Genomic DNA, 70,022 nt, shown 5'->3' with positions numbered 1-70,022 from the left:
AAGAATCGAACCTAAGACCTTACACTTATAAGTGAAGAGGAATATCACTAAACCGTAATACTAAGTGGCAAGACATGAAAAAGTTTAAATACAAAGATTGCTAGCACTTCAAAATGTAAACCATGCACGAACCCTAGAAAAAGGTTGGGAAAGGCATAGTCGAAGTCGTCCCACCCGTATATTGAACGGGTTGATCGAATAACTGTGTGACCATATATTCTCTGCTCAAATAAAGAATGCCTATACAAGCCTTTGATTGAGGATCCAACTCAATTATGGACAAAGACTATATAAGCCCTTATCTTTACCTCCATGTCCTATAGCCTATAGGGATAAGAAGGAAAAAAATGGGGCAAAAATAAAGCAGAATCAAAGTTGTAATAATAGTAAAAGTTGCATTATATATTGTGCCATGCATGCTCAATCTTTATAAACTTCAGACTTTCAGTCTCACACTCAGAAACACACACAGTTAGTAAACTAATCTCTCTAAATTACTAAGATCATGGCTCAAACTGTGCGTGGTTTCATCGTCATGCCAAAGACCAACATCGTCCAAATTTCCAGTTGCGAGTCCTACCGACATCGACCTGTGAATACGTAAGTGATAATGAAATTTAATTTCTTTTGTAAGCACATAATTTGTTTGTTTAATTAGCAATATATCTTTGCAAGAAATAGAAATCATCATTTATTTGTGAATTATGTTACCAATTATTTATATGATTGTATTGGATTATATATGTGCAGGCCGCAGATCACGCATTACGACCGCATGTACGCCCGCAGGAATATTAGTCACTCCATAAAGTATGGTGGTTTCATTATAATTTGCATGTATAAGATTGGTAATTACAATTTTGTATTCGACGGAAGTGATTTCCGCTCATCCGTTTTCTTTATTTAAACATTCATGGTTATTTCTAGTCTTTTGATGAAACAAATCAAAGGATTGCTAAGAGGTGGAAATAATCAAGAGTGCACAAAAATGAAACCTTGTGCGGCAGTCAATTCCCTCGTGAGAATATTGTTTTCTTTGTTTGGTGTACGTTTATATAATTATGAAGTACTATTCTTTAAAAAATCTATTATAATATTATGGAGAAATTAACGTTTTAGTATTTATTTGTTATTGATCTTAAGATGTGGAGGTAAAAGCAGGCCACCGATCAGCAAAGGGGGCGGTGGGAAAATTAATGGGACGACGAAGTTGAGGGAACGGAATGTTTCTGATCAAATCAGCAGCTCAAAGACTGATCAGAACGATGGCAAGCAAACTAACGGAGATGCCAAAACTACAACAAAGACTGGGTCTACTGGTTGAGTACTATACATATAAGTTACTCTTTTTTAATTAAGTGACCAGCTGTGTGGAGTCTGTGATGGATTTAAGTCTTCCGTCCCTCATAGCTTAGATGTTTGTTTTTGTGTTTGTGTTTGTGTTTGTGTGGTGTGTTTGTGTTTGAAAGTGTAATTTGGTTAGTGTGTTTTAGCTTGCAGACGTGTTTTATAAATAATGATCAAGCATGTTAAGTGTTTTATGCAGTGGTGGAACCAGAAGTATTTCATTCGTATACACAAATGTGATTTATATTTTCAGTTTAATATTATAGCAAAATATTATATATTGAGTGCTGATACGCAAACTAATAAGGGGGCGTACGCCACAAGCTACAGGACCTAGTTTACCCTTAGCAAGCCCAACCGTATTCACACCCATGGATACGAAGGAAGATGCTAGAGCAATAGAAGAAGCTTTACACAACTCAGTCAAGATTCAAGATAGACTAAAATTTGTTTATCCGAAACATCTCGGACGTGACCAGGAGAGAAAAATCTAGCTTGACTGAGTTTAATGGAAACAACCTATTAGCTAGTTAGTTTCAAAGTCGTAGACATTCTTGGTGTAATTAAACCTCAGTCAATGCAAAACAAAATTAAAAGGGGATAAGTATGTCCAAATCCTAACCTTTGAGAAATTATTTAGTAAAAAAATTTAGCGACTGGAATTTTATTGTATTGCAGTTCGGAATAGCTATCAATTATCATCTCTAGCTAAAGAAAATACCAAAGCTGGAACGTACAGCTTAATTGTGATATATATTTTTTTCCAGTGTGAACATGTGGCTTGACTGAATCATGCATTCATACAACCTGTGGGAGACTAGTTTTTTTTTTATTACTAGTGGGCTGAAGAAGGTTAGCGTGAAGGTGACCTAAGATAAAAGTCCAAGGAAGGACGAGAGGTTTGCCCAAGGTAGTTGTGAATCGATAACGGTATAAGCGAGTGTGCATAAAAAGGGGGTGTTGTGGCTTACTTGGGAACTGCGTAGCAAGCAACCCCCACTCACCTACCCTTCTAAAAATCCCCGTTTAGGGTTGTCTAGGTCCTACCTATGCTCTAGCAAGTTGATTACCGATATGATTAATTCTCATGCATTTAAAAATTAAGAAAGTGCGTCTAAACTTATCTAGGCACCTACTTGAGTTGCTTAGGTCACGTTTCTTACTTAAACAAAAAATAGATAACTTTTATTTTTTCAATCAATTTAAAAGACTTGTTGGATGCTTGGATGTTCCCCATGTTTTCAATATGTTCTAATACTTTATAATTTATATATCATTATGTATTCCAATACAATTATATATATATATATATATATATATATATATATAAAGTGTAAAGACATTTTTTTATATGTTATAAAATAAGTTTAGTTAAAATTAAAAAAAATGCCAAAGCTCCCGACTAAACTTCTGGGCGTTAGACATCTACCCGCCGTCCAACTAGCGGTTAATGCGTTTTATAACCTTGCTCATGCACAAAGTGCGTGCGCAATGCATTGAGGGGCTAAAATCTGAGGTTGGCGGAGCTTGGTTCCTAAGCTTCACGATGATAAAAGCTAGGGGTTGGCTTTAATGAAAGGTATGCAAGCAATACCACTTGAAGCACAAGAGATATCCTGCAAAACAATGATTTGAGCTTAGATGTGTCATATGCAGGTGGCCCTCCCCCACATTTGATTGGTGGCCGTTACTTGGAATTCCTAGGCGTGTGGAACCTGTTCGTGTTGAAGAACAATGTTTGAGTTAAAATTTCAACTTTGGAAAGGTTCGGGAGTATCTAGAACAAACAACGGATGTGAAATGGAAGTCCAATTTTTGTTACATAACTTTAAATACGTTTTTGGACTAATACACGACCTCAGATGACCAAAATCTATCGTACGTCATGGCAAAGCTATGACGTGTGGTGTTGTTTCTTTTCTGAAAAAGGTATCATAGGTCCAATTCGAAACTCGGACAACAAAGTTACAAATTTCGGTTACGTCCTTTTTCTGGATTATGACGTTAATTGGTTAAATGTTTAACTAAATTATTTTTAAACTTACAGATTATTTCAAACAGTTGTGTCTGTATGAATTTGAATCAAATAGTGATACTTCTTGTGAAAAGGCATCAGACTGCCTATATATTTCTAACTTGCACATGCATTTCATACGTCAATTTGCAATATTCATTTATACAAACTTCCTGAAAGAAACGGAAACAGACAAAAGTTCGCCAGAATTAAAGTTTCATTGTTGAATCCTAATGGAGTAGACGTCAGCAAAACTACAAGCACCGAGGCGAAATTCTGTTTCAAGAACATTGCAAATACGCAAGCCTCTATTTGCAAACTCCATTAGTTCATTGTGTTTCATATTTTTATTCTCTATGATTATTTACGTATCTATTTCGTAGTATTATTTTGTTGTATTAGATTTTATTTTCCATTAAATTAATTGATACTGATTGTTGTTCCGCCAACAGAATCTTGTTAGAAATCTTTGGCGATATTTCTTCTTGTAAGAAATCGTGCTCCAAAACAATCAAAGAGACGAAGTTAAGACGATCAAATGATCTTCAACAAGAAGTCACTGTTGTGGGATTTTAAAAACTTGGGAAGGACTAATCAAAGTCGCGCACACATGTGAATTCATATAAGTTCCACAGGCACAGAGAGAGAGAGAGAGAGAGAGAGAGAGAAGTCAGGTCTTCCTATAGTCTATGACTCTGGCCAATTCAAGTCTGAAGACTGAATCCTTGTTAATCAGCTGCCAACTCCATTTGTTTTAAATAAAAACTTGGTCGTCAATGGGAAAACAACTTGAGGACCACAGTATATATACATGCCAACTTAATTAGGTTCACTTTGATCACTGATGATTTATTTTTCTTAAGGATGTTCAATATATCAAAAACGATAGTTTTATTTTTTTTTAATTTTTTTTTATCAATTATTTTTGTATATGGTAGTGCTACATTTTTATTCTTTTTTATAACGGTTGTCTTGTTAGTCGACTTTGCTGGTTGCTAGTAGCCTATAAATCTAACATTTGGGCTCAAGTCAAGAGATGAAATAACTTGGAGCAAACTTTGAATTAGCAATAGAAGTAAGAACCATCTGTAGTTGCTAACATATGGCTGTTGTTAGAGGCTTCATGTCAAAGGCCATGCTCCAAATACCCATGTTGAAGGCCATGCAATGGAAATTTCTTACTGTGTAAGTTGATTCCTCTTTCTATATATATCAATTTCCCCTATCTTTTCTTTTGGTTGATTTTTTTTCTTCCCAATTTCTTGTTATTTATAGAGTTAGAATCGCCATATTTTAATCCACATAAGTTAATTTTAGGTATTTACAATAAATATGACTTGAGATAGGTTGGAACATTTTAAACCCTCATTCTTGGGTCCTTCCCCACTCGTTACTTCATTTTACAATATAATTAATGAAAATGATTAAAACTATTTATTCTCTTTATTATCATCATCTAAAGATGATCGACTTTCAAAAAATTAATTTGATTTAAAGACCATTTATCCATCTATATATGTCGAACGAATCGACAATTATAGTAACAAGTAGCAACCTCATGATAAACCATCAATTTCTTTGATTGATAGCGATGACTAAATGGTCTCCAAATTGAAGGAATGTTTCCACCATAGAAAAGGTAATATGACATTGTTTGTATTATAACGTTTCTATGGTGAAACAATGCCACAATAGTGGAGAAAGATTATGTGAGACTAGGCGAGATTGTTCGTATTATAACATTTCTATGCTATCCTGTTTTTTTGATAAATTTTAAGTAGAAAAATATTAGACGAGATTAACTCTTGGCAGGTCGCGTGCGAGGAACCTACCCTTTCTCGAGGGGAAGATGACTATTACACCTAGAAATCTTCTGCCCGTCCCTCCTCCCCATTAATAAGTTTTATTAACAGAAAAAAAAGAAATAGGAAAACATATGACTAAGCCAAAACCCCCAAAGAGAAACATCAACGAAAACGATAATAACTTGCAAAAAATGAATGATTTGATTGTATCATAAAATTAAAGAACCTTAAGTTGACAATCATAGAAAATATTAAGGTGCATTGTTACTTTCGTTTTTACTTCAATTAATCTTCAATTTTTTCCGTTTGTTTAGAAGATGTGCTTCTGGAGACACAAGGCCAGGTCTTAGTACAGGCAGTGGTGGACAAATCAATGAATCACCTGAAAAATATGCCGTGACGGATGAGGAGCAGAATGGATTCAGCAGCTCAAATGATAAAATTTTACCAACTCTTTTGTAAATTTGGTAAATTTGTACGCATGATTTGATTCGATTGGTACTTCATGTTTGACGAGGAGGATGATTTATATATATTTTTAAGTTGAAGTCTCCCCTTCTAGCGTCCAACCGTGGAACAATTTTGAACTTCATTTGGTTTTATTAACAAATAATAACTCAAATGTGTAATGAGACAAAGTGTTTGGTCAGCAAACTTATTAGCATATTTATTGAAATCCAACAATATGCATTAATATATATACAGTATTGTGTTTGTTATATTGGCAATAACAATTATACATCTCCTGCTAATTGTATATGCTCACCCGTATTTACGGTACAAGTCAGCAATACAGTTAGAAATATAGTTAGCAATACAGTTAACAAGTTGTTAGTATTTGGTTATAGTTGTTAGGTTTTCTAGTATAAAAATAGAGTTGTGTAGTCTTTCTGTTTAGTTAATACAAGTCTCATATTTCTCTCTCTAAACTCTCTCGCTAAATTCTTTCTAGTTACTCTTTCTCAGTTACTTTTTCTTCTCCATTTTCTCTTCAATTCTCAAATAATTCAATGTAGTTAACAACCCGTTCAGTGTGGATCTATGGCTTGACTCAATGAACCATGCAAGAGAACAAAGAGACTATTAAGTGACATGTGTCACCATCCGGTGTAATAGTTTGTTAGTAGTTAAGTGAATGGCTTGGTGACCTAGTCTCTAAGTCATTAATCTGCTCGCATAAATAGCTATCGAGGTATATCATTTGTAAGTGTGATCGAGAATTACATAGTTAAAATACAGAGAATCTTTCTCTTTCTTTCTGAGAATTCATTTCTTCTTGTTGTTCCGTTGAAAGAGACGAGATCAGGACCAGATTAAAGGATCTCTTTAGCAATCAAGTGCTAAAACAGTTGATCATCATGAATTGACATTGATGATTTGGCACACACTCAAAACAAAAAAACCGAACCTTGGCAATGCAAGTGCGCACGTGGAAAAAACCCTAGCTAGCTAACATTAATATATAGTTGGACACTACTCCTTATGTTTTAGTTACAATTGAAGTGAAAATCCGAAACATATATAGTTTAACCGTAATCCTACCTCTCCATTTGAACTAATCTTATAAGGACTTCACTTCTTGTATCTATTGCCTTTTTAATAAACTATAATTTGAAAACAGTTAGGTTTTTTATAATATCGTTGAATATGTGAGTAGGTGTCTAGTGGATGCAAATTTCCGTCTTCTTCTTCTTGGACGAAAATGCGCCTGCAAAACAATTAACACCTTAGGTCAAGGCCAAGAGCCTCACGCGCCCATGATGAATGGGAGGGGGTACTTTGGCCGAAGAACCTTTGATGCCAAAGTTAGAATTTGAGGGAAAAGTGTTTAGAGAAATTTGGAGAATTTTGCAAAAGAGTTGGAATTAGGTTTTTGGAGAAATGAGGTGGTATTTATAGGGGTGTGGCCGACCCCCTTTTGAGAGATGGGAAATGGCCACATATGGTGGTTTTTGGGTGTAATTGCAAGATATTATGACAAAATAATATATTGCAATGATAGGAAATTAATCAATTAATTTAGTTAATTAATTCTATTTTGAATGAATAATTGAAGGTTACCTTGTGGGAAGGATTTGATAAGGATGGATGAAATAGGTTTTGAATAAATACCTATTTTGATCACTTTTGACCTTGATTGTGCCATGATTGTCTGCTGCTTGGGCGTAGAAATTCTAGTATGCCTTGAGGGTAATATTGTCCTTTTACACCCAAAAGTACATGTGTCGCCTCCATAATTTTCTTGATTATTTAGCAGGTGTAGAGATCTCTAGCTTTGATTTAGATTCTTACTTCGACTCAAAATTAGATTCTTTTAGGAAAAGGAAATAAATCGCCTCCAAAGCCTATTTAAGCCTACCTTAAGTAGGGGTTTAAATCAACTTCGGAGGGTAATTATTTGTCCCTACAAGAAAGAGAGAAAACTAGAGGATATTTGTTCTCCCTCCCCTAGCACTCTTCTTTGCTTGCCCTTGCCAATGTTAAAAAAACTTAATATTCTCTGCGCCGCACCAATGTTAGAAAAACTTAATTCTCCTTGTCTTTCTCACATACTCTCCTTTGTTCCAACAAAATATGCTATGAGGACCAGCATTCTATCTGAAAGATGGAAGAGGATATGGGCTTCTGTCCCCAATCTTGATTTCGTATTAGAAGAAATGTCTAGTACCTGGAAAGACAAGTATCTGCTTCACCATAATCTTTTCTTGGATTTTGTCTACCGTGTACTTCTCGTTGTCAAAGATTCAAAATTTGTATCTTCATTGTTACTGTCATGCTGAGGACATCTCTTGTATTGCTCAGTGCATTCGCATTGCCACTACCAATAATGTTGTTGAGCTCAATCTTCGTGTTAAAGCGCTTTATACTGATGATGATAATTTCCCCAAGTTGGAGTTGCCTCAATGTATTTTCATGAGCAAAACGTTGGTAGGTTTGGAGGTGAAGTCAAATTGTATTACCTGTTCCTCCGACATCAGGCTGTTTTCCAAGTCTCAAGTTCCTTGATGTCAAAGTTGTATGTCTTCATGCTGGCTCAATGGAAAAGCTTTTTACATGCTGCCCTGTACTAGAAGATTTATCCATTGATGGAATTGTTTCAGGTGATATGGCTTTCACTTTTAAGATTGTTGCGCCCACACTTAAGAAGTTAAGAATGAACTTGATTTGCGATGATGACTTTGTTGGTGATGGTCCTAACTACAATATTTTTGTTAACGCCCCAAAGCTTGAAAACATTGACATCAAGCATGACTATTTGCCAAACTATTCGTTTGAAAATGTACAATCGCTGGTCAAAGGCAGTCTTGATATCTGTCGTCATTTTGGGGAAGATGAGGATTACATTTTTAACCGAGCACCTGCACTTCTGGAGCCATTTTCCAACGTTAAACATCTGTCTTTTTCAGTTCATTCTCTTAAGGTAAGAATCTGCCTTAACTCGTTTGTTTTACTGTTTGTTCTCTTCATTTGTAAAGTGTGTGCATGTTTCCCCCATTAAATTCTAACTGCACGAGGGAAAGAATTAAAGCATTTCTTCCATTTTGCCAATTTATAATATGAAATAGGTATAACGCATCATGAGTTTATGTTTGATCGATATTTTATCGTTCATGGAGGGTTGTCTGCCTGCATTTGATAAACTGCGTGAATTAAAGCTGGTTCTTCGTGATTGCTATTACTGGAAAGGCGGTTAGATGCACAGGCCTGAGAAGCGAGAACAAACCCCGCCCAAACCAAAGCTTCTTGAAAGAGTGTGAGTTAGCAGCGGAAAAGCAGTCGTTTTGGATGCAATTGAGCTTCACAATTTCTTGATTTCAGAAGATTTGAGGTACTTTACTTCTTCATAAACCCTTCTTTTTACTTCCTTATCATCTGTTTGGTTACCGAGAAAAAAGAAAGCTCAGAAATGATTAATAGAAATGATTAACGTAAAAGGTCGGAGCGCAGTCGTTCTGAATGCAGTTGATCTTCTCAATTTCTTAATTTCAGAACATTTGAGGTACTCTTCTTCTTCACAACCCTTCTCTCCTCTTCCTTATTATCATCTGTTTGGTCACCGAGAAAATGGAGAAGTGATTTCCTGGGTTCTGGTGAGTTGATTATTTTCTTGTTGGGTCTGTTTGTTTTCAAGTAGAAAGTAGAATTTCATGGATTATATCATATCTAGAAAGTAGAGTTTCATTTTTCCTTTGAAATTTACAGGCACATATAAATCAATGGGTTCCACATCAAAACTTCAAGGCATGATTACAGATAGGATTAGTGAACTGCCACATGAATTTCTAAGTCGAATACTCTCATTCCTTCCAAGAAAATATGCTTTTAGGACCACTATTTTGTCTAAAAGATGGAAGAAATATTGGGCTTCTGTCCCCGAACTAGATTTTGTGTTCGAAGAACTGTCTGCTGTTTGGGCTATAAATACGATTAAAACACCAACTCCTGGTACGTGGAAAGATAAATATCTGTCTGACCATGTTGATCTTTTGAGGTTTGTCCATGGTGTGCTTTCTCTTCGTGACTCGTCAGATATTCGGAGGTTGCGTCTTCATTGTTATTGTCGTGCTCAGGATGTCTCACTTGTTGCTAGTTGGATTCTCACTGCTATTAGGCATAATGTTGTTGAACTTGATCTTCGTATTAAAGCAATTTATAAGGTTAATGAAGATGGCCCGACCTTGGAGTTGCCTAAATGCGTTTTCTTGTGCACAACACTCGTGGATTTCAAGGTGATGTCAAATTGTATATCATATGCTCCTCCTACATCTGGCTGTTTCCCAAGTCTCAAGTCCCTTGATGTCAAAGTTGAATATCCTCGAGACGACTCAATGGAAAAGCTTTTTTCATGCTGCCCTATACTTCAAGTTTTATGTATAAGTGGAATTGTTTCGGATGTTGTTTCACAAACTATAGCTTTGAAGTTTAAGGTCTCTGCGCCTGAACTGAAGATGTTAAAAATGATCTTATTTCGTGATTACGGGAAAGGTGATGGTCCAAGTTACAGTATTTCTATTAATGCCCCAAAGCTTGAAAGCATTGACATCAAGCATGACTCTTTGCCAATGTATTCGTTTGAGAATGTACATTCCCTGGTCAAAGGCAGTGTTGACCTCTGTGTTCATTATGGTTCATACCATAATTACGTGTCCGAACATGCACCTGCGCTTCTGGAGCCATTTTATAATGTTAAACATCTCTCCATTGCAGTTCATTCTCTTAAGGTACGTGTGTATACCCTAACTTGTATGGTTCATAGTGTATTCCCTCCACTCGCAAACTACATGCACATTTCCTTGTATGAAATTCTAAATTGCATACGGGAATGAATTTAAGCATTTCTTCCATTTTGCCAATTTATGAGATGAAATAACATGTAATGCTTCATGAGTTTCTGTTTGATTGATATTTTATTCTTCACAAAGGAGGGTTGTCTGCCTGCATTTGATAAACTGAGGGAATTGAAGCTGGTTATTCGTGATTGCTATTACTGGGATTTGCTAACAGAGTTTCTCAACAAATCACCCAATCTGGAATCTCTAGTCATAGAACATGAAGATGTAAGATGTATTTCCACTCATGCTAATTCATACCGACGTGCAGTTTTCTTTACTATTCTCACTTACTTCATTCTTTTCAGGACCAGGATTGCATCGATGACTACGAGGAATCGTACTTCGAATGTGTCTTATACTCGGAGGATCAATGGAGTAGACCAGAATCTGTCCCAATTTGTCTCACATCACACCTCGAGAGTATCATGATCAGGGGATTCAAGGGATACCCTCACGAGGCGAAAGTGGCAAGGTACCTGTTAGACAATGGTAGAGTTTTGAAAAAGATGACAGTGGAGAATGAGTTTCACAAACAATTGAAGCAGCGAAGGGGTTCTAAGGATTGCGAACTTGAATTTGTGTAAAACGTAATCTGTAGTTTTTAGGACATTTTGACGTTGTAATTCCAAACTCAAATGTCGGGTTTTCGATGGATTCTGTTCTCAAAATTTTGAATTTGAAATGACTTTGGAATGCATTTCCTCCTTTGGCCACTCGAAACAACTATTGTGTGATAATTCGGAAGAGGAAAGAATGTCAAAGTTTGTTTCCTCTTTTCCTTCGTTCTGGGGGTTTCAAATTGAAAATTTTAGATTTTCAAAATTAAGAACCAAAACGGTGAGTGCAAACATATACGAAAAATTTCACATTTCCCTCTTTAGAATTATCATAGTCGACCATTTGTTCCTCAAATTTACTCTTTCCACACAATATAAGTGATTTATGACTTATTGTACACTTAGACCATCTTCAATGGTGACCTAAAACCTAAAAATATTTAGCCCAGAAAATTTAGGTTTTAGCCCAGAAACAGCTTTTCTACTCCAACCCTTCTGGCTTAAAATTTTAGCCCCACATTATCAAAGAATGAATTAAGGTTATTTTTTTTAAAATTAACTTTTTTTAAAAAAAATTTTATGTAGTCTATCCTAAATTAATTTTATAAACATTTTAACCTAAAAATATTTAAATTCCGATAAATTTTGAAAAATCACTTAATCAATACATGAAAATCAAGATAAACCACATAAACTTAATACCACTAGGCATGTCAACCATGGCTCTCTCCAAGCTTCCCTTCCACAAAGTGCACGCTTTGTTGATAATCTTCCACCGATCATAAACACCACCAACTTCCTTTCGACCGGCGTTGGAGTTTTCATGGAACTTATTAATGATTTTACCCCACAAAACCTTTCTATTTTGATTGGTGCCGACGGCACCATCTTCGCTAACCGAAATCCATGCCAAACATAAAGCAATATCTTCGTCAAATATCCAATTACGACCTCTAACATGCTCTTTTGCCATCTTGAAAATTTCGGAAATGAGAAGAAATGGTAGAAAGAAAAATTGGAAGAATTGTAGGGGAAAAGTGAGTTTTGTGTGGATGTTTGAACAAATATATAGGTATTTATAGAGTTTTTGGTTGAATTTTAAGTTAAATAATTTTTTAAAATTAATTTAACTGTTGGATTTAAATTTGGACCGTTAGATTTTTTTTTTATCGTTAGATTTGATTATATTCGATCTAAGCTGTTGGATTCAATAAATATATAAATAATAAAAAAAATTTGAACGTGGACTGTTGGATTAACCAACGGTGCAATTAAATTGGCCGTTGGATGAAGAAAAGTAGCCGTTGGGCTATAGTGATGTTGACACGCAAGGGGGACAGCCCCACGTGGATGGGCCTCGACTGGAAAGGTCCTTGGCGCGTGTAGCACGTTGGGCGAGTGGGTTTTGGGGTGTGGGCTTCACAGCCCAGATTTCACTCTCATCCACGGGTCCCACTTGAATTTGTGGGCTAAATTGTGGCTGGTATTTGCCTTCCTTTTGGGGTTTAGGTTTTGGGTTGGAGTGGATTTTGGGGGGGGGGGGGGTGAAAGGGAAAATTTAGGTTTTAGGTCACCATTGGAGATGGTCTTAGGAGAGATTTCGGAGTCCCCATAATGCGGTCCACCACATGTCACTATACAAGTAATGTGATACTTGTGTTAAATAATTAACTACATATAAAGTAAAATTTTCCTTCATTTATATAATGACACATGATGTACCACCTATATTTTGATCGTAATGAAAAATTTCTCGTTACTTAGGGATTTGGAGTTAGAGAAGTCGATGAGTGGGGATAAAAACAGAAATAGGTGAAATTAGAGCATGAGAGACTGAGGTTTAATTCCAAAAATTGATATATTTTTTGGATAAAACTAGATAAATCACACTTTGGATAAACGTAGGCCTCAGAAATGTTGTACTTTTACAATTGACGATGATTCTCATTGTGTATTCTTTATAAAAGTTTTTTTTTTTCCTTCTAAATATAAAAATATAGAGTACAATGAGATATTTGGATTGTCAATAATTTTTTTGTCAAACGATAGATTTGTTAGATTATGTGTTAGATTAGGATGCTGACGCGTTTCGAACTTATGCCGTGGTACAAGGCAACACTCATCTTCACCACTGTGGTAGTGGGCCACTTGCTTTTGAGTGTATATAACACTCTAAAAGCTATATTTTTTGGGAAGTATTATTGGCACTCCAAAAATCTCATTATACACTCCTCATAAGGGTTATTTTTTTCCTAAATATAGAAAGTTTGGAGTGTAGAATGAGGAATTTGGAGTGCCAATAACAATTTCTTTTTTTTTTCTTTTTTTTTTTTCAATTTTATTATATAATAATGGGTTATATTCAAGTGAAACTTTAAAGTTTAGGGTTTCGATTTTTTTTTTTAATGTTTAGTTATTTCAGATTGAACTTCTTTTGCTTATTTAGTTAATGTTATGTTTATAACTCTTTTTACTTATAATGAATGATATTTATAAACTTGCAATCTGTGAGTGCTAAACTTTGTTTTACTTTTAAGTGATTATTTTCTAGCATCAATACATTATTCTATTTTTTTTTTAAAATATCTTAAGGAGAGGCCGATTTATAAATTTCGCACAGGGCCCTGAAATCTCAGAGACGGCCTACAGTTTGGTGATATTCCTGTTCATTTGTAAGTGAGAGGTCTTAGGTTCGATTCTCGTCAAAGGTGAAGTTGAACCATATTATTGCTAGCTCACTGTCAAGCTTAGCTCACTCCCCCATCCCCTTAGTGTAGATAATATCGTTTGTTCGAGAAAAAAAATGAAAATTGAGTGTAAACATAAATTCTTATATAAATACCATTTTGGCATGTACTGTGGTGCAGGTTGATCCCTTAGGCCGGTTCTGAAAACTTGGGATTATAGGCGAGCTTTTTAAGTGGGACTCTAAAATTATTTCTGACCCCCGATCTTTTATACATTGATATGTATAAAAAAATTTCACTAAATACATGAAAAATTCTATTTATATATAAATATCATTAAAATTTTGGGTGATGCTATCGACACTTCCCTCTTTACTTCCCATATACACCTCTCTTAATTTTCGGCCGTTGGATCAAATGAATTATAGAAGATCAAAGAAAAAAATTAACAAAATGTGTATGGTAGGTAAAAATGGGTGTCTGGATAGCATCACCAAAAAATTAATATCAAAACAAGAAAACAACACTTAAATATTACAGGTCTCGTGTTTTTAAGCGTAAATGTATTAATAAAGTTTACATGGTCTAATTTTTCAACCAATTATTTTTTAATTAATAAAATAGCTAACCCATTTAGTTTTTCTTGTTTAGTTTTTCTTGTCACATGTAATTGATTGAAGATAAGATTTTATCAACTTAAATTTTGAAAACCCTCTTTCGTAACTGGTATGGTTAGCAAAATTCTATAAGCAACAAAAAAGTGAGCTATTTTCTCAAGTAAAAAAAGTACAAAAACTAAAAACCAAAAAGTAAACTATTTTCTCAAGTTTTTAAAATACGGATTTCTATTTTTAGTTTTGGTTCTCAATTTTCTTATTTTGAACTGAAAAATAAAAAATAAAAGCTGAGAATAATGTGGTGCAAATGAAGCTCCCACTTTAGCCCATATAAGATCTCAGGCTCACCGTATCATCAGTTGAATGATAATCAAATTATTCGTCGAGAAGAATAAAGTGATACAATTTTCAATGTTATGGTGCAAAATGAAAAAAATTAAAATAAAACTTTCACGCAGTAGTAAAGGGTATGAAATGTAGTTTGCAGTTTTAAACTTATCGTTTCCTAGTTGCTTTGAGATTTATGTCTACTTACCCCTTATTTATGATTATTAGTTTTTTTCCTTGTTATTGTAGGGTTTCTTTACGATGTCAATACCACGGAAAATATAAAGAAAATAAAATGTTTTAAATTCTATAAAAGAAAATTTAAAGTTGAAAAATATTACATTCAATCGATATGGCGACAGAAAATGCAACAAATAATCTTTTGGTGACAAAATTGGGTGTATAATATGTCATTTTTGAAGAGGATCGTGGAGATAACTTCAAATTATGGATAAGGGTACCACTAAAATATCATGAGAAAGTATAAAGAAAGCTCGTCAACAAGAAGGCAAATCAGACTTCAGCACATGGAGGAAGATGAAACGGCTATTGGTGGAACAATTGTTTCCTTATGAATACGATTTTTATTTATCTAAGGGATATCCAAATTCAAACAAGCAAAGATTGAGGAAGACGAGATCTTGCAGGTTGATATCTCACAACAATACATCCATGAAAATCAAGGTAGTCTTCAATATGAAAATATTATGATTGACATGGTTGGAGGTGATAAAATTAATACGGATTTAAATTGCAAGATTGGGAAAACAAGTAAATATGAAGTACAAGAAGATGTTGGATTGTCAAGTTGCATGTTCTAATCTTTTGTATGATATTAGTTCATTGGTGATTTCAACTAAATATCAGGAATAGGGTCCTCGGATTGAAGGATTTATTTACTCATCAAGATTATATCAAGCCTAGTTCTTTTCAAGATCAACTCAAGGGTGAGGTGCTTTCAAGTGGAGGAGAGTGGTGTAGGACAAGGTATGAGTCAATTCCGATGGAAAAATATGAAGAAAATAAAATGTTTTAAATTTTGGAAGAGAATAATTAAAGTTGAAAAATATTGCATTCAAATTGATATGGTGACAGAAAAGGCAGCAACCAATATTCTGGTGTCAAAATTGGGCGCATAATATGTCGATTTTGAAGAGAATTGCGAGCCAAACAAGACTCATGATATACTAAGAGCCCGTTAGCTTTATAGCCAAAATCGATCGTTTTGGTTTTCAAAATGGTATTTTAATTTATGTAATAAAAATTGGACCTTTTAGTTTTGAGTCCGATTAATGTCATTTATATTCATTTTAATTTCCTGAGTCTTTTGAGTTGTCCAAAGAGATTGTAAATGGTTTATTAAAGCCATGTTTGTTATCCATTGTAATCATCTATCAATCTTTTAATCAATTAATCAAATTATCCTTTGGGATTTCCACCAAACTGGTGGACTTCAGAGTTTTATCCTTCAAGGATTTACACTTGTAACCCTTACTAGTTTCGTGATGCGTCACTTTATTCGTTGGAGGAAGTTGGACATCATAATCAACTAATTTGATGATCAAAGTGATAAAACGAAACGACAACTACGCATTAAAATGGAGGAGTTGATGAATTTAAGTTCCACGACACTTACAGAACTAGTTACAAAGATTAAAACGACAACTATGCATTAAAATGGAGGAGCCGAGTTGAATCGTCTAAAACGCAGACTTTAACTTTTAAATTGCAAGTCCATTGTTGATCTTGAGCTGGATCAATTTTGCAAATGCGTTGATGTGGGTTTTCTAATCGATGTGATTAGCTGTTATGTATCAATGCACGTTCTTAGTACACTATCTATATCTAGTTGATAATTTTAAGGGAGATAATAGTAACACACAATTTCTATCCTTCATCATGTAGCTCCGATACCATTTAAGGCAACAACGTATTTTTGATTTTTGGATGGAACGGTTCGCTAAAGTAAACCCGACGAAGAACAGATGATCCTAAAGAACGCATCCGTAGATGTTTAGACTTGGGTTGGGCCCTCGTTCGCTTTTCACTAGGCAAGGGGTTATGAGATTAATTAGTAATTAGCATCCGATTCCATAGTTTTTCTACTAATCCAAATTCTTACGGAATAGTAAGGAAGACAAATAGTTTTATTTCAAAATTCCAAATGCCAAATTTGACAAAAATAAATTGGCAAAGCCCAATAAGAAAACCCCTATGAAAAGGCAAGAGAGGCCCAAACCAGAGCTAGCATGGAAACATAAGGTCGCAGAAAAGGGGTTCAGATTTTTTCAGGGGAAGGTTCATACTTTTAAACTTTAAATTTGGAAGGTTGATTTTCTTGGATTTTGCCACCGTTTCTCAGCAACCAAACACCATCTTTCACTATTCGTTGCCACTAGCGTTTCACTGGGTCCATCCCTGAACGTTTCAGGTATGCTTTTACTTCGTGAACTTGTTGATTCCTTACCATTTGTTTGGTTACCGAGAAAACTGAGAAAGATTGATAGTATAGCAAATTCAAGTCTTGCATGCCCCTTGATTTGTTTATCTGCTATAAAAATGCAACTAGTTATCGCTTCAATATTGTTTCCGGAAATTGCTACATTCAATTCATGATCTATGTCCAAGGCAGATTGTCTAGGGTTTATGTTTCCGCCGAAATAATTTTCTTTAGAAATTTGTTGCATTCATCTCTCTTAATGTATCAATTGATCAGATTTAGAAATTAGAATTTCACTTTTCTTTGAAATTTTCAGGCCCATACTCTCCATGGGTAGAGATAAGATTAGTGAATTGCCGGATGAAGTTCTTTGTCATATACTCTCCTTCGTTCCAGCAAAATATGTTGTGAGGACCAGTGTTCTGTCTACTAGATGGAAGAGCATATGGGCTTCTGTCCCCATTCTTGACTTCGAATTCGAAAACATACCTATTGTATGGAGAGATGAAAATCAGCCTGACCCCGATGGTTTCAGATGGGAAGCCGAAGATCTGTCTGACCATGTTGGATTTTTGGCGTTTGTTGATCGTGTTCTCTACTTTCGTGGTTTATCAGATATTAAAAAATTACGTCTGCATTGTTACTGTCGTGTTGAGGATGCCTCTCGTATTGATGGCTGGATTCGCTCTGCCTTTAGCCATAATGTTGTTGAACTTGATCTCTGTGTTCAAGCACATTATGATGAGTATATTGAGGAACCGCCTTTGGAGTTGCCTCGATGCGTGTTCACTTGCAAAACGCTAGTGGTTTTGAAGCTGATGTCAAATTTTATTACCTATGCTCCTCCTACATCAGGCTGTTGTTTCCCAAGTCTGAAGTCCCTTGATGTCAGAGTTGATTTTCCTGAAAATGACTCAATGGAAAAGCTTTTTTCATGCTGCCCTGTACTTGAAGATTTATCTATAAAGGCAACTGTTCCAGATCATAATCGTCAGAATTTTAAGGTCTCAGCGCCTGAACTCAAGAGATTAAGAATGACTTTCTTCAGTTTTATCAATGGTGCTGAAGATTTTGAGTACGATATATCTGTGAATGCTCCAAAGCTTGAATACTTTAACATTAAGCAGGACTATTTGTCACATTATACATTTGAGAATCTAAAATCCCTGGCCAAAGGCAGTGTCGATCTCTATTGCCATATTGGGAAAACCCAGGTTGGCTTCTCTGAACGAGCAACTGCTCTTCTGGAGGCATTTTCCAACGTTAAATATCTGTTCATTTCAGCTCATTATGTGGAGGTTAGTCTACACCATAACTCGTTTCTTTTACACTATGTTTGGTAAAGAGGAAAAATAGGAAGGAGGGCAGGGGATCTTTAAAGGAAGAAGTATCTTGTTTTCCTTCATTTGTAAAACATATAGTATTTTGGTTTTGTGTTAAGAAAAGAAATAATAAAATTCTCGTCTTGTTCCTATTCTTTATTTTATTTATTTTATTTTTTCTGAATCAGATCTTTAGGTACCGTTTGGTACGTGGGACGGGACGGAACAGAGTGGGACAAGGCGTTCCGTCCCACGTTTGGTGCGCCTAAAACGGGTGGAACGAGCTGTTCCACGGGACGAGTTTTGGGTGAATTTTCGTTCCACCTCACCCCCCTGGAACGACTCGTTCCACATCCGTGGAACACAAAATTATAACATCTCCGTCTCCTTCTTCTTCCTCCTTGTTTCCATCCGAGGACATCTTTGATCTCGCTCCGTTCCGTTCCGTCCTGTCCCGTCCCGTCCCGTCCCATTCTGTTCCGTCCCGTCCCGTCTGCATACCAAACGATACCTTATGTACGAAACAAATGAGGAAAAGTTTATGCACGTATTTCCTTGTCCTATCCTTAACTAAATGAAGCAAATGCATGCCGTCTTTTCCCATTCCTATTTCCATATACATCATTCTTTCGTTATACCACAAGTAGTGTTTGTAACTGAAACCTTATTACATTTTGACAATATATAATTTGAAACAATATACGCATTAGTAAATGTTTCATTTATGCATGGTTTATGGAATGTTTGATCAATATTTTATCTTTCACTAGAGGGTTACTGTCTGCCTGCATTTTGATGATTTGAGAAAAATAAATGAGCGATTAAGTTATGCATTGTTTGATCAACATTTTTGTATTTTGTGAAGGATGGTTGTCTGCCTGCTTTCAATCATTTGACCGAATTGAAGTTGGTTCTTTATGATTGCTATCACTGGGATTTGCTAACAGAGTTGCTCAAGAAATCACCTAATTTGCAATCTCTTGTCGTCGAACATAAAGAAGTAAGAAGTATTTCCACTCATACTAAGTCATAACAACATGCTGCTCTTTACCATTCTCATCATTCGTACTTTTCAGGACAAGGAATGCATTGAGGAGCGTGGAGATGTCTTAAATTCGGCAGATAGATGGCGTACACCAGAGTCTGTGCCCATTTGTCTGATATCGCACCTGAAGACCATCACTATAAGGGGATTAAAGATATATCCGCACGAGCAGAAAGTGCTAAAATATTTGATGAAGAACGGTAAAGTTTTGGACAAGATGACTATCTATGCTAAGAATGGGGCTTACAAAGATTTCATACCTAGAAGGGCTTCTAGGACTTGACCAGTTGAAGGTTACCTTGTACATCGTTACAATTTTGGATTGCTGATTTAGATGGATTCTGCTATCAAAGCTGGAAATGAGACAAGCACCTTTGTTAATCTGAAGATGTAAAGATTTGCAGATGTTTGTTTTGTATTGTATACATTTCTTATCAACAAGTTTCGGACAGCCGCTATACCATTCGTATTTTGTTTATAGTTTTAAAATTATCAGCAGGATACAGATGTGCTCAGATGATGAAGAATTGGATGAATCCTCAGAGTATAAAAAAAAATGGAATACCCCAGGGTTTGTGCCTATTTATTTGTTCTCACAACTCAAAACGTTCTCCATGAGATGGAAGCAGCAAAGTGCTTGTTAGAGAACAGTCAAGTTTTGTTTATGATGATTAGCTGCAAGGGGGGTTCTATTTTGTAAGTCTACTTTTGGGGTTTAGGAGTCAAATTTATCTAATTAAGATGCAATTTTTAACGTTTACAAAGATATTATTCTGGGACTTTAATTCTGGGTTTTAGAAGGATTCTGCAATGGAAGTTGACGATTCAAGCAACTTCTTGTTTATATTAGGATGATTGTCTTTGCCGTTTCTTTCCTTTATCTTTAATTCTGGGTCCAATCATACAAGTGCGTGTAGTGTACTTCAACTTCTACACATCTATGTGCGGTCACTTTGCACCCCTTTAATTTGGTATTAGTAACAGTTTGGTCATTGTCTTATGAAATTGACAAAACAAACCTTCAAGCCACATGTGTTACACTATTATTCTCTTGGTCCATCGACCTATTAAGTTAATTGCTACTCATTTGGTTCATTTTGTACTCATATATGAATGTTATTGGTGTCACGTGGATTCACGGTTTATCAACGAAAATCTTAAACGTTGAAATATATAAATTGTAAAAATTGGCTCATATTCCACATACAACGTTTTTTAGGCAAGAAATACAAACGTTTATGTAAGCAAAAATGCCATGAGGACATCTCCAGATCTCTACACCCGGAGCAGCCAGATTGGGAAATCCAGGCCATTCGAGAGAGAGAGAGAGAGAGGGTGGCTTTGTTTGTGAGGTGAACTAGTGGGATAGACTAATGGAGGCCACATGATTTAAATTGAATGATCTGAATTTGAAGGTCTGTCTACTTCAAAACCAGAGATATGAGACGATCTCATTCCAGCAAAAACAACCCCACTGATTGACTTCATTGTTGTTAGGTTTGTCTACGGGCTAACACTATAACATTTTGTAACTATTGATTCTTGTTCCTCAAGAAACTTTTGCCCGCCACGTCCTAACTCAAAAAATAGTAGTTAAGTGGACTAAAGGGCTAACACTAAAACATTTTGTAACTTAATGGATATTTTTGTTCAATTTAAAAAAGTGATGCAATGTGTAATTAACCAGAATTTATATTTAACCGTTGTATTGACAAAAAATAAACGGTAAAATGTGAAACACGACAAATTTGCAAATAAGTTACAATTTGCATATTTGGAACGATATGTTAATGAGTCGAGTTAGACTAAATAGTAATTTCACACTGACACAAAAGATGACCCTACAGTTGTAAAACATGACAAGGTCACGCAGCAATTGCTTACAAGTCTCTCGACACATAAGCTCAAAAAGGACCAAAACTTCTTTTTGTCAGACTCAAATTTTATAAATCTTCCCTAGGGCGCATGGAGTGTTCAAACCTCAGATCGAAGTTCCTACTTGCAGCAAAGACAGCAAATGCTTGCTCAACTTTTCAGGTACACTTTTCTTCACATCCCTTTTACTTCCTTTACCATTTGTTTGGTTACTGAGAAAATTGAGAAATGTAGAATGACAAAAGGAAAAAAAGAATTTAGAAATGATTAATAAAAACTCAAGAAATGATTAATAAAAGATTCAAACTTTTCCCTTTTAGTTTGTTTATCTGTGAAAAAAATGCAATCTTTCCATTCAGTTGCTTACTCTAAATAGATCTAAGTAGAATAACTTTCACCCAAAGTTTTTTCATTGTTTTCTTTCTTCTTTGGGCTGTTTGTTTCCTGAGAAAATAACTCTACAGAAAGTAGAATTTCATGATGTTTGTTTCCTGAGGACAACTTATCTCTAGAAAATAGAATTGCATAATACCTGTGAAGATAATGAGAAGAATTTTGCATACATTAAGAGTTTGTTTCATTTACTTTCATTTTTCCATCACAATTTACAGAGACAAAAATGGGTTCTCAGTTAATATCTCTCATGCTAAACAAGAAGCCAATGCCGCAATCGATAGTTAAAGATAGGATCAGTGAATTGCCGGATCCAGTCCTTTGTCGCATGCTTTCTCTAATTCCAACAAAATATGCTGTGAGGACCAGCGTTCTGTCTAAAAGATGGAAGAACGTGTGGGTTTTTGTTCCCAATATAGACTTAGACGACGAGAATGAGCATTTTTATAGGAGAAACAGAGACACAAATGACTATGTGCGTTTCTCTATGTTTGTAGATCGTGTACTTTTCTTACATGAAACGGACATTCATAAGTTCCGACTTCATTGTTCAAATGTTGAGGATTTCGCTCCTATTGAAGGCTGGATTCGCTCTGCCATTGGTCGTAATGCTGTTGAATTTGATCTTCTTGTTGAATCTTTCACCAATCAAAATTTTAAGTTGCCTCAAAGTATTTTCATGTACAAAAAACTGGTGGTTTTGAAGGTGAATTCAAATTGTCTTAGCTATGTTCCACCTAAGTCAGGATGTTTCCGAAGTCTCAAGTTCCTCCATGTTACCTTCTGTTTTCTTGATAATGAGTCAGCTGGAAATCTTTTTTCTTGCTGCCCTGCAGTTGAAGATTTGACGATACATGGAGATGTTGGACCTCGTGTTTTGAATTTTAAAATCTCTGCAACCGAGTTGAAGAAGTTAAGAATAAGATTAAGAGATGTGGCACTTATCGGTGTTGTCAACAATTTCTCTGTTAGTGCTCCGAAGCTTGAAACACTTGATGTGACCGAGGATGTTCTGTCAAACTACAATTTGGAGAGTTCAAAGTCCCTTGTCAAAGCCAGTGTTAATCTCTATCACCATGTTGCATGTTTACACCGAGAATTCTCTAACCTTTCAGCTAAGTTGCTGGCAGGAATTTCCAAGGTTAAATGTCTGTGCCTTTCAGCTCATTCATTGAAGGTAAGCAAGTGCTCTATTATCCATTATTTCACTCTATGCACCGGTCTTATTAGTCTTTAGTTCTTTGTACCAGACATAGTTCGTAAGATATAGCTGAAAGCATGTTTTTTCGGTTTGGAAATTAAGGATTTGAAATGGTGTGTTATGCATGAGCAATGCTAATTTTATGCACAAGTTTACGTTTAATACTTATGTCTTTCACAAAGGTTTGTTGTCTGCCTGCTTTTGATAATTTGAGCGAGCTGAAGTTAGTTCTTCATAATTGCTACAATGGGGAATTTCTAACGGAGCTGCTCAAAAGATCTCCTAAACTGGAACATCTTGTCGTAGAATATGAAGGAGTAAGATATGTATTTTTGCATTTATCCGAGGTAATACCGACATGAAGTTCTTTACTGTTCTCATTTCATTCATTCTTTTTAAATAACTTTCAGGAGGAATGCACTACATACTCTGACAATGAAGAAGAAGAATACTCAGACATATTCTTAGGGCCTGAATGGAATACACCGAAGACGGTGCCTATCTGTGTGTCAACACACCTCAAGACTATCACTGTGATGGGATTCAAAGGATACTATGATGAGATGGCAGTGACAAAGTATTTGTTAGAGAATGGCAAAGTTCTCAATAAGGTGATCATTTATACCGGGAATTTGTTTCGTTTAGATAAATTAGACAAGGAATTCATGATGTTTCAAATGGGTTCGAGGACTTGTCAAGTCGAATTTTTCTGAGATGCAAATTTAGCCGTCAAAACATTTGTATTGTTGAAAGTCAGTTCTGGCTGCAAGAAGGCTGTCTCAAAGTTGTAAACTGTAAACATTCATGCACAAAACCCCTTTGATTTAATGAAGTTTAACTGATGATTGATGGACCAATTTGGTGTGTGAAGTTAACATATCGAATGTGAATTCTTACGATTTTGGTAGGTAATAAAAAATCTGGAAACTCTGGACATGGTGAACCAGTTGACACTCGTTCGAAGCGGATACCTACGTATGTATGGTTAATCCAACATATAAAGCATTGTCATCAGCATGCTAATCTCTAACATTCTAGCAGCGTTGCAAGTGGTAGATTGTGTGGGGTTCATTACTTGACCACCGAAACTTTGATGTCTATAATTGCGCACTAAATTAACAAATAATTTAAGGGGTGTATTTAATCGAAATTTTAATATATTTATAAATCAATGGATATCAATGTATTAAAATGAGTGTAGTATGTAATGTTCATGACACAACCAATGAACTCAAAGGATCTATTCATTTTTAATATGTCTCGATAAGCTTCAATCTAAACACGTGTTGTTTCTGTGCAATAGCTAGCGTGTTGCGTACGACTCTTTCAAAAATTATAAAAAATAACCGTTACACTTTCTATTTTCATTATAACGCAGTCAAATATACCGTTAAATATATCTTAAATCTAGCGTCTTACAGTAGATTTGTTTTCATAGTACTAAAATATTCTTAGTTTGCACTCTAAACTCTCTAAATAAAAATAAAAATACAATAGTGAGGAGTGCACAATGAGATTTTTAAAGTACTAATAAATGTAATCTATCTTAATTATAATCATTCATTTGCTCGGGGTTCGTGTGTTCATAATAATTCGTCCCAAAACGCGTATAGGGAACCCCGTTGTTTGTGTGTCCATTTGCTTGGAGTGCAGAATGTGTATTGTTCAAAGTGCTAGCAAGTGAATGAACGCAGAATGACTATTCTATAGTAGAGTGTTACTAGCAAACTCCACACATGATGATATGCATGAGCTTAGAAGGTTCAGACTCTTATCAAATCATTCGCTGCCACTATTGTTGTGCTGCTTCATATGTTGTTGGTTTCTTTACCATCTGTTTGGTTACTGAGAAATTGGAAACGATGAATAGGAAATTCAAACCTAGCCCTTTGCATTATCTGCTATAAGTGTAATCTTTCATTTCAGTTGCTAATTCTCGATAATGTTAGGTTGAAAAGATTTTCTCTAAAGAGTAGAATATCATATCAGTAATCAGTTCATATATAAATTATAAACGTTTCAAGTTTCCAAGTAACCGAGCGGATTGTAAATTAGAAGTCTTTACTTTTAATTCGTGGTTTTTCATTTGACCTAATTCCAAGCCTTGTTGTGCGCCTGCTTTTGATAATTTGAGAAAATTGAATTCGGTTCTTCAAAATTAATACATCTGGGAACTGCTAACAGAGTCTCTCAAAAGATCACAGAATATGGAATCTCTCGTCTTAAAACACAAAGATGTAAGATGTATTTTCTCTTATGTTATGTGGTACCAATATCACCTCTATAATATTGTGTATTCCCATTCAATTTGTTCTTTTAAAATTACCGACAGAAAGAAGAAAATATTTGCTGAGAGCCAGAATACGGAAAGGATGAAGAGGTCTCGGAGCATAACATTGGAACACCCCAAAATTTGTGCCTACTTGCTTGTTGTCATACCTCAAGGCTGCTTCATAAAGCCATTCTGGGGACAAAAGAGGCTATAATAATTTATCGAACTTCCAATTCGGAGCAACGAAGCCCAACAGGATTTACTCGCAGTAGAGGTCCTTAGCAGGATGTCTTTCAGAAACTCATCCTAACTGTCATTGTACTATAAAAGCTAGATGGGATTTATTTTCTACCAATCCATCCCGGCCCCTCCCCTAAATTACTATAGCATCTGTAGGTTTTTTTCTTTCAGTTTCTAAAAGATATGGACCAAGATGTACTATATAGTACTAGATCACAGAGACGCGAAGCATATTTAGACTTGATTATATTTTGGTGTTCGATTGACAAAAAAATAAATGAAAAAAATTTGAAACATGACACAACATGACAAATTTTGCCAATGAGCTTCCATTTGCATATTTGGACGGATACATTGATGGGTTTGGTCCAACCAAAGCGTTACATTTTACACTCACACAAAGATAACATGACATTAACACATTGTAAAACATGACAAAGTCAAAAGCGGTATATTTTACAGTTAGCGGTATTTTTTACACTGACACAAAGATGACACGATATTTAACTCGTACAACATGACAAAGCCACAACACATATACCCTAAACCCTTGAAAATTATTGCCAGAGATACGAAGTATACTTAGCCTTAATTATATTCTGGTGTTCGATTGACAAAAAAAAAATTGAAAAAAAAAATATGGAAACAATACAACACGACAAATTTGCCAATGAGCTTCCATTTGCATATTTGGAAGGATACATTAATGGGTTTGGATGGACTATAACATTGTTTTACACTGATACAAAGATAACACGACATTAACACGTTGTAAAACACGACAAAGTCTGAAGCATTATATTTTACACGGTCACAAAAATGACACTACATTAACACGTTGTACAACATTACAAAGTCACGTAGCAATAGCTTAAAAGTCACAACACATACACCTTAAAAATGATTGTCAGAGTCAAATTTTATCAACCTTGCCATGTTGGACATCAAGGGAATACGTTTTGCATAAGAACATCAAGATATTTTGAGTTGCAATAAGTTGACATGTTGGACATCAAGGGAATACGTTTCCTTTATGGCTAGGGTGGTGATAGCAGGATGATGGTTTCTTTTAATATCATTTCTTAAGCAAGCGGAAACGGAGTGGTGCATCAAATGAATTTATTTTCACACTAAAAGCTTTGTTGTCTATATCAAAAAAGCTATGATTCTGCTTGAACGGTCCAGTCCTATTGTTTCCTAGCAATAAAAAGATTGAGGATCACTTTTCTTTTTAGGTTTAAGGAAGCCAAGGCACTCATCGCATTGGATGATTCTTTGGCCGGGTGATCAGAAGGTCCGGTTGCCCATGCCAAATAATCTCTGGAATTCGTCATTCTTATGAGTTTACAACTTTCAATTGCCAATCTAATCAATCTAACAAAACAATTGCTGAAAAAAAAAAAAAAAAGGAATCCCACGCAAAAAGACTTATCTAACATTCTTATACAAATGTAGCTATAAATAGGAGGAGTGCAAGGGGGAGTGTGGACAGCATTTCTTATCGACCGTATGAGTGAACTTCGTTTATAACAAAAAAGGATACATCTAATCGGGCTGGCACGACGAGCCTTACTGCTCAAAATGCATCTAATACGCATAGATAGAAACCAAACATAAAAAGACAATTATAAATAAACATGCAATGCAAATACAAACCCGTATTGAATAAGTAGCTCCCTTCGAGTCATTATAAGAGTTGAAACCCTTAATTATCTATACTGTTATAAAACCGTCCTCCATCTTAATCTGAAGTTGAAATCGTTCTCTTCTTTTGCTCTCGGCTCTCGCTGGGTTTACATGGAGTAGATATCTAAGGAGAATGAAGATAAATAGATTGTTTAAGTTTCTGAGTAGCAAAATAGAGCGGAATAATAGTAGTTTTTTAATTATTAGTTTTGTTTTCATCTTCATCAAAATGTTCAGATATACAAAAGTCAAGAAATTATCATGTACTATTCTCCTCTCCTTCAGTTGATAACAAACTAAAACACATAAATGCTTTACTTTTTCCTTGAAATTTTGAAGTGTAAATGTCTTTGAGTACCAAATTTACAAAAGTGATTGAATTGAATATACTTTTTGTTGTGAAAAAAGCATTAGGGTGCAAATGAGTAAAGCAAGAGTTAAAGACAGGATCAATGGATTACCGGACCAGTTCTTTGCCACATGCTTTCCTTCCTTCCAACAAAATACGCGATGAGGTGCAGCATTCTGTCTACAAGATGGAAAAACATATCTACGAAAACAAAGATAAGTTGACACTGTTGGTTGTATGAGTTTTGTTGGCCGTGTACTTTACTTTCCCGGCTCAACAGGCATTCAGAAAATTTGTCTTCATTGTTCCTATGTTAGGGATTACACTCGTATTGATGGTTGGATTCGCACTGCCATTACGCGTAATGCTAATGAACTTGATGTTATATACCTTCGATTGGATGTTACCTTCAATTAATTAACCCCATGGTTCCCACCCCAAGGTATTGCGTCCTCGGCTCCCCTTGGGTGAGTCACGCTGTCAGGTTACCCAAACCAACAAATATATATAAGTAAAAGGGATAAAACCTTTCAATTTATTCAGTTTACTACCTAACATACTTGTGACATCCCACATCGCCCAGGGGAGTGATTCTTATATGTATATTCTCATCCCTACCTAGCACGAGGCCTTTTGGGAGCTCACTGGCTTCGAGTTCCGTAGGAACTCCGAAGTTAAGCGAGAAGTGCGCGAGAGCATTCCCAGGATGGGTGACCCATCGGGAAGTTCTCGTCTGAGTTTCCAGAAACAAAACCATGAGGGCGTGGTCGGGGCCCAAAGCGGATAATATCGTGCTACGGTGGTGGAGCGGGCCCGGGCCGGGATGTGACAATACAAAATTGTTAACAATTGAAACCACACTAGTTCAAAGTTGAAACTATTAGTACATTCCATTAACTGAGGACAGAGCGGGGGAAAAATTGATCTGATTAAGTTAAAATGTTTGAAAGGTTGGGTCATGTTTTGAATGAGACCCAAACCTCAGGGTGTATTTTATAATTAGCTAGAAGATTATAGAAGGGAAGGAACAAAACGGTGAGTTTAGTAAAAGAGTGTGTTAGTGTATTTTATATACTCACGTTGCTCTCATATTCTCGCCGATTCTCATCAACCAAACACAGTCTACCGTTCGCAGCCATTAGGGTTTTACTGGGGCAGCTATCTTGGACCGTTTCAGGTACCTTTCTTTTCGTAACCCTGTAAATTCTCTATCATCTGTTTGGTTAACTAGAAATTGTAATCGTTTTTTTTTTCTTTTAGTTCTTACAATAGGGTGCAGTTTTGCTCGCTGGAGTGATGGTAATGCGCACCACCCTATTAACTATCGTGAATAAGGTTAAATTTTGAGATTTGTGACTATCCACCACACAGATTTCAAAATTTGAACTCATTTAACGTTGGTAAATATGGTTGTGAGCGTTAACATTACTTGAATGTGGGAAGCAAAAATATTCCCCTTACAATAAGGTTCCATTCAATATTTTTGTTCTTGGCTCTGCTTGTTTCCGTATAATTTATTTTCCTTACCTCTCTAAAAGGGGGCATTTCACGAGTACATAGTCGGGATCTCAAAGTTTGTTGGGCGGGATTTACTTTACGAAATAATTTTCGAAAGATACCATGTTAAGAGGAAGGTGGAAATGATTTTCAAACTCTTTATTTGTTCTCCTGTGCTTCCCTCCTTGTTTATGTCCATTAATTCACTCTTGATTTATTCAATCTTACGGTTATAAATAGATGGGGGTGGGGGGTGACGTAATGAGCATTGCTCAAAATGTACCTAGTTAACACATATAGATAGAAACTAACAGTAAAAAAATTAAAGACAATCATTAATAAACATGTAACGCAAATACAAAATAACAATATTTGAGTAGCACCGTTCGAGTCTTTGATTCCAAGTGTTAAAATCATTAATTATCGATACTATTAGTCATCCTCCATCTCATCCTGAAGTCGATTTTTGACAATCAGCGAGTAATTGTTCTCTCATGTACAAGGGGTCGGGTAGTTTTAGCTGCATTGTGAGATACTCAACGTAGGTTTTTCTTTCTTTCCAAAGTTCAGTATGGACAGCCCTTAATGTACGTAGCTTCATCCATGTAGTTATCTGAGAATAATGAAAATAAATAGACTGTTTAAGTTTCTGAATAGCTAGACGGAGCGTAAATTATATAGTTCTTAATTTTTGTTTTGTTTTCATTTTTATCAAATATATCGTTCAGATATATAAAAGTTTAGGAATTATCATGTATTCTCTTCTGCTTCAGTTGCCAACGAACTAAAACCCAAAAACGAGTTGTTTATGTTTTCTTTGAAATTCTGGAGTGTGAACTTCCTTAAGCACCATATCTGCAAAAGTTTTTTTTTTATTTTTTATTTTTAACAAACAATATTATCTATACAAAGGGGAAGGGGTGAGCTTAGTCTCACAATGGGCTAGCAATAATATGGTTCAAACTCGCCTTTGGAGAGATTCGAATTTAAGACCTCTTAGTTACAAGTAAAGAGGAATATTATTAGACCGTAGTACTAAGTAGCTTATCTGAAAAGTTATTAAATTGACCATTTTCTTTGTTGTGAAAAAACACCAGGATACAAATGAGTAACCCAAGCGTTAAAGATAGGATCAGTGGGTTGCCCGATCCAGTTCTTTGCCATCTGCTTTCCTTCCTGCCAACAAAATGTGCGATGAGGTGCAGCATTCTGTCTACAAGATGGAAGAACATATGGGATTCCGTTCCGAATCTAGACTTCGAAAACAAAGATAAGTCTGACTCTGTTGGTTTTATGAATTTTGTTGACCATATACTTAACTTTCCCGGCTCAGTAGACATTCAGAAATTTCGTCTTCATTGTTCCTGTGTTGGGGATTACACTCGTATTGATGGTTGGATTCGCACTGCCATTAGGCGTAAGGCCGTTGAACTTGATATTGGTGTATCTAATACGGGCAAGACTTTGGAGTTACCCAAAAGCGTTTTCATGTGCAAAACACTGGTGGTCTTAAAGGTGAAGTCAAATGTTATTACCTACAATCCACCCACATCTGGGTGTTTCCCAAGTCTCAAGTTTCTCCATATCACAGCTGAAGGTCCCTACTGTGACTCAGTGGAAAATCTCTTATCCTGTTGCCCGGTACTTGAAGATTTGATAATAGATATAACGCTTGGTGTTCGAAATTGCAATTTCAAGATCTCTGCTTCTGAACTAAAGAGGCTAAGTATAACATTCCACCATTTATTGATTCACTTAGGTGGGGAGAAAGTCTTTATTAATGCCCCGAAGCTTGAAAACTTTGACGTTAAGGAGGATATTTTGGCCAATTATTGTTTGGAGAATGCGAAGTCCCTTGTCAAAGCCAATGTCGATCTCTGTTGCTATTGTGTACATCGAGATGTAAAATTTGTAACAAATGCAACTGCACTCCTGGCAGGGATATCCAATGTCAAATGTCTATGTCTTTCGGCTCGTGTTTTGCGGGTGAGTATGCCCCAACTTTTAATACTGTTTGGTAGAGAGGAGTATAGGAAGAAAGGGGTGGTTCGAAAAGGGGAAGGAAAGATAGCTCTCTTTGTTTGTAAAGGGGAAATAAGCCCTGCAGGTCTATCATTCAGTCCCTTCAACAATCTTACTTGTTACTTTTACCCTGAGGTTTCCAGCTTTTCCTCATAGAATTACAAATGTGGAAAGTTTCGTGCACAGCTCTTTCCATGATATTTGGAAAAGACATATTCCTGGCTTGCCGCCTTCCGGTTATCCTAGCCATTCTCTTGAAATAGTAAGTGCTTAATTATGCATCAGTTTATGTTTTTATCAGAAGTTTATTTTCCATGCAGGATCATTGTCTGCCGGCTTTTGATAATTTGAGCGAGTTGAAGCTGGTTCTATATGATTTCTATAACTGGGATTTGCTCATGAAGTTGCTCGATAAATCACCTAATTTGGAACATCTTGTCTTAGAACACAAAGAAGTAAGATTTTCCTTCCACCCATGTATCGCACTAACACGCAGCTCTTTACTATTCTCATTTCATTTATGTTTTCAGGACAGGGACTATGTTCAACACTACTCGTTTGGACAACGCTCAAATTTTAAACGTAAACTACCCTCAGAGCTTCGATGGCATACACCGGAGTATGTGCCTGCCTGTTTGACATCACACCTCAAGACTATCACCATAAGAGGATTCAAGGGATATCAGCATGAGAAGAAAGTGGCAAGGTTTTTGTTCGAGAATGGTATTGTTTTGGATAAGATGGCTATTTATAATGATTTAGGTGAGGAATTTACATTGTTCCAGAGGGGTTCAGGGACTTGTCTAGCTATTTGAATTCGGTGTGAAATGCAATCATTGTTCCATATATGGAGTTTGGATTGATCATTCTCTCATCGATGTTGTAAACTAGAGAAACATCTTTGTTGGTCTTTCGATGGATTATGAAGATATTTATGGAATTCCCAGCTTTATATTTTTCATTATTTCTTGTTGATGAGCAACCTTTGTCTGACCATGAAATTCAACTAATCTATGAAGCACAGATACAGATATGGTGATACAATACGGTACATCAATGCGGTAAAGTTTAAAAACTAGGACACGATAGAACATGGATACAACAGTTATAGCAACATTTGTTGAACTTAAGATGGAATCCATTTGCATAGTTTTTTTTTTTTTTTTTGGTGAATATTTGCATAGTTTTTGTTTTGCATGCTATATGTTTCTTATCGATTTTATTGAGCTTCTTCGGACCAATTGTTCCTAGTCAGAGTAATAGTATCAAACCAGATTGCCTTGTTCATTTCTTTCCCATCATGACCGTAAGATTGATATGAAGATGCCATGAATCATTACTTTTCTTTAAGTCAGAGGAGAGCATAACTTCTACAACCAAAACTTGGAGAATGACCTACATGAATAAGTTTATTGCAACGTGGTGTCTCGGTCTAATAATTTATTGTTACGCTTAAATTTGTTTCTACATGACAATGTATTATTGAATCCAGACGCGCATTATTGAATCGGGATTTCAATTCTCGTTTGAAACAAAGTATATGTGTAAAGAGAAATTGACTTAAGGACCTCGAATGCAACAATGACGGCATTTTACCAACTACTTGGAAGCAAATTTCATTTTTAACCTTTCCACTAACTCTTTCAGTCACATTACCAAGTCACCGACGCTGCAAAGCCCCAACAAACTCCTCAAAGACTTCTTCAACCTCCAAACACCCTTAAACCCATCGCCCATGTCTCCCTTCAGAACCCTCTTTTCATTTCCCTAACAACCCACAAACCCTTCTCACGCTTCTCCATCGCCTACAGATTCTTCACCTCCACACACCAAACCGAAAACCAAACCAGACCCAGAAAGCCTCTGGACCTCCTCTTCAAAGAGGCCGTCGAGCTCTCCCCAAAACCCGAAAACTCCGACAGCGAAGCTGAAACCAAAGACAACCAAGAAGAGCTTGAGGGATTTGGAGGAGGAGGTCAGGAGCTTGAGAGCCGAAAACAAAGCGAAGAAAAGAGAACCCAAATCGGATTCTGAGGGCGAGGTCAGTTTATACGCAGTGTTCACGAACAAGAAGCCCGCGGATGGCGGCGGTAGGAAGCGGAAAGAGGTTACGAGAGAGAGGTCGAATGAATTGAAGGATTTGTCGCAGGATATGGAAGTGGTGGCGAGCCATTTGTTCAAAGAAGGGTACTTTAAAGATGCCAATTTCTTGTTTGTGAATGGTGATAGGTTGGATTTTAGCTGCTTCAACAACAGCTATGGCTGCAGTTTCATAAGGTTTACGGTCGAAAGTTTTGCCAGAGACAACCAGGCAATTGCAAAGTAAGCCTGCAGTTTCATAAGGTTTGCGGTCGAAAGTTTTGCCAGAGACAACCAGGTGATTGCAAAGTAAGCATATTTACCTTATATTTTTCAAATTTGTTTTTGTTAGCTCCATTTGCTTCTGTATATTTGTTTACTTGGATGTTTATGAGTTAATGATTTCATCAAGTTGCTCCAACTACTTTATGCGCAATATTGCCATTTATTGCTAGTAATTTCTGTTAGATAGTTTCTAATCAGTAATCTCCATATCTATGCTCTTGAAATTTGGTCTTCCAGATGGTTGTCAGGCTCGGACTTGAAAAAGGTGGCCCTCCTTGGTTGCCCTTCCCCTGCAAGAAAGAGTGACATTCCAGAAGACAAAGTGAGCAATTATCCTATTATTCTTTCCCTCCCCCAGTATATTTCAGCTCAATTAATTGTTGTTTTGTGTTTTTCGTCACCGTCAGGTTTGCAGTAAATGTGTCTTGAAACAGTCGTGCAAGTTTGCAAATCAGAATGTGTGGAACGGAGGCGCCAAGAACTTGTATCTTAGAGATGTTATGAATACTATCACATTGCATGCCCTGGATACTGTGCCTCCAGAGCTGGTTGTCCCCGACGAAGTTAAGTCTTCTGTTAGTCGACTGCAAAAGGAGGTTTTGAAGCTAAGTCAAGCTACTTTGTGAGGCTATTTAGGATGTGCGCATGATGTTCCCGGTAAAATGAGGCTCATTGTCTTTGGTTATTGCTTTCTTTTGGTGCCATTTTGATTACTTTCAGTCTGAACCCTTTTCTTTTTATGTAGCAAGGATTGAGGTGCGATGCTTTCGAAAGAATCCAACCCTCCCTGGAATTCGATATGCTATGCTCGCTGTTCTATTTGCTTGTCCTGATCAACGCTCAACCCGATGCCAAGGAATTCAAGCGATGTTCAAGAATAATGAACATGTCCAACTCTAAATTGACTTGCAACATTCTGTTGAAAGCGTAATTTAACTCATGCTCAAGTCCACTAACATATTCTGTGTATAAAGAGTCACATTCTACGCAATTTTACTCGTTTTTCGATTTTGTTTTGTTCATCCAAGTTCCATCAGTGATGGACTGGACAAGGTTATCGACTTGTTTCTATCTTGGGCATCCAAAGATCTTCTTGATTGCTTCATTTGGTCCTCACCATGTGCTGATATCTGCTATCCAACCGACCATATATTCTGTTCAGGAACAGCAGTTGAGTTGTAGGCAGGCAAAACAGAATGCATATATCGAAACAGAAACATAGAACGTTATTGAGCGGGAATCAAACTCGAGGCCTCTAGTGCCGAATACACACGGTGTTGCCATGTGCATTTTAATTTAATCTTAAGCTCTCTGACAATTTGAGAGCATAAGATCAAAGTATTCTGATATATTCTGAATCTCTGTGATGTTGTCATGTGTAATTTATCTATTAATTACAATTTTGCAAGTCAAGGTGCTTTGTTTAATAACAAGAACTAGTGAAGTCGGCACCACAATGTATCATTAATAAAAAATTTATTCTTATATATATCGGTTCGTGATTTTGTCAAGCTGAAAATTTTATTCTAAAATTGGATTAAGATGGGTGCTTTATGGCTAAATTTCTAAATTAAATTTATAAACTAAATAATGTATCATTAATAAAAAAATAATTACTTAAATCAACCTTTAATAATTTAATCATTAATAATCATATATTTTAATTTAAAAAATTCACTTTAAAATTTAATCTTCCGAATATCATTATTGTATGTGGAATGAAAACAGACTTTGCAAAAGCTTTTGTTCTTTGATTTTTGGGTAAATTACATTTTCATACCCCAGGTTTGGGGCCTATTTCAATTCTTTACAACATCTTCAAAACATTTCACTTTCATGCCTCAAGTACTATTTTATTTCAAAATAATACCTCCGTTACATTTTTCATCCATTGATTCGTTAAGTGCTGACATGGCTGCCACATATATGCCACGTGACTGCCACATATATGACACGTGGCTACCAAATGTCTGCCATGTGGAAAATTTTTTATCTTATTTTTTTAATAAACTTAAATCTTCTAAATATTAAAAAATAAAAAAACCTGAACCCCATTCCCTTTCCCCTTCCATGCAACCCCCAACCCAAACCCTATATCTCATGTCTTCTTCGATCCACTCTTCCCTGTTAACCTCTCCGACCCACTTCGTCTTCTCCACCCTAGTTCGCTATGTTCATGCCGCCAACGGCGAGAGATTCGAGCTGGTCGAATCCGAAGGTGGTGGGGCCGATGGTGCATACGAGCTTGGTGTGCCTGGTGGAACGGAATCCGTTCTCCCGGAGCTCAGCTTCGGTGACAGTGTCGACCTCGATGAAGCTGGGGAGAGTATGGTCAGAGTGAGAATGAGGGGATTGGAGCCCCGAGGAGGACGTGCTGTTGTCGGTAACGAGAACGGAAGGCTCGGGATCGGAGGAGGAGGCTCTGATGGAGAGCTTTGGGAAAAAAGGAGCGGTGGTTTTGGTGGTGGTGGTGATGACCGGCAACCAGCGATTGAAGTTGGAGAGGAAGGAGGAGTGGTGCTTTGAGATGGCGAGGTTGGACGGGGTGAGGAGATGTATGGACTGCAACATTGTGACTAGGGGTGAGCAGCGGTGAACGGTCATGGAGGGAGAACGTGGGGGTTTAAAAGGGGTGGGCGGAGCTACTGAAGCGAAGAGAGAGCTCTGGGAGGAGTTTCCAAAGTGAGGAAATGAGGAAGGACAAAAGTAGCTGGACTGATGGGTAGTGGGTCAGGGAGGTGAACAGGGAAGAGTGGATTGAAGAAGACATGGGATTTAGGGTTTGCGTAAAGGGTTGTAGGGAAGGGGAAAGGGAATGGGGTTCAGGGATTTTTTTTTTTTTTTTTTTAAATATTTAGAAGATTTAGGCTTATTAAAAAAAATTAAATTTTTTTTTTTTTGCCATGTGGCAGGCATTTGGCAGCCACGTGGCATATATGCGGCGGCCACGTCAGCACTTAACTGATCAATGGATGAAAAATGTAACGGAAGTATTATTTTAAAATAAGTACTTAAGGTATGAAAGTGAAATGTTTTCAAGATGTTGTAAGAAATTGAAATATGTTCCAAACCTGAGATATGAAAATATAATTTACCCTTGATTTTTTGCCGCGCTCCGCGTTGGCGAGATGTGGGCCCGGAGGGTGGTGCTGTTGGCGTGGGTCACGTGAAACTCCTGCCACGGATGACGCATGACGCATGCATTGCGATTGGGATGGAGCAAACACCGGGTCCCAGATTGGAAAAAACAAAAACAAAAAAACACCGGGTCCCAGAGCAGTCCGACACGTGCTTGCTTATTTTCTTTTTCCTCCTAAAACAAAAAATAATTGCCACAAAAACGACGAATCGTTTGGACTGTTTGTGCTTGTAGACGGAGACGGTCTGCGTGACCAATGGCAGAGTCGTAAAATAACGACTAAATAAGACCGAATGCTTATCCTCTCCAAAAATCTGTCTCTATTACAAATCCTAGCATTCATGCTGTTGCTTTCACTTCTCATTTTCCCGGGGTTTCATCAAAACCGCACTCCCTTCCGATTCCGACACCGCTCTCCCATCAGCCCCTCAACCCAACCCGATTTCAAACCTCTCACATAGATCCGATCCAATTCACCGATCCTCCGCAAAATTCAAGTCCCCGGGCAACTCCAGCTCACTCCAATTCTTCCGTTCAACGCCGCTGTCTCGCCGGAGCTTCTTCCCTCGGCTTCCGAAGACTCAATTCTCACGCTGCTCCTCAGTTCTCAGCTCAAATTTCTCTGCGTGCGGCGTCTTTTCGGTTCCAGCTAGCAACGAAGGGCTGCTCGATTGGAGATGACGTCGGGGACGCGAATGCCGACGTGGAAGGAGAGAGAGAACAACAAGAGAAGAGAGAGGAGGCGGAGGGCCATAGCGGCGAAGATCTTTGCCGGCCTGAGATTGTACGGCAACTACAAGCTCCCCAAGCACTGCGACAACAATGAGGTCCTCAAGGCTCTCTGCGACGAGGCCGGTTGGACCGTCGAATTGGACGGCACCACTTACCGCAAGGTAAAAGAACAAAATTCAATTCTTTTCAACTGCTGTTCAATTGTTCATTACGAGTATTTGATAAGTTTTTACCGCGATGATTGATTGATTGATTCTTAATTTCGTTGACAAACTCAACCAAATTGTTAACTTTGAACGGTAGTTATCGTTAAGCTTTTAGCTCCGCCGACCGCGCATGTTAGCGGCGTGTGCTAGCATGCGCAGGACGGAGCGGGAATTGGTTGGCAATGGTGATCATCTGCAACATGTATTGGCGCATTTTAGCATAAGTAGCTAACTTACACAGGGGTGCAGCGGTTCATGTTTGCCGGGAAAGTGTCCGGAATCAAGGCAGACGGATAAATGGGAGGCTTTGGCTAACATGAGCTGGTGTTACCGGCACACGTTAGCCGGGGGTAACAATTCAGAGAGTTCGGTCATCGGCGTACGTTAGATCTAGTCAGCCCTGTTGTTTTTGTTTGTTGGCTTTGGACCTTTAGCTCCTCTCTTCTTTTTTACTTTTTCTTTTTCGTGAGATCGCTTTTGCGCGTGGGAGCACCACACACAGAGTCTCTGTGCTTTTCTGCGGAGGGAGACTCTGTTGTCTGAAACCCCAGGGGAGCTACGTAGATCTCGAGGCGACGAAGATGCCGCTTTACAAATTATTTTCGAACTTTACTGCCCAAAATGCCCACTTGCTTTGTGTGCCATTGTCTGAAGTTTTGATCTTTTTTGTGTGTTCACTGCTTTGGTTAGTGCTAAGCCTTTTACTTTGTCAAGGGAAACAGAGGCAGAGCCTTTTCTGGGTTGTGCTCGGTTTCTGTTTTAGTTGTCACTCGTCTACATATAATAAAACTTTTTACTACTGTAATATGATAATATCCTTAATTAAATTGCTTATTAGACAAGGTACCTTTCTTTTCCACTTTGTGGGGATAGCAAGATTTACTACGGAATTCTCTGATTATACAGAGTCAAAAGCCAATGTATAGTAATTTTGTGAGTATTAGAATCATGCCTTATAAGTGCAATTGAGTTAAGTTACCGTACTTTAAGAACAATGTAGTTGTGTTGAAAGTTTTCCCAATACGGCTTTGGTTCAAGTCAGCTGGTAGTGGTGTCGTTATATGAAATTAGTAGAAGAGAGGGTTAACTGAAACTGGGGTCAAATTTTCCCCTTTGATTAATTCAGTTTCGCATTCATGTTTCCACATCTGCCTCTTGTGTGCATCATAGCTAGTAAACTGTTTCTAAAAGGGACCATGGTTCCTTTGGATCTTACATTGCTTGGGAATTGAAGTTAAGTTTGGTTGGCAGCTTAGATTGCCCTGGTAATGCTATAGTTGACCGTTATACTTGAAAATTTGGGGCACCATTTTTATAGGTGTGCTCACGGTATTCCAGTGAAATTTAGAGGTTGTCACCAACTGGGAATGTGTCATAGCCTCTTATCGTTGCTAATGATATCATTACTTGAACCAGTGATAAATTCTCTTCCCTCTTCCTTCCCTCTCTCTAAAAGAGAAGTGACATGGAATCAAACAGCTATGCTAGCTAGCTCTTTTGCAATCATTTTATCTACATAATATCACACCATTGCCTGATTTTAGGACATGATAAATGATTAAATTACGATTACCAACCATGTGACTGTAGTTGCTAGTAACCAACCATAGGACTGTAGTTGCTAGTAACTAACCTGGCACCTTAATACACATGACCCTTAGAATTGACAAAATAACTGTGTGAAAGGAAATTTATCGTTATTTAGGCGAGTGCACTCACACACATGCATTTTAAAAATGGACTTAGATTGAAGGCTAAAACAGATGAGGGTTCTTCCACTGTAGCTCTCTGCAAGTTCCATTCAAATTTGTTTATACTTGAACTTTGTTTTTTGTTTTTTGGTATGTGCCACTAATCATCTTTAATTATATGCAGGGATGCAAGCCGGTCAAACACATGGACGTGATGGGTGGATCCACATTAGCTAGCCCAAGCTCGTCTTTCCTCCAAAGTAATCGTGCTTCCTACAATCCAAGCCCAGGCTCTTCCTCCATCCCTAGCCCAACATCATCTTCCTATGCTGCTAACCAGAATGCTGATGGCAGATCCCTTATCCCATGGCTCAAAAATCTCTCCTCTGCATCCTCTTCAGCCTCCTCTTCCAAACTACCGAACCTCTACATCCATGGTGGCTCTATCAGTGCTCCTGTTACCCCTCCATTAAGCTCCCCAACTGCCAGGACACCGAGAATGAGAACTGACTGGGATGACCAGTCTGCTCGGCCAGGCTGGGCTGGGCAGCAATTCCCCTTCCTGCCATCTTCTACTCCACCAAGCCCTGGACAGCAGATTGTTCCTGATCCAGAATGGTTTGCTGGGATTCCGGTTCCCCGTGGACCAAATTCTCCAACATTCAGCCTTGTCTCTTCAAACCCATTTGGGTTTAAGGACGAGGTTTTAGCCGGTGGTGGATCCCGCCTGTGGACTCCTGGGCAAAGTGGGACATGCTCTCCTGCCGTTGCAGCTGGCTCTGATCACACTGCTGACATCCCCATGTCCGAGGTGATTTCTGATGAGTTTGCATTTGGATGCAATACAACAGGGCTGGTTAAGGCATGGGAAGGAGAGAAGATTCATGAAGAGTGTGGATCCGATGACCTGGAGCTCACTCTTGGGAGCTCAAGAACAAGGTGTGTTAGCTTAAACATTAGATTTGCAACATCGTGTGTATTGTTCTGAATTGTTCGTTTGCTCACTCGAACAATGTTATGTACAGGTAAAGGACTGCACAAAGCGAATTTGTATCATGTTACGTCGCATCTAAAGGACTGCGCAAAATGAAGATCACTTGTTATAGAACGAACTTTATTTCCTTGTCTGTGCTATTCCAGATAAAAGGAAGAGAAAAAGGAATCAAGGTGAGTTTAACCGGTCACTCTTTTCTATTTATTTTTTAATTCTTCGTTTCCTAATGTTTGTCCGGAGTCATATTTAGTTAGTCATTTTGAGGTGCTGAATGGTTATACAACCCTTTGGTCATTGTTTCTTAGAACAACCTAAGTTTGATTGGAAGGAATCCATGTACATGTATGAATTGGCTGCTGCCTGTGGTTTCCCATTGAAATTACTGTTCAACGACCAAAGGGGATTTAGGCTATAGCTCAATTGCCAAACCTTTTTCCAAGAGTGAATAGATTTATAGTGTTCTCTTCCATTGGCTTTTGTATATTCTTTGACATTATAATTGTGTGTTTGGCATGCTAATTATCCGGTTCATTGGTCGTCTCTATATTATTTCAAAAACATTGCTCGGTTCCTGACACGTAATGAACATTTTCTCAATATGACACGTATAAAATATCTCGTTGTTTGGATGTCAAATTTTGACGAGGAATAGCTCCTTGTATGTAAGAAGCCAAGTACTTTCGGGGTGATTGGTATCAGCTCGACAAATTTATTGGTTCTATTAGAATTTGTCGTCATTGTTGATATACAAAGAGGGAATCACTTTATCTATAAAATCTTATGGTGTGGACCAAACCACCACTACTGCAGCATATTGCGACTGAAAACATATCCGAGCGACCACAAAGGATATGTCGCTTTGAATCTTCATATTTTAACTGTCTTTTGACCGAAAGAAAAGCCCTTGGGAACATAAGACTTTATTTGTCCTTGCAAGTAGTTGAATGCCTAGGTGGTTAGGGCATTTCTCTTCAATCTTTTATGTTCCAAGCACAAATCATTCTCCTCCTCTTAGCGTAGATTAATGTAGAATATTGTTTGTATTAGAAGCAAGAATAGAGAGAAATTGAGTTCATAAACTATTCTAGGTCTGGCCAATTCTCGTCTACATAAACACTATTGTTAATTATTAATCAACACACGTTTATGAGATCTGAATTCAGGACCTCCTCCAACACACCGAGAATGAAATGAAATTTTAAAACATTATACTTCACGGTGCAAATAATCAGGATTCAGAACTCATTAACATGATTAATTTTAAACGTCTGTATTCTTACTCTCTAGAACTTTTAACTAATAAGAAATAGCTCTGGGATGGTTAAGTAACAAAAGACTAGAAATATTCCATGTACTAGTAGTACCTGTATCCAACGGTTCGAAAACCTTCAACTTCATTAATCTTAGGGTTCACCAACACAAAGCTGTTCGATGTACGTTCTGAGCACTACTTCGCCGCCACTCCTAAACCTGATCCTATGTTCTGATGATCCTAGTAGCCAATGCAGACCACCATTAACAAAAGCATGTCGCTTATCGCGCGGATCAGCTGTTACCGTTCGGCATAAAATCAGTGGGAACATTGTCTACAACACTGAAACTCTTCCAGCAGCCCTTTGCTAATGACTAAACCCAAACCTCACATTGAGTTTGGGTTCGGTTAGCAACCCAAACCTCACATTGAGTTTGGGTTCGGTTAGCACGTATTTTGATGACCTTATAGTCATTGGTACGCGAAGCATAACCGAAGTCAATTAGATTTGTTTGTTCGCCCTTGTTAGGGTAGCGAATCAGTTGCGAACGGCTTAATAAGCTTAGTATACTCACCCAAAACATGTTTTAAGTAGTCCAAACGGTACTTGGGGGTTTTTGCTATTGTAAAATAGTTAGGGTTTTGGGGGTGCTTAATTATATTCTCCTTGCCCTAATAAAATTAGGAGAGCATAAGACTTCCTTCTCCAGAAAAGTTTGACTTCCTTCCCCCACTTCATTGATGACTTGAATAGTCGAAGGCATGTACAAATCTCAGTATTGAAAAAAGTTTGTGATCTCAAACAAATGACTCTCAGGGTAACAATATAAAACAAAGGATAAAACAACATGACTGAAATTTAACCACCGCGGGGTGGTTTAGTGGTTGGGAACAAATTTCAAGCCGTACCCCACATGGCACGTCCTGAGTTCAATTCCTGGCACTCCTGAATCACACGATAGTGGTCAGGAAGAGGTTGAAATGCTTTTGTGAGTCTTCTCATCCCTTCAAGGGTGAATTACATATGATTTTGTTTGTCACTAATCCGACAAGGTTCTTATTTGTTGGATTCCTGAAATTCGTAACTGTATTTAAGTTGCACATGAGCATGAATCATAAATTATTTAAAAAATTGCATGTTTGGATATATATAACAAAAACAAAACAAAAGTGAAGAAATCTAATAAGTTCAAGATCTCATCAACCTGTTTGCTAATAAGAAATGGCATAGGGGTGGCCAAACAAGGCAATGCTCTCTACAAAATGATCCATGAAAGAGCAATTATCGTCAATATCTAAATCTTCAACTTGATCGGTGTTAGGGTTCAATGATACCAGGTTCAACCTCAAACATTCCAAATACGTTTGAAGTATCACTTCACCACTCTTTCTAAAACACAATGGGATGATTAGTGTGACTGTAGGCAGGCGTATAGTAAATAATATAGTCCACGATTCCACCACGCCATACTCTTTCATCACCCATACACAAAAACTACGTTTCCGACTTCTTCTTCTGTCCTCTTCAAAAGGATCGTCATTCTTAAACAAGGGGAGGGAGTCCCCGTAGCTTGAAATGCAAAATTGAGAATCTGCCCTGTTTCTCAAAGATCCAGGCATCGCTATCTCACCAAATAATTCTCTGTTCACATCAAGCCATGTAATGAAATGATATCTAACTCCCTCTTTTCTACGAATTTGAAGCCAATGCAAAACGCCATTGACAAAAGCTTGCGCTCCTTGATAATTTAATGGCTCAAAAACTTCAGGAATATTACTAACAGCGGCAGTAAGAGTATTCCAAGTGCCCCTTGCTAAAGACCAGACCTCAACCCTACTTGGGTTTAGCGTTTCATAACTCAACGTTCCCAAAACCTTATAGTCTTTCGTACGCGAATCAGAGCCAAAGGCATAATAACTTTGTCTTCTCACTCTAGGTCCCTCGTCGTCCCGTGTAACACTAGGTGCAGGCAAATTAAAAAACTTTCTAATACAAGGGTTCCGAATTATTGGAGTACCCCTTCGATAATTGATACGATTTTTAACGTCTATGCACATAGGGTCAAAATCATATGAAATACTTGCAAGAATACAATGATGTTGTAGTATATATGCTCATGCAAGTTCGTTCTCCTCAAGGACTATTTGGATAATTTATGTAGAAACAATTCCTAATTAAATACTTAAAATTGAAAGTTAAGAAAAGAGATTTTAAGCTTGAGTAATATTAAAAACGAATTTTAATTAAAAACAAATATGATAAAAGAAAAGAGTTTTAAATACCAATTTATAAAAGCACTAGGGTTCCACCATCACCTAGCAATCCTATGTATTTTTATCAATTACTTATAATCTACACATGCCACTTTGAAGGTTAGGTTTTCCTAATTCATATTCTACTTGGAACCTTCAACATAGAAAGTATATCTAACATGCAACCCGTCCGAAAGTTCGGATCAAATCTGAACATGAAAGACTCATTATGCTTTATGAAAACCCTTTGAAAAACCATGCAACCCTTAAGACGTGGTGTTCATCTTAAGTGAAATTACAATTATTAATCACAAGAAGCCAGCGTCAATTTTAGGGAACCTTCCGACCAAAATTGCATCAAATTACTTTTCTAAAGATCTTAATGGTGATCAGGCATTAAGACAATTAGATAGTTTTAATCACGGTGATCAATAATTCAAAGTATGCATGCAATCAATCATAAGCAATTAAATAAAAATCACATATTCATGCTAAGGCTTACAGCTTCACCCTAGCAAAAGGAATTAGTTATGCATATTCATAATTGAAATCATATAAAATATTATTACAAATAAAAGGAATGAAAACACCTTAAAATAGAAAATCTCCAAGAACCCTAGCCAAGTTCTCTGTCTCCAAAGTAGCATAAAATAAAGCGTATCCAAGACCAAGAATGGCAAAGCAATCATTTTCTTCTCCATTTCACTACGACTCTTGTAGTTCAAACTCCCCCTCTCCTTTGTCTAGTTTAAATCACTTATATTTTCTTTAATACAATAATCTCGCTTATATTAAAATTAAAAAAAAAAAACGAGCTATTCAATCCACTACCTCACTTAGTCTACCTTAGCATAGTAATGTTGCTTGTAAATTTTTTTTAACAAACCATATTATCTACACTAAGAAGAGAATGTGAACTTAGTCTCACAATCTGCTAGTCATAATGTAGTTCAAATTCGTCGTTGGCGAATAATCGAATATAAGATTACTCACTTACAAGCGATGAGAAATACCACTAAACCGTAATACTAAATGACAATGTTGCTTATATTTTAAATTGTTAAAATTTTTTTCTAAAATTTGTAATTGGTTTGTGACGGCCTCTACATCCACTTAGTGTGAAAACCAACGTTCTCCCCTCCCTATCCACACACGTCCTCACAAGTTACACGTCCTTTCCCCGTTAGCGTTGCGTTAACGGAAACTAAGTGCGCCCTTTCTTTTTGTCTTCAGTTGCTTCTTTGGAGCTCATCGAAGAATCAATCTTTAATTTCCCCTTTCTCAATTTTCGATTTCTCTTTTGAAATTTGGGATTTGTTTTGTTTGCGAATTTTGACTGAAAAACCCTAGAAGCTCGACAACTTCCATTTCCAAGCTCCAAATACATTTCACTGTTTTTGGTTTTTTCCTTTTCGAATTTGATCTGAAAACTCTTAAGTTTGAAAGCTTAAATTTCAAGCTTGGGATTGTAATTTCACTGTTTTAGGTTTGTTGGACCTAATCAGTAGCTAAAATTCCCAAATTTCATTGTTTTTGGTAACGATATTCGTCCCGTTGATTTGTGCTATGAAGAAGCTGTGATTGTTTCAGAGGAATAGCAGAAAAAGCATTCAAATTTCGTCGAAATGTCGGTCGAGAGCCCCTTCGAAGCATGGGAGGAGGTACAGCGCCATGGGCAGGACTTGGCGGACCGCCTCACGCAGGGCTTCACGGGTTTAATTCAGTCCCACATCACTCCGCCGTCGTTTCATTGGCCAAACCCTAACACATCGAAGCTCTTCGACCTCGAATTCCCGAACCAGAGTTTTGGCAAGAGGGATTTTGTTGGGTTGGTGGCTGAGAACCCGGGCATTAACGGGGTTTCTGCGATTCTTGATATCGGTAACAGGATTGGGCAAGCGGGGGCGGATTTTGGGGCGTGCTTGAATGGGATGGTTCAGCAGTTCTTTAGGGCCTTACCCGTGCCGTTTAGGCATGATGAGAATGTTGATTTGGCGGCAATTCGGATTGATTCGGGTAAGGCTAAGCACAGAGCTGATATGATTTTGAGTGGCAAGGAGGATTTGGGGCCATTGAAGGAACGGTTGAAGGATTTCAGGGTTGTGGAGAGTGATGGTGGCTCTGATGGTGTGGTGGATGAGGAGCTTGGTGGCTTGAATCTAAGGTCTGCCGGTCTTCTGGGTAGACCACTGGTAAGTTTTTTCAACCTATTGTAGTATGTAATTTATGGTCTTTATGTATGAACTAGTTGCACCTTTCATTTCTAATTGGAGCACCAAGTTACATTTTTAACTTGTTACAGAACCACACATATGAATTATGATAAAGCATAATTGTGTTTCATAGACAATCACTTAGTGCTGATAGAAGTGGAAATTTGCTCAAGTTGTTTTTTGAATGGAAAATATGTCATGTGATAAGTCCTAGATTAAAGTTTACCACTTTATTGTAATTAGTAAGGTGCTCAATAATTTCATGCAATGTTAGAATTCGTGATAGAATGTTATAGTCACTTTTTCATATACGCGGTGCAGTAAGGTCAGGATAAGTTGTAGGATTTTTTGTTCTGAGGATAGGTTGTATGCTAAACTAGAACTCATGATGAGGGGAATTGTTGAAACGGAGGCTATTTTGTTTTTCTTCTGGGAAGTTTTGTAGTGTTGTGATTGGTGGTAGAGTAAACTATAACCATTTGCCTATAATCTACAGGGTGTTTAATATTTTCATCAAATTCTAGGATTTCTAATGCACATTGTGTTTATGATCAGTAGAAGTTTGATTGATATGGGAAATTTATTCATGAAGTGTATTTGGAATGCCATTTACAGTTAACTGGTCAGTGCAACTAGTTGTGATCATTACCAATATCCTGTTAGCAGCATCAATTTGTTGTTATCATTCTCATCGCTTTGTCATTATTACTAATCACCCATACCAGTAGTTGCAATCCTTTGGAATTTTAGATGGTTGGTCTTGGTAGTATAGTGGTAAGTATTCCTGCCTGTCATGCGGGTGACCCAGGTTCAATCCCCGGCAACGGCGCATCGTTTGTCATCTCCACTTAGTGGGAAAAGGCTTTGTTGTTGTTGTTGTTGTTGGTTATGCAATTATTGACTGCATTTTTTTTTTTTTTTTTTGTGGGGTTCTGGAGTGCAGGGCACTGTAAATAGCACAACAAGTTATGATACTAGAACCCGTAAGCTGGAAAGTTCTTTCCATGCAAGGGGAGACTTATGGAGAGTAGAGGCTTCTAGTGGCAGTTCCACATCTAGAAATGACAATTCATCACTTTTCCTTGTCCAGCTTGGGCCATTACTCTTTGTTCGTGATGCAACTCTTCTTCTTCCTGTGCATTTGTCAAAGCAACACCTGCTTTGGTATGGCTATGATAGAAAGGTATGAATAAATTCTGTTGGCCAATTGTATTTTGTTACTTCAAGTGTAAAAGTAATTGTTTCTCAAATCTGAATAGTTATACTCTATCTAGAGATAAAATGATAAATAGAATATGAGTCTCATTTATGTTTGAGTTGTGCTCTACTTCTCTCTTTTCCCCCATCATCCAAAATTGACTATTTGGAATAGATTTTTGACCTAGCATTTTATTTGAAGATCTTGTCAATGCATCACTAATATCATAAGAAAGGAATAATCTTGTGCGTGACTGTTTCTGTAACAAGTGAAAGTCTCATTAGAAGTCACCAGTAGAGCATCCAAATGCACCAAAAGTATGGAAGAAGAAAAGAAAAACCTGAAACTTAAATATGTGAATCAATTGCAAGGTGCACAAGAGTAAAACTAATTGGGTGGACTGTTGAGGCATTATATCATGTATAGAAGCTTGATACTTCCCCACATTTTCCAGTTTCCTTGCCATGTTCTCATATACTCGTTTCATTTATCAGAATAGGGTGCATTCTCTTTGTCCGGCTGTGTGGTCAAAACACAGAAGATGGCTCTTAATGTCAATGGTCTGCCTGAAACCATTAACTTGTGTAAGTTGATTCTTTAGAATACATATTTCTGTGCTTTCATATATATATATTTTTCAGTGTCGGCACTATTATTGGGTCTATGGCATTGGTTCTCATGATCACTCTCTCTGTGCCCAGTCATTTGTTGATTTACAGTTTCCAAACGGGCAGTTTACATATATATCTGGTGAAGGACTTAGTACAAGTGCTTTCTTACCTCTTTGTGGAGGCCTTCTACAAGCTCAAGGTCAATATCCTGGAGAAATGATATTCAGTTTCTCTCGCAAGGTTAGATTGCAAACTATTAATATGCTTTTTACCAAGAATTGTTGTAGTTTTATTCACAATTTGTACCAGAATAGACTTTATAGATTATTTTACGCTTAGTCTTCTTGTTTGATTATAGTTAAGATTGTTTAAATCTTTTTTGTTTCAGAATAAGTGGGGAACACGCATCACACCCATGATACAATGGCCAGACAAGTCTTTTACACTGGGTCTTTCGCAAGCCTTGGCTTGGCAGCGATCGGGTCTTATGGTGAAGCCTACAATTCAGTTCAGGTTTGGTTATGCTGTCTCTCTATTGTTTTAGCTGTACATTATTGTCTTTCCATTCTAAGGGTTCTTCTCTTATGTGCAATGTTGAGGGTTTACAAGAAAAGAGGTATATCAGTTGTTGATACTGGTCTCTATAATAACTAACCACCCAGAAAAACTCAAATGAATGTTACTTATGCTGTTCTGAATCTGATGATAATATGACGTTGAAGTGGTATTTCCATTCCCTTCTGGTCTCTGCACATCTCTTGACGCAAAATTATGCCACAAAAAAATGAAGAAGAGCATTAAAATATTTTTACCCTAAAAGGGCTGGGTCCGAAGGACGCCTTTGAGGCCACTGATTTGTTCCAGCAGGACTTTCTCATCCCAATCTTAATTCTTTCTCAGCTTTTTATGATTCTATGGGTTGAGTTGGGCAAAAGGTATGTTCTCAAGTTGAACTGGGGCTTAACAAGAGTAATTTTGTTGTGATATTTCATAGAGTTACACAAGGTGATCATCATATGACGCATGTCTGCATGTAACTGTAGGAAATGGTTGGAAATTTTGGAATCTTTGACTTGCGCATGTTTATGTGGCCTAAGATGTGATATTAATCATTAGAGGTTAATTCACATCTGGTTTATTTTGCGGAGGGAAAATTGGTACCAGCATGTTTTAAACTACTTTCTTACATCCCTGTTAAGACTGCACATCAGTAATATTGACATCTTTTAACTACGTTAAGTTACACATGCAAATTCATCTTTCATCTTCATGTGCGCTTTTAACATTCATTAGTTGGTGTTGATAAGTTTCATGGAATTTTACAATGGTCAGTTTATGTCCCACTATTGGTGGAAGCAATCCTGGTTTGCGGGCAGAGCTCATTCACTCAGTGAAGGAGCAGCTGAATCTTATATGTGGTGGTTCATTTACCGCACATCCTTCTGCTTTTGCTTCAATATCGGTATGTTATTGCTGATACCAGTGCTTATTCTATCATTTTTAGCCTTTAGTTCTCTGGGATCTCACTTAGTTTCTTATGCAGCACAAACTTTGTCACCTTTATCCTTACTTAAGCTTTTAATTTCGTGAAAACATCTCAAGAAAATTTTATTTCACTCTGATTTCCAAGTAAAATCAAAAGTTATTGACCCTATTCGTTGGAAAGCTGTTTGCTTGATTGTGAAGTATGTACCTTCTGATTTTTTCTTGTATTGATATTTTGGCAAACTTGGCTATGTTTGGGTGAGGTATTACCAAATCCCAGGGAATTGTGGTCAAGTTAGTAAGGAATGGATCACAAAAAGTTAGGAGGGATTAGAAATGCATCGTATGAGCATAACCAAGGAATGTGGGAGGGATTTGCAAAAAAATCCCCTACTTGGAGGGAGTCATTTACAAATCCCGCCTATATGCTTGTTGATGCTCATATGATGTATATCTAAATCCTCCTATCTAATATTTTGTGATCCATTCCTTACTAACTTGGCATTAAACCCTTGGGACTTGGAAATCCCTCACCTAAACATATCTTATAAGGAGGTGATTTGCGAAGCTTTTTCATTTAACTTCATTGTATATGTATAAATCGTGAAACACACATTTACTAACAACGTTCCTACACGTTCACTAACAGCATTCCTTTATATGTTTATCCCGTATACAGTTACTTTATAGGATACGGTTCATTTCCATTAGCATTAAGTTGTGTTAGGTATTTGACCTTGCAATTTGGTTATGATATACAACGTATATAACATATTTGTTTGGGCTCTTGGATGTTTACTTCTTTGCTATAAGTTGTGTTTGAAATAACTTACGCACAAGTTACTTTTTAGCTATAAGTTGTACTTTGCCGTACTCGCTTGTCTCTTACTATCTTCTTCTTTGTCCGGTCTTGCATCGTCAGGTTGGCAGATCCAAGTGGAATGGAAATGTTGGGGACTCGGGGATCGTTTTAAGAGTGGATGCTCCTCTTTCCAATGTTGGTCGACCATACTTGTCGATTCAGTTAAATAATGTTCTTGAATTTTGATGGCTTAGGTCCCAACAGAGTGCAAAATGCAAGTGTATATAGTCAGTCTCAAGCTCAAAAACACCCACCACATGTGAATATGTGAATCATGTTCTACTGCTAATTATACCAATGTTACCTGCTTTTGCTCCACTGAGACCTTTTTGGTTTTCTTTTAATTATTTGTTTATTTTTTCAATATTTTTTTTGCTTGTAATGTTCACTAATTAAAAATTTTGCCCTTTTGGAGAGAAAAGTCTTGTCACTATGTGTGCCTTCAGATATTCCCTTGTACATAAAGCTAAATTGAAGTACGCAGTAAGATTTATTGCACAGGATATTCAAAATCATTGCATTTCGTTTTTAGTTTTCATTTTTTATGCTCCGACGATAAGTTCCTGTCCGGCAGCAACTGTTACGTCACTACCAAGTCCAACCCGGCGTATGCTGAATAGGTTCATACGGCCCAGCTCGTCCTTTCTTGGATAAATGGCTCTCTTGGTCATCAGGCTCTTGCAGCGACTGTCTGATTTACGATAGCCCGAGGAGTTTGGCTTGCTCTTCAACTGAGCTATGCCTCGAAAACGAAAGCAACGTTCTTCAACTTTGTGCCGCTTTCTTCCAGACCAGGAAGAATGGTTATCATTCCAATCCTTCCAAAAATGAGAGGATTAGAATGGAGAAGTATTTTCACATCTAATCCTCTCAAAATGAAAAATCACTCTCCTCTCCCTTCAATCTACCTTGAATTTCGAGAATTTTCCACTCCAGTTCAGTCATCTATACCAAACAAGGCCTAATGGAAGGATTTCGGGATAGGAAAAACCAAACCTTACAACATTCAGAATGACAAAAAGAGTATTCAGCTCTACAAAAAAATTAAAAATAAAAAACGAGACACAAAATTGAGAAAAACCTTAATCATGCTTGCATTTCAATGGCTGTTGAGCAATTAAAAGTGGTATTTGCTACAGTTCAGCTCAAAGATTTATTTAGTGTTCCTTGGAAGCACTTAACTGTTTTCTGCCAGAAAGTAATGTTTGAGTGATCAAATTTCTTAGTACTGTAGCCGATTTTCGGTCTTCCTCTTGGGACAATAATAGGTCTGAAAAATGATAGGATGAACATCAACTCTGCCAAAAATGAAACAAGACTTGTCCACACAAATATTGTTCTCCTCCACTTCCAAACAAACCTTTTCGACCGAGGAAGCTCAGATTCGAGCACTAGTAATGCAGCGTAAATTTGAGGTAAGCCGGCACCATTTTGGAACTCGGCTCTTTGCTCTAGTATCACCTTCAAGCAGGCAGTCGGCTCGAGTCCTTCAATGTGTCCACTCATTTTTATGTTCAGAACTTGGGTTTCTGATTGTAAACCGGCAATGAGAGGAGCGGTTTTGAGAAATGTTTCGATGAAGTGAATTGGCCCGCTTTTGTATCGCAGCATGCACGGATGGCTTGAGCTAGCTTTGACACTGCCGTTTGCTGATAAGAACTCGATCCTTACCTTGGGGCACAAGAAACGGTAAACGGTAAGTCACAAAAATGCTATTTCAATTAGGCATATAGAATTTACTTGGCTGAAAAATGTGGTGCATACCAACAATCTGTGATCAGATGTCATACCTGAAAAACACCCAGCTTGTGATTATATTCGGATTCAGGTGCAGTTAACGAGACAGTGAGCTGCAATTTGTGGTTATAAGGTATCGCACGGTCGCTACTGACACGAGAAGATGACATGAGTGGTGCAAAAGCAACTGGACTTGATTTGGTATAATCAAAGTTGAGGGCTTCTGTTGTCTGAATCGGATTCTCAACCAAGTGTCTCATAATAAATCCACTTGGTACGAACCCGGATGCCAGAATTCCAAGAAGCATGGAACACACATAGAGTGACCCGAAGAAAGCAAACCCTACATTCACTGCCACTGACTTTTGAGCTTGCACGCGGCGGGATACCGCTGAGGTAACATTTTTAGATATGACACTGCACATTCTTAGTACATTTTTGAGAGTTTGAAATGGAAACAAGAAGAGCATGAACGAGAAATAGGATAATCGAATTGGAAGCGTGAAAAATGCGACCACTAGACTAAGTTGAAAATCTATGATTTTCATCGGTAATGCCACAACGAACGTCAAAGTTTTCAAAAGAAACGGATTGTAGCTTCGTAATGGAGAATGTACCATTTCGGCCAAATTGATAAAATCTCTTCTTTCTTCAACCTCATTTTTCACACTCCAATCCGAACTAGGCCTCCTTTCTTCTCCATGTTCACTACTTGACCCCGAGCGAGATTTGCATGCAGCAAAGCTAGGTTTCAGCGTCCTTCGGACCATGATCGCCTTGTCAGCTCCATCTAGGGCTAGTTTCAGCGCAGAACATTTCAGGACATGGAACAATTGGTGTGAATTCACGTCACATTTGGGATCGAAACTCCATAAACCATTCTGGGTTTTTAAGAAACGATGATCGCCAGGAAGACCGGTATCAAGAATTTCTGGCTCATCCATGGTGATGAATTAGAACAAAAAAGTGGCACTTGGAACTGGATACAGTTAGACTAGGGAGTGAAAGGGCTGCAATTTGCAACTATAATAACTGTATGGAGGACCATTTATAGGCGGGAAAGAGATGACGTGGCAATACCTTTAATTTCTTGGGATGCTAAATGACAAGTAGGCGGTTCAGATTGGAGGGCGCATCATGATACACAATTCAACACTGGACTTGTTCATGTCTCAATCTAAGAAATCTTCAAAAACTTTGAGCGATAGTGGGAGTGTTATCTGTCTGTTGGCGAGTGGCACACCTGCCCAGGTGAATCCCCGGCTAGCTCAATTAGGAATTTCCAGATTGTTTTCTTTCACCAACTTGTATGGAGTAATGGATGATACATCAAAACAAATCTTGAACGTTGAATCTCGAAACTAAACTCGTATTTTGTCTACTGGTAGTTGTATCTGCTTAGTTGGAGGATATCCCTGATTCAACTCACATAAATGTGAAGATGATACACATTTTGTTAAAGAAATCAACCCCATCTCATTAAAGGACCTACACAAATCTAGAATAAAGAATTCTAGAACATTCACTAAGGTTGGTTAGCTAGATTATCCAAGTTAAAGTAGTACTTTGTAGAAATGACTAGAATGTTGTTTCTTAAGTTGGTGGAAGAGTCTAGAAGAATGGTGAGGTTTCCACCAACATGCAAGATTAGTGTAGATAATTCTAGCTTAGGAAGTTAGTGGAATTATCTAGATATCTCTAGCATGGTGTGTCCATGCTTCTCCAAGGTTCCATCCATGCCTATAAAAGGAGAAGGCATCCACACCATTTGTATCAACAAATCAACAAGCAACCAATCAATTAAGAAGAGCTAAGTAAGAGAGTGGGAAGCCTTGTAAGTAGTCTTGTAAGAGTGTGAGTGCTCTAGAGTTTGTCTCTAGAAAGTAAGTGAGTGTCATTGTTCTTAAGAGTGTCCTTTGAGAGTGTTGTAATATTTTGTTTGTGTAATACAAGTAATTTGTTTACTTGTTTTGTCTCTCCAACACTTGTGTTAAAGCTGTGTACTCTAAGTCTCACCCCAACATGTTTATGATGAGTTTGATTTGGTACATAACTTTTCCGCGGAGGTTTATCCCATTGTAAATTCTATCGTTCGTAAAAAATGTTGGATTTTGATGTATTATGTACAACAATGTCATGTCATTTGGCGATTGAAATGTATGAAAATGAATACTTGAACACTATTTTCAAGGGAGCTGTAGTCACACCCAGCATTTATCTCTTAACACCAGTCCACTGAACACTTGCAGAAAGAAAATGCCGGTTTCTTTGCACCAAATGTGGGAGAAAATGCCGGGTGAAGAAAGAAAATGCCGGTTTCTTTGCACCAAATGTGGGAGAAATATAATATTGACATTAACTGGTAGAATAAAATCAAGAAACCAATTCTTCTTCAATAACTTCAAAACATATTTGTCTCATAATCTCCTTTACAAAAATATGGAGCAATTGAATTGAGAAAAAATAATTTCAAAAGCTTCATTTCTTCAGCTTTTCATCACCGAAAAAGTGAAAATTCACATATTATTAAGTAGCTTGCTTGTTGAAGAATGTTCCATATTCTCATCCTTACTAGGAAGAGAAACCGAGGAATCAACCCACGGACCCTCCATTGACGTGCCTCGTACATGACTATCTTGTGAGAGCATGGAAACGTTGGTTTGACTGTCTTGTGATAGCCTCTCAAATGCCTTAAACCTTGCATCTTGTTCCACTGGACCGCGCTTCATTGGTGCTTGAACTGGAGTTTTGCCTTCGAGCATGCTTACTACAGAAGTCATGGTTGGTCTGAGAGTGGGAGATGGATTTGTGCATAAGAGCGCCAGGTTCAGCATTGTCATCGCCTCCGTTTTAGAGTAGTTTGAACCAAGATCTGGATCCACGAGTTCTAGCATGTTTCCTTGTTCTTGTAGAACATAGGCCTTCACAAACATTTAGCACCTCTTAGAACATATAAATTTTGTTTATTTTAAGGACATTTTGAATGTTCATAACAAGAAGAGTGGACCAGGAAGATCTTCCAAGGATTATGGAGTAGAATGGATAAAGCTTACCCCATCAAGAAGATACACGAACTCCTCCTTTGGCTTGTAACCCGTGTTGCTCTTTCCACTAACAATTTCTAAGGCAACGATACCAAAACTGTAAACATCTGCCTTGTCAGTTAAGTAACCTCTCATTGCGTATTCAGGAGCCATATAACCTCTGCAGAAATAGCATATAACTCCAGATCAGTGAGTGTGGTGCCATAAATCAACAGCGAACAAAGGCTAAGAGAAGCGTATATAAATTAGAGTATCAATATCTTTGGATACATAAACCATGCTGTCTTCCTGACCTATTAACACTGAATGTTGTAAAGCAGTCATACTAACGCATTATAGTGAAGTTCAAATATGTGAGAGATAACACTCACATTGTTCCAGCTATTCGTGTGCTGATATGCGTGTTTTCTTCTTCATCCAACTTAGCTAAACCAAAGTCAGATATCTTGGCATTTAGATCCTTATCAAGCAGCACATTGGTTGCCTTTATATCCCTATGCACAATTTTCAATACTGATTCTTCGTGAAGGTAAGCTAATCCACGTGCTATCCCCAAGCATATCTTCTTTCTTGTTTTCCAGTCCAAATGTAGCCGTTGTTCCTCACGACCTACAAATTTACAGAGAAATCAGATACAAATACCAAATTTGACATTCTGCTCAAGATGTTGCAAGTGTTTACCAAAAAGAGCGCGAGCAAGACTATTGTTTTCCATGTATTCATATATAAGCAACAACTGGTTTCCTTCAATACAGCAACCGAAAAGCCTCACGAGATTTGGGTGCTGCAAAGCTGATATCATGCCTATCTCGTTAACAAATTCACGGTTGCCTTGCTTTGATTTGGCCGAAAGCTGCTTAACAGCAATTATAGAACCATCTGACAGTACACCCTACGAATTGAGGAAGGTTATTTCAAATTCACATCAATATAAAACGTATTTCTCTATCCGCTCAACAAGCTCTCTCTCCGGCAGAAGATGGGTTTTGGAGGGAACTATTTCTTGCGCTAGTAATCATTAAATTTCACAATCATGCTATTACTGCCAACGCCAAATGTGAAAAATAATATTGTTGAAGTAATCATTACCTTGTAAACAGGCCCAAAACCTCCTTCACCAATCTTGTTTGAAGGATCAAAGTTACCAGTGGCTGCTTTAATTTGTCGTAGAGTAAAATAACCAGTTTTTTGTTCCAACCCACGACGCAGTTCTGCCACAAGGAAGAATCTTAGAAAATAACATACAACGAGGCATATGAAAAACTTTGTATGCAGAGATTATCCTTACCTTCATCTTCGTCTTTACCCCCTAAGTAACCAGCCTTTCGGAGGACTACCAAAACCAATACAACAGACACAAATGATGCTACTGCAATACCGGCAATAGCACCAGCAGATAGCCCCCCAGTATCAACCTTAAAATCTGAGAAGTAAAAGTTCTGATGAAGTTAAGAGGCATGCAAGTAGGAAAAACAAAAAAAAATAAAAAATAATTTCCTACAACACGGGTGAAACTTACTTGGTGTCACAGTAATTGCAGATATAAGAGGCCCATAGACACCTCTGTTGGGAATGGCAGTAGTTCCTTTCCCTGCCCAGTATAAGTGAATCTCTAGAGTGCTGCCATTAACAATAACATTATCCAATTCTTTGACGACAACCTTACCAACACCTCCTGCTTCCTCCATAATATTGAAATCCTTCCAAACCAAATTCCCCTGCGCAAGAATCAAACTACAACATTACTTGCTAGCTTCCACCGAATTTACTGAATAGCCAAACCACATCTTGTAAAACCAGCACATAGACGAAAATTCAACAATAATAAAAATCCACTCATACTTGAATTGAGATGTCAAATATGCGCTTCCCAAGGCTGCTGAATGTCTGGTCATCGGTATACATTATTTCAGAAAAGTGGAGCCGAACTTTGTAACTACCCTTTAACATGCAAAGGCCATAGTACTTGAGTGAGAGAGGAGAAAGGCGAGCCGTTTGATAAAAGTCTGGACCATCCACATTAAGAGAAAATGTGTTTTTTGCGATGTAATCTGCATCATCGTTGTTCATATATACCCCTGTACTACTATAACCCCATCTTTCAGACGTTGAAATGAAGTGTGATTGTCCCACAGTGCTCAAGTCCTCTTCGTATTCATTACCCTCGAACTCCATCTTCCTCCCTCCACAATTGATAAATATGGAATGGTCTGTAGGTGTGACAATAATCGTATTAGAAATTTATAAATGACATAAGTTGTTGCATGGTCATGGAAGAAGAAAATTAAATGAACCTAAACTCACGTTTCGGTTTTGACGAGCAAGGGAGGTCCTTCTTTAAGCACCATCTACACATTGAAAGAATTAAGGCTTAGTCATACATACATCTTGCAAAGGTTGATGAAAGGAGAAGTAAAAGTTTTAGAAAACTTACAAGTTTTCTGAAGACGAATAACTAGAAACTAGATTCCTGTTTAATAATCAATGGAATTAGCTAGTAAACAATATCCAACGAAGAAAGAGCATGTAGTAAGTACATAACAACTTGGAGAATAACATAGAAAGAATACAGTACTTGGGTTTGGATATTAACGACTTACACAGTCAACTGCTGGCAACTAACAGAAGGCGATCCTGTAAAATTGTTGTAAGACAAGTCCCTGCAACAGATTTTACATGGGATTTATTACAACTCTAGATTCATAGAGAAGCATAATTGAAATTGAAATCGAAGTTGGCTAGCATTTTGCACATAAAGAAATAAACATAGATAAACAGAACTTCATAGATTAGTAAAAGAGTATAGACTGACAAGTAATTTTTTCTGTTCAATATCCAGGTTGGTACTTCTCCGGTGAGTGAGTTGTTGGTCAAAAACCTGCAAGCTTAAATTCTTAAGATCGGTGCAGACATAGCTAACTCAATGAATAAATAAAACACGAAGCATTTGCTCGAATAAACGAATGCTTCTTTTATTTGATTGACTTACATATAATCTAGAGTGTCAACACGCTGAATCGTTTGTGGAATTTCACCAGTCAAGTTGTTAAAGCTCAGGTCTCTACAAGTTAGACAGAGGAAAAAGCCATCATATACTAGCTTACATCAGTGTGGTGACGATAAATTTGTGCATCTATAAGTATACTGATTCTAAAAGCACTCACAATGTTTTTAATTGTCTCAGCTCGCCAAAATAATTTGGGATTGTACCACTAATTGAACAGTTTCTCAGAGTCCTGAGTCATAGATGCAAACATAAATTAGCATAACTGCATTACTAATTACACGGAAGTAGAATTTTGATAGGGCTGTGTTATACTCACACTAGCTTGATATCCTTCATATCTTTCAAATTAGGAAACGGTGAACTTCCGTTTAAATCAGATATTCTCCTGATACAAAGGACACATCAGAAATATTTATTTGTTTTATTGTTGCAGATTTCGAATTAGCAACCAATCATTAGATCAATACCCTAAATATGTAATTACAAGATAAAGGAGCGGTGATCTCACAATTCAGTTAAGTTTTTCAACGAAGATATGATCGAAGGTATAGGGCCTTCCAAGGATGTGCCTTGCATATCACTGCAGTAGATTTAATATAATTCTTCAGCGGAAACAGTATACACATTAACCAACATTCAAAAACTTGATTTAAATAAGTGAATGATGGGAGATGAATGTAATGAGGAGCAGCACGCACAGTCTTTCAAGTTTGGTCCAGTTTCCAATAAAACTCGGTATCTTCCCTGATAATCGGCTCCCATCTATCCTACTGCAGGCAGTAAAAGAAGATGTGAAATTGTCTGTTCAAGAATACTACACATCTAAACAATTGAGTAGTGCCACATCACTTACAAATCAGTTAAGTTCTTTAGGTTTCCGTATGATTCTGGTATAGTCCCTGTAAAATTGTTGGCAGAAAGAAGGCTGTGGAAAATGAAAGAGACAGTTATGCATTTATTTCGAAGCTGATAGATTTCTCCGGTATTTACATACATAATAAGGAGCTGACGCTAATCATATGTACATGAAGAGCATAGTCTGATTGAAAATTTCTGATTAATCAACAAAAGTTTTCTATATTGTTTGGATAATTAATGAAAGATTTCGATGATGAATAGAAATGAGAATTTTGTCTTACAGTCTTTTTAAGTTAGTTAGCTTTCCGATGTTTTGGGGAAGATGCCCTTCAAACTGATTATCTTCCAACACCCTGGAAAATGCAATTTGGCAGTCAAGGTTATGCACATTCCTTCTCTTTTTGTCAATAAGCAAAGAACATTGCAATACTTACAACTCTGTAAGCATAGTAAAGCCATCAATGGGAATTGAACCATTGAGTCGATTTCCCAAAAGATTCCTGCAGCATACCAACAGTTAAATTACATGTTAGGCCTACACATGCTAAAAGTGGCCACACGACCACTACTTAAGGTCTCGGTGATATGAAGGCATCACTTACAGAGCGCGAAAAGGAGCATGAAAGAGGCTTGCAGGGATTGATCCATTGATGTAATTGCGAGTGAGATCACTGTTTAATACGGACAAACAATAGAAATTCATCTCCACAGTCCATACCCCAGCTAACGTCCATAAACAAATTCAATAAGCTGAGAGACAAAAAACGTAAATATGTGTATCACTTACATTGCTTCCAGATGTGTAAGATTTCCGAGTTCCTCAGGTATAACTCCAGTTAAATTGAGACCCTTCATCTCACTATAAAACCAACATTTAAGCAAAACTAATAATTAGAAAGGAACAACAGAACTAAGAACAATAGAACTTCAGACCAACAAAGTTATACATGATTGTGACATGGCAAGTGTTGCTTGGAAAGGAACAGTTGCAAGTGACATTGCTCAGAATATCTTCAGTGAAGTATTTGAAGAAGCCTGCTCCACCATCTTGGCAAGAACTTTGACTGATGTTCCAGTGAGTGTTGTGTAACTTTTTGGAAATTGTTTCAAGAATTTTCACTGCAACGTATGCAAAAATCGATTAGCGATATTAAGTAAATAGGTTCACTTAGAGAAACAAAGATTAGAGGTAACTAAAAATAAAATAACACAATTCTACCACTTCAACTACCAATTATGCTATATAGTACTTTTTATTGCTGCCTATAAAACTACTCATCGCACCCAACTTTAGATGAAATTAGTTTACTTCATGTTCACAGCTAATCAAAACTGTTCACCGCACCCATGAATTCACAAGTCACACCCAACCCAAGCACAAACCCACACTTACCATCATCTTCAGAATCAACATTACCAACCCAAATCACATTACAACATTGAGGTTTTATGGGTAATTTCGGACCCATATCTAAGCATCAAACTGCTCCGGCTAGTAGGTCAGGACGGTATGCCTGCTTATAACCAAATTCAAATATCCCGACTCATAGTTTAAGTAATTTAAAATATAAACGGTCTTGTCATATAAAAAACGGCTATGAGGTTCTTACGATATTAAATAGAGGTTATAAAATTACATTTCCGTGGGATTTGTTGACAAATTTGAACAAATGTTTCGTAATATATTGACAAGTTCTGGTAGAAGACTTTTCAGCCAAAACCAAAACAATATAGCAGATATGGAAGCAACTTGAAGAACATCACGTGGTCAAAATTCAATATGCAGAAAAACAATGGTCAATATTCATATATATTTAAAAATATCCTCTTTTTGGGTCTGACCATTTAGTCAAAAAACTAGATCATGTGCCCCTTGTTCACACTTCTAAGGCATTTACGTAGTCGTCCAACTCAACTGTAACCTGATTCCGGTCGACCTAAAATTAATTGTGAAACTCTATTCAGGAAAATAATATAATTCATAATTTAATATTTTAAATAGTATATCAGCTGACAGCTACTTAGTATTACCGTCTAGTGGTATTCCTCTTAGTTTGCAGGTGAGAGGTCTTGCGTTTGATTCTCGACAAAAAAGAATTTAAACCTCATTATTGCTAACTCGTTGTGAGGCTTAGTCCACTTCCTTATCTGCTTAGTGCAACTATTATTGTTTATTAAAAAAAAATAGTAAATCGTTTGTCATTTGGTTTTGATTGGACACATTATGCAATCATTGGTATTAAGAAATTGCCACATTATGTAATTATTGGACACTTGTGAGGCAATCAACCTACAACATTTTGCTATATGATAATCAAATATGCAACAAACAAAACAGATAAAGATAATTGAATTAAATTAAATACAACCATGAAGATAATTAAATTAAAATAACTATTTTTTATTTTATGAAAAAGAAAGAAGATTTTGTAGATTTGGAACAGGTTTATGTCCTCATCTCCTTCAAGGTTTCAAGACATGTAACATCAGTGCAGACAGATGGACTGCCCATTTTGCAACTTGTACTCATGTGAATTATATAAGGACTATTATGTCCCTCATCATCATCTTTTTTTTCTCTCCCAATTGCACTGGCACAGCAGGGTAAAACTGTAATCTCATATACAAATAGCACAGAGCCAACTGGGAAGACAATGCATGTGGCATCAAACAGAATTATTGTCATCGTTGCGTTCTCATTTAATATTGCAATATCATGTGGAGAAAAGTTTTTACGTGACATTGTTTTATTTGACAAAAACGTCACGATAACAATGAAACTCTTTTATAAATCATTCCCCTAAGATGAGGATCCTATGTGTAAAACAAAGAAATGGGAATATTTATAAAGAAATACGGTTGAAACTGATCTTCTTAAGCCAAAACTAAAAGATGTTTGTTTTAAAATGAAGAAAAGTTGAGTAGAAAGATTTTAAATCTCTGATACTAATAGTTGCAGTTAGCACAACACAGATGCAAAGGAATTCAATCTCCTTGCTTTTTTGCAATTTTCTTAGCAACCAAACAGAGAAGTTGTCACAGCTCACAACACAAAACCAACTGCAATGCAATGCCCTCCTCAATGAACGCTAAACCCAAAAACCTAGAAAATATTTGCCGTTAAATTTAAAAAAAAAAAAAAATTAAAGCGAGAATGAAGGATTGTAGCACTTACCTTCTTCCAGAGGCAAAAGTTGAGCATTCGATTCGAACTCAGTGAAGCAATTCAAAGCCAGAAACCCCAGCAGAAGAACGAAAACAATCTCAGAACTCGTAAACATGAATCTCATTTTCCTCCAGGACGCAATAACTGCTTTTCTTCGATGTTTACAGCAAAACCAAATTCCAATCTTATTGTCTTTACATTCAACAAACGACAACAAAACGGAAATAGAAAGAAGAGAGAGAAAGAAACAGAGGGAGTGGATGGTTTTTGGCGTGGAGGGAAAGGGACAAAGAGGTGAGTATGTTTTTTTGGAGAGAGAGAGAGAGATAGAGAGATATAGAGAGGGAGATTCTGGTTCATATACAATGTACGGAGTCAAAAGGAAAGAGATGCGAAAGAGAGAGCCAAAGAGAGAGAAAGAGAGGACCGCCGGGCCGCCGATAAGGAGTGAGAAAAATCAGTGTTTTTGCTTTGTGGTTATGGAAAGCGTCAAACTGCATTGGTCATGGCGGTCAATAAAATAACACGCAAAAGTTTCAGTTTTCTGTGATATCCCTCCGCCCTCCTTCCTTTTAAGCACCTTGACCAAAATGAAAAAGAATCGTCCTAGATTAAATTTTGTAAATTAAATAACATAGAAGTGAATGATTAAATTATTACTTAAATGTACTCATTTTTTATTGGTGATATATCATTTAGTTTGCAAATTTAGTTTACAAATTTAGCCTCCTTAACATTACTCAATGAATAAATGAGATAATGCAAAGTAAATGATGTGTCACTAATAGGAAGGAGCACGTTTATCAACGTTTAAATAATAGACCAATCATCAACTTTCATATTCTTTAGCTTCTAAAATTTTATTTACAAATTTAATTTTCATAACATTATCCAATGAAATGTGATGTTCCAATACATGTTGCGACTTTTTTCTTTTATTATTTTAAACGAAACGTGTTGTGACTTTTAGAGACTCATTTTTTAAACTTATTTCTTTTGCTTCAGACCATTGATTTATCATTGATTCTTTCAATTCTATGACTAAAAAGATAGAGTGATGGAAGAAGAAAAAAAGTGTAAAAATCAATCCGGTCCATGATGTATGGTGTGTAAACTTTTGTTCATTTTGATGAAATTTTTTATGTAATGTCTTAAACTATCATTCTTTTATATAAAAATATTATTTTTCTAAGGAGTGAGATATTTTGGCCTAAATCACACAGTGAGTAGTCATAATAAATTATTGTGATTAGTTTTAAACTCATTATTTATGAGATTCGAACTTAAAAAAAAAAATTTAATAGAAAAAAATATTATCCTGACTGGTAACTACATATTTGACAAAGAAAAATATTTGCATCTTTGTCCAGAAAAAAAATAAAAAATTTTGCCTCCACCCCATGGGATTTACCACATTGTCCACCCTTTATAACAAAATTATTTTACCATACAAATTTCATAATCACAACCATTATTTTCTTAATTATTATCTAAATATCATTTCTATCAATCAAATCAAAGATCATTTAGGTATCCATATTAATTGAACAAAAGATACCGTTGTTACTAAATAACATATTCATGATAAACCGTCCAAGTATTTGATACATATAAATGACTAAACGATCTCAAATTCAAATAAATTTTTAAATGATGATTAAGAAATTAAACAATTTCAATTATAAATTCGTATGATTAAAAAAGGTTAATCTTGAGGGCTGGATGAGGAGGTGCACCCCATGAGATGAATGCAAGTATTGTCTTTTTACAAACACCTTTTCCGTTTTAGCTATCCTTCAATTAAATTTTCATCACTGTGATTTTAATTTTATTAATCAAGATTTCAACTTCATTACAATAGACAGACATACAGAGCTTCCTTGACCTTGCTAAAGCAGGGTCTTTTTAACCCTGATAGGCCGAAGGAACATAGGCCCAAGGAAAGTCAAGGCCCAGAGAACCTGGCAAAAGTGAGGTTGAGCGCCTCCAAGGACTCAGGGCCTTCGAGTGTCTAGCCTTCGATCACTCCGAGCACTTCCCCTGCAAGCCACTCTTGAGCACTTAAGGGTGAAGTCATTTCTGACAACTTTTAGGCACGAAGACCTAGGAGCAGAGGAGACATGCCCATTCAGATGTTAACTTGAGTCAAATAATAGTTACATGCCCATTCAGAAAGCCTACAAAATGGCATAAATGTTGACATATCGGGCTCTCTAGCACGGAGGATCTAGGAAGAAGCCACATCGTTGCCACGTGTTGGCTAAAGAAGAGGATGACAACTTGTTAGGAGAATGCCCGCAAAAGGAGACCAAGAACCCCTTAGAAAGGGTCGGATGAATTAAGAGACAAATATACTGCTCTATAGCCAAACGCTACGTGTAATTCAGTTCATCATAAATAAATAAAAACCAGTAGACGTAATCCAATTTTATGAGGTGAATCACTGAAATTCTGTGTTCATTTTTCTTAATTGCAAAGCCCAAATCCACTAAAGGACCAACTCTTATTCAACATCTGGAAGCCTCACTAGTTTTAAGCGTTAACATGCTTATTATGTGAGGAATGATAAACAAAAATTAGATAAAGACAATAAAATTAATATATGGAGGTTTCCGAGCATATAATTGGGATTAATTCAATTATAATAATTAAATATTCAACGCAAAATAAATAATAAACACGATATTTAATCTCAGTAACATATCTTATTGATTGTAATCGATAATGCAACAAATAAAGAAGGGGACGGAATTACTTACATGAATCATAGTCGTGTGTGCACTACTTTATAGATCATCATTGTGCTTGTATTCTTTCTCTTCATGATTATTCACGAGAAAGTTCCTTGAGTGTTAAACTTTTAAGAGTATCTGCACTGAAACACCAGTAACGAAATATGAAGTGAGGGATTCGATTGTGCTAGCAAGATCACTCACTTGGACTAAATCTTTGGCACAATAGGAAAAATGCCTAGGGGATTTTTTTTTTTTTTTTTTCTTCTTCTATTCTTGTCTGAGAGGACAAATCTAATCGTTTGGGACATGGTCATTTGATAGTGTTTTTGAAAAATTAATTTTAGTATTTTAAAAATAATTTGACTTTATGATATTCATTTCTAAAAGACTTTAATGCTAAGCACCGTCACACATGCTATTCTTGTAAGCGGGCAGGTATTACAAGAGAACGAAAATAACCATGGTGATTATTGGTCTCTGGCATCTCCAATTCAAAGGCTACATCATCTTTAAGTTAAAATTTTCATGTTGTTCTGCATTAGATTGGATAAAAGTTGGCACTGAAAGAAGGAATTTATCTTATTAAAAAATAGTTGAAACTAAAAATTATATTAACATTTATAATTATCTATTAATTTAATTAAGATAGCCAATAACGGGCTTGAGCCCAAAATGTGTTCACAGATGACTAAACTGGGTCGGTCTAGTCCGTCTACTCTTACGTATTACTGTAACCTTATTTATCAGAAGAAGTACCTCCAAATTGAATTAATAAAGTTAAATATTGTGTCTTGCACATCACACTACTATTTATATTCTACTTTATGTGCTCATATTGTACGTAATTTATGTGGTTAAGGTTATGGAAAGAAATGAATTTACACATAACAATTACCATGCTGAAAATCTTATTTAACTCTTCTATTAACATCATGAGCATGCTTGCAACTAAATGCATGGTAGGCCTTCAATTACTTGATGAGTGATTTGGATCTAAGATGAACTCTTGAACAGTAACCACATATTCTAGCATGCTCACGATTGAAGGCATGGTAGGCCTACATTTCGAAATGACATCACAATAATGGAGAGCCACATATAAATATACAATACAAAGTAAAAAAAAATTATATGAATGTACCAAAGTACAATATACCAATTTTTTATATAAAACGTACCAATTTTTTATGTACCAATATTTTATGTACAATGTACCAAATTTTTATGTAAAATGTACTAAGTTTTATATGTAAAATGTACGATGTACCAAATTTTTTTGTAAAATGTATCAATTTTTATGTACCACTTTGTTACATGTAAAATGTTCCAATTTTTTTATGTAAACTGCACCATATATTTCATGTAAAATGTACCTATATTTCTTTATGTAAGATGTACCAAATCTTTCAACCATAATGATTTTGCATTCTCTGCAAATTCCAACTTAACCCAGTCTGTGTTGGCCTTATCCAAGTCGTCTTAAATGGCATCATATACGCCCCTCTACAGTGAATGTCTCAAAATCCATGGATGTTAACAACCTATAATCTTTTGTAGCTTCAAATTTCAATTGGCGCACAATCCTTGAAGTGAGGCAATAAATCGTTCTTTGTTAGCTCATCAATCAATTCAACTTTCTTTTTCAGTATTTAGATGATATTGTCTTCAGCATCCTTGATTGCCATTACAGTGCTTATCTCATTCTTAAGCACATATTCAACAAATTTAAGCTTGCACTACAATATCTTTACATCATCGTTCACTTTCAATTGTAATGTTTGCTACATAAATTACAGACAGAACCAATTAATGGCTGTACCCTGGTACAAAGGTATAAACAAAATATAAACATCAACAATTTTGTACTCAAGGTAAAAAATAAACTCACCAACCTCTTCTCGTAAGACATTGGTCATAAAAAATATAAACATTAAAAAAGCTAGGGGCGGGAGGCGACGTAAGTCTTAAACCATGGTCATTTGGTAGTGTTTTTGAAAATTTGATTTTTAGTATTTTAAAAAGGATTTGACTCTATGATATTTATTTCCAAAGAACTTTAATACTAGGAACTGTCACAAATGTTATTCTTGTAAACAACTGTTTATTATAAGAGATATAAAAAAAATCGTGGTTTGCCACCAATTATCCCTCTTTTTGAAAGAAAAAAAAAAGAGAAAAAATAATTGTGGTAGTTATTAGTCTATGGCATCTCCAATTCAAAGGCTACAACACATTATTAAGTTACAAATTTACATATTGTTTGCATTAGATTGGATAAAGATGGCACTTGCATTGGGAAAGAACGATTTATCTTGTCAAAAAAGTATTTGAAAACACTAAAAATATATATACATTAACAATTATAATTATCTATTAATTTAAATAAAATAACCAATGATGAGCTTGAGCTCGAAATGTGCTCATCTATGACCAAGGTTCTAAAAAACGTTAGGCACCAGTTAGGCGGCGGGCTGGGGCTTAACGCCTAAGCGGCTAGGCGGGGTCTTAGCAGGCGCCTAGGCGGACTAGGCAGATTTAAGTAAATCTATTATATTTCGTGTAAATAAGTGTTTGTTTATACTTAAAATATATATAATTTCATCATAAACTACAAAATATAATGACATATATATTATAAAGTATCAAAACATAATGAAAACATAAAGAACAAACATATAATGCGGGTTCATTTAACTATTTAGTAAGTCTCTTATAATTTATTAAAAAAAATAAAAATACAAAATGGAAGTTATCTATTTTCTGTCTAAGTGAGTCGCAACCTAAGCAGGTGCCTAGGCGGGTCTGGCGGGCTAGGCAGGTGCCTCATCAGGTCTAAGCATTATTTCTTAATTTTCATACTCCTAGGCATTAATCGGGGTGGTGGCCAACTGCCTAGCGCCTAGGCAGAGATTTTTAGAACAGTGTCTATGACTAACTTGGATCGGCCCGGCCCACCTATCTTTACGTACTGCTATAACCTTATTTTTCGGAAGAAGTACCTATAAAATTGAATTAATAAGGTTAAATGATATGTTTTGCACATTAAACTACTATATATATATATATATATATATATTCTACTTTATGTGCTCATATTATACTAAATTATGTGCTCAAGGTTATGGAAAGAAATGATTCACAGATAACAATTATCATGCTGGGAAACTTATTTAACTCTTCTATTAACAATATTTCTAAACAGAAAATATGTATATATAGGAAGTAAAACTAACAATTTGCGAGCTTGTACGTTTAAGCACTAGATTTAGCTATATTGATCCACATAACAATTATCATGCTGGGAAACCTATTTAACTCTTCTATTAACAACACTTTGTACTACGGTCTAGTGGTATTTCTCTTCACTTGTAAGTGAGAGATCTTAGGTTCGATTATCGTCAAAAACGAATTTGAATCACACTTTTGCAAACCCCTTATTCTAGATAATAGCGTTTGTTTAAAAAAATACTTTGATTAGAACTCATTGACTTGTTGTAGGGCAGTATTACAAATTAACATATATAATTCATAAGATCATTAATTCCACCCTTATCTTTAGTCGTGTTGTTGAAAATCTTTTTAGAGAAAAATAAAATCTTGATCACACAAGTTATCCAAATATTGATATTCTATCAATTTGATATAATTGGAGCTCTAAGATCATCCCCAACCGAAGGAGGGTAAGATGGCTCGTTTTAGCCATTTGGTCCTTTAAGAAATTAATATTTTAATGAACAGTGCATGACTATATTTCTTACTATCTCCAACTGAAGGCCAAAGGGTCATAGGACTCATTTTAGCACTGTCACAAAAAACCGTCTCCAACCGAAAGCCAAAAGGCCATAATATGAAATGTGAAGAATTGAAATAAAATGAGTAATATAATATGAAATTGTGAAAAATATGTGAGAAATGATGTAGAAAAAAAAAAGTGGACTGGGCAAAGGGAAAAGAAAAAAAAAAAAAAAGTAAGTGCCGTCAATAGGCTAGCTGGCTGGCTGAAGATGGCCAACCGGTTGGCCCTTTGGCCCTTTTTTTATCCCGTGTGGCTCATAAGCCCTTTGACTTAGTCATCAATTGAAAATAATTTTCGGATTATTTTCGATTCTTTGATTCTCTAGATCCTTCGGTGGAGATGGTCTAAGGTCATCCTAGTTATCCCGTTTTGCTCTTTGGACTGAAGTTTCCCTTTATTTTCTTGCTCTATGATTCCATCCCTGTCATCACTGGAAAGTAATTTTGGCTTTTGGGAATAAAGTTAGAAAATTCACAGGTTTAGAATTACGGGGATGAATTTAAAATGTGCGAATGTGTCGGACGATCACATGGCTCTTTACGCAAGTTGAATATGATTATATTATTATTATTTCTTGGCATGATAATTTACTTGCGATATTTGTTGGATTAATTCCCAGCTATGGCATCCCATAACTCCTGTCCTAGCTGTCAGCTCAAAACCGTCGGCTTGACCTGCGGATTCAATTCAAAGTCAAAAACATCATGCTTCAACGCATTAACTGGTTGATTTGGAGGGATAAGGATGGTCTACTCTTCTACTTTTGATGTTTTTTTGTGTTTTTTTATTTATGCGGTTAAGTAATATTAATATTTTATATTACTATTTATTTTTATTCTATTATTTTTATAAAAAAATATAAAATATTAACGTAATTTAATTTTGATTACACAAAATAAAAGAGCACAAAAAGACATCGAAGATCAAAGATGTTGGACCAAAAAGCTGTTAATAGTGAAAACAGATGAAAGCTGTGGCCTTTTATGTGGTCTAGGCAAACAACTTTTCCTAGGTACGTCTTTGCATGCAGGACTTGAGACTTAAATAATTAATTGCTGGCGTCTGGAAACAGTGCTCTACCCTAAGTACGGATTTATTCCATCAAGATTACCGAATCAAAGGATTCGGGTCTTTGAAATTTTATCTAACGACAAAAAATTATTACATCTTTTAAGAAATCAAAACAAGTGAATTGTTAAATGAAATTTCAAAGATCCAAATCACTTTATAAGATGATATTGATGAAAAAGATCAGAAGATGATCTCTTTTCCAAAAGTACCATAGAAAAAGAAAGGACGAAAAATTCCATGATGAAAAGTATTCATGTTCCAGAATGAATGCTGGCCTGGGATTTTCCACACATAATATTGGTTGCATCCGAGTTATTTCTTCATGCATTCATTGCATGCATACAGATTGAGATCCTATATCACAATATAAAAGCGAACAATGAAACAAATCAAAGTTAAAAAGTGTAAACGAATAATTGCAGAAAAATATACTGAGTCATGACTCACAGTTTTAAAATAAGAAAATTACTTAGTTAAATCAAAAGTCAATAGATCAAATTGATAAGCTAAATCTTTAGGATTAAACTTAATAATTCACTACTAACTGGTCTTATATCTAATAATTTGAGTCAAAATCAA

The 70,022-nt window shown here is 36.7% G+C and overlaps 9 protein-coding genes and 1 pseudogene across 9 annotated transcripts; 8 read left to right on the top strand and 2 right to left on the bottom strand.

Moving 5' to 3' along the window:
* The first annotated feature begins 7,679 nt into the window (after positions 1-7,679).
* On the top strand, positions 7,680-8,861 carry LOC137741893 (putative F-box/LRR-repeat protein At5g41840; annotated as a pseudogene).
* Positions 8,862-9,383: 522 nt separating this feature from the next.
* On the top strand, positions 9,384-11,144 carry LOC137741396 (F-box/FBD/LRR-repeat protein At4g26340-like). The gene is made up of 3 exons (XM_068481118.1): positions 9,384-10,388; positions 10,590-10,724; positions 10,805-11,144. Exons 1-3 carry the CDS (start codon positions 9,384-9,386, stop codon positions 11,081-11,083), a joined length of 1,419 nt encoding a protein of 472 aa, XP_068337219.1. The 3' UTR covers positions 11,084-11,144.
* A 5,836-nt stretch (positions 11,145-16,980) lies between these two features.
* Positions 16,981-19,957, top strand: LOC137743417 (FBD-associated F-box protein At5g60610-like). Its single transcript, XM_068483304.1, has 4 exons — positions 16,981-17,118; positions 17,444-18,425; positions 19,315-19,449; positions 19,526-19,957. Exons 2-4 carry the CDS (start codon positions 17,457-17,459, stop codon positions 19,775-19,777), a joined length of 1,356 nt encoding a protein of 451 aa, XP_068339405.1. The 5' UTR covers positions 16,981-17,118; positions 17,444-17,456; the 3' UTR covers positions 19,778-19,957.
* A 1,508-nt stretch (positions 19,958-21,465) lies between these two features.
* On the top strand, positions 21,466-23,813 carry LOC137741341 (F-box/LRR-repeat protein At3g59190-like). The gene is made up of 4 exons (XM_068481067.1): positions 21,466-21,531; positions 21,981-22,939; positions 23,146-23,280; positions 23,374-23,813. The coding sequence occupies exons 2-4, from the start codon at positions 21,989-21,991 to the stop codon at positions 23,674-23,676; spliced, it is 1,389 nt and encodes a 462-aa protein (XP_068337168.1). The 5' UTR covers positions 21,466-21,531; positions 21,981-21,988; the 3' UTR covers positions 23,677-23,813.
* Positions 23,814-30,111: 6,298 nt separating this feature from the next.
* LOC137741569 (F-box protein At4g22280-like) lies at positions 30,112-31,844 on the top strand. The gene is made up of 3 exons (XM_068481264.1): positions 30,112-30,993; positions 31,350-31,484; positions 31,560-31,844. Exons 1-3 carry the CDS (start codon positions 30,112-30,114, stop codon positions 31,842-31,844), a joined length of 1,302 nt encoding a protein of 433 aa, XP_068337365.1.
* A 217-nt stretch (positions 31,845-32,061) lies between these two features.
* LOC137741892 (uncharacterized) lies at positions 32,062-33,811 on the top strand. The gene is made up of 3 exons (XM_068481590.1): positions 32,062-32,077; positions 32,841-33,351; positions 33,631-33,811. Exons 1-3 carry the CDS (start codon positions 32,062-32,064, stop codon positions 33,809-33,811), a joined length of 708 nt encoding a protein of 235 aa, XP_068337691.1.
* A 3,094-nt stretch (positions 33,812-36,905) lies between these two features.
* On the top strand, positions 36,906-40,686 carry LOC137742729 (BES1/BZR1 homolog protein 4-like). The gene is made up of 3 exons (XM_068482670.1): positions 36,906-37,425; positions 39,346-40,100; positions 40,187-40,686. Exons 1-3 carry the CDS (start codon positions 37,210-37,212, stop codon positions 40,188-40,190), a joined length of 975 nt encoding a protein of 324 aa, XP_068338771.1. The 5' UTR covers positions 36,906-37,209; the 3' UTR covers positions 40,191-40,686.
* A 1,933-nt stretch (positions 40,687-42,619) lies between these two features.
* Positions 42,620-43,465, bottom strand: LOC137741891 (F-box protein CPR1-like). Its single transcript, XM_068481589.1, has one exon. The coding sequence runs from the start codon at positions 43,463-43,465 to the stop codon at positions 42,620-42,622; it is 846 nt and encodes a 281-aa protein (XP_068337690.1).
* A 1,385-nt stretch (positions 43,466-44,850) lies between these two features.
* On the top strand, positions 44,851-50,347 carry LOC137743468 (uncharacterized). The gene is made up of 7 exons (XM_068483362.1): positions 44,851-45,852; positions 46,817-47,056; positions 47,566-47,655; positions 47,773-47,922; positions 48,071-48,195; positions 49,015-49,144; positions 50,090-50,347. The coding sequence occupies exons 1-7, from the start codon at positions 45,286-45,288 to the stop codon at positions 50,213-50,215; spliced, it is 1,428 nt and encodes a 475-aa protein (XP_068339463.1). The 5' UTR covers positions 44,851-45,285; the 3' UTR covers positions 50,216-50,347.
* Positions 50,348-54,097: 3,750 nt separating this feature from the next.
* On the bottom strand, positions 54,098-62,165 carry LOC137742213 (probable LRR receptor-like serine/threonine-protein kinase At1g53430). The gene is made up of 24 exons (XM_068482008.1): positions 61,851-62,165; positions 59,623-59,794; positions 59,463-59,534; positions 59,278-59,346; positions 59,110-59,175; positions 58,957-59,028; positions 58,671-58,742; positions 58,516-58,587; positions 58,326-58,397; positions 58,134-58,202; positions 57,975-58,046; positions 57,800-57,871; positions 57,623-57,688; positions 57,411-57,470; positions 57,245-57,280; positions 57,115-57,158; positions 56,653-57,020; positions 56,330-56,528; positions 56,099-56,233; positions 55,900-56,021; positions 55,492-55,702; positions 55,182-55,419; positions 54,820-54,970; positions 54,098-54,687 (listed from the first exon to the last, which is right to left on the bottom strand). The coding sequence occupies exons 1-24, from the start codon at positions 61,963-61,965 to the stop codon at positions 54,283-54,285; spliced, it is 3,030 nt and encodes a 1,009-aa protein (XP_068338109.1). The 5' UTR covers positions 61,966-62,165; the 3' UTR covers positions 54,098-54,282.
* Positions 62,166-70,022: the final 7,857 nt, after the last annotated feature.

The sequence above is a fragment of the Pyrus communis genome, chromosome 8 (assembly GCF_963583255.1).
Source record: "Pyrus communis chromosome 8, drPyrComm1.1, whole genome shotgun sequence".
NCBI lineage: Eukaryota > Viridiplantae > Streptophyta > Magnoliopsida > Rosales > Rosaceae > Pyrus > Pyrus communis.
This window is presented reverse-complemented; position numbering and strand designations above follow the sequence as displayed.

Coding starts and splice junctions, on each gene's coding strand:
- LOC137742729 (XM_068482670.1), top strand. CDS start 37,210: ATGACGTCGGGGACGCGAATGCCGACGTGGAAGGAGAGAGAGAACAAC. Junction 37,426..39,345: donor ACGGCACCACTTACCGCAAG/GTAAAAGAACAA, acceptor AATTATATGCAG/GGATGCAAGCCGGTCAAACA.
- LOC137741892 (XM_068481590.1), top strand. Junction 33,352..33,630: donor GACAACCAGGCAATTGCAAA/GTAAGCCTGCAG, acceptor TTGGTCTTCCAG/ATGGTTGTCAGGCTCGGACT.
- LOC137743417 (XM_068483304.1), top strand. CDS start 17,457: ATGGGTAGAGATAAGATTAGTGAATTGCCGGATGAAGTTCTTTGTCAT. Junction 18,426..19,314: donor TTTCAGCTCATTATGTGGAG/GTTAGTCTACAC, acceptor TATTTTGTGAAG/GATGGTTGTCTGCCTGCTTT. Junction 19,450..19,525: donor TTGTCGTCGAACATAAAGAA/GTAAGAAGTATT, acceptor CGTACTTTTCAG/GACAAGGAATGCATTGAGGA.
- LOC137741569 (XM_068481264.1), top strand. CDS start 30,112: ATGAGTAACCCAAGCGTTAAAGATAGGATCAGTGGGTTGCCCGATCCA. Junction 30,994..31,349: donor TTTCGGCTCGTGTTTTGCGG/GTGAGTATGCCC, acceptor TTTTCCATGCAG/GATCATTGTCTGCCGGCTTT. Junction 31,485..31,559: donor TTGTCTTAGAACACAAAGAA/GTAAGATTTTCC, acceptor TTATGTTTTCAG/GACAGGGACTATGTTCAACA.
- LOC137741341 (XM_068481067.1), top strand. CDS start 21,989: ATGGGTTCTCAGTTAATATCTCTCATGCTAAACAAGAAGCCAATGCCG. Junction 22,940..23,145: donor TTTCAGCTCATTCATTGAAG/GTAAGCAAGTGC, acceptor TCTTTCACAAAG/GTTTGTTGTCTGCCTGCTTT. Junction 23,281..23,373: donor TTGTCGTAGAATATGAAGGA/GTAAGATATGTA, acceptor AATAACTTTCAG/GAGGAATGCACTACATACTC.
- LOC137741396 (XM_068481118.1), top strand. CDS start 9,384: ATGGGTTCCACATCAAAACTTCAAGGCATGATTACAGATAGGATTAGT. Junction 10,389..10,589: donor TTGCAGTTCATTCTCTTAAG/GTACGTGTGTAT, acceptor TTCTTCACAAAG/GAGGGTTGTCTGCCTGCATT. Junction 10,725..10,804: donor TAGTCATAGAACATGAAGAT/GTAAGATGTATT, acceptor CATTCTTTTCAG/GACCAGGATTGCATCGATGA.
- LOC137741891 (XM_068481589.1), bottom strand. CDS start 43,465: ATGTGCATAGACGTTAAAAATCGTATCAATTATCGAAGGGGTACTCCA.
- LOC137742213 (XM_068482008.1), bottom strand. CDS start 61,965: ATGAGATTCATGTTTACGAGTTCTGAGATTGTTTTCGTTCTTCTGCTG. Junction 57,159..57,244: donor TATTCGTCTTCAGAAAACTT/GTAAGTTTTCTA, acceptor TTCAATGTGTAG/ATGGTGCTTAAAGAAGGACC. Junction 56,529..56,652: donor TATTTGACATCTCAATTCAA/GTATGAGTGGAT, acceptor ATTCTTGCGCAG/GGGAATTTGGTTTGGAAGGA.
- LOC137743468 (XM_068483362.1), top strand. CDS start 45,286: ATGTCGGTCGAGAGCCCCTTCGAAGCATGGGAGGAGGTACAGCGCCAT. Junction 48,196..49,014: donor AAGCCTACAATTCAGTTCAG/GTTTGGTTATGC, acceptor TACAATGGTCAG/TTTATGTCCCACTATTGGTG. Junction 49,145..50,089: donor CTGCTTTTGCTTCAATATCG/GTATGTTATTGC, acceptor TTGCATCGTCAG/GTTGGCAGATCCAAGTGGAA.